This window comes from Sinohyriopsis cumingii, unplaced genomic scaffold (assembly GCF_028554795.1).
Source record: "Sinohyriopsis cumingii isolate HCF-2022 unplaced genomic scaffold, ASM2855479v2 utg000127l, whole genome shotgun sequence".
NCBI classification, from domain to species: Eukaryota; Metazoa; Mollusca; class Bivalvia; order Unionida; family Unionidae; genus Sinohyriopsis; species Sinohyriopsis cumingii.
This window is the reverse complement of record NW_028315871.1, coordinates 5,574,268-5,646,356: the sequence shown is the minus strand read 5'-3', so window position 1 is coordinate 5,646,356 and position 72,089 is coordinate 5,574,268. Positions and strand designations below refer to the sequence as shown.

The following is a 72,089-nucleotide window of genomic DNA, read 5'->3' as shown; positions in this document are numbered from 1 at the left end:
AGGGTGCTGTTGACTCGGGTGATCGATGTAGATGCAACTGTCCGTGTCAAAGTACAGGACGCGTTCCCCTAACAGTTCTAAAGCTTCGTACAATTTTAAGCGAGCATGAGCTGTCACGTAAGCCGCAATAATGACATTTCCAAAGGGGTCGTCTTGTACAAAGTCCAAATCTTCTTCGTAATTGACCAAGATCAAATTCTCGCGAACGACGTCCACGTGTTTCATGAATTTGGTTTTGTCGTGAATCATCTGAAAGTAGCGGGAAGGTTCTGTCAAATATTCCGTCTTGGGTAAACACGGGCGTTGTGCCATTTTGCCCCAAAAGCAATTTAACATCACTTTGGCAAACGATCGCCTGCCTTCGTTTTTCTCGATGTGATCTAAAGTGATGCCTTCTTGTGCCCGGTATTTCTCTTTGAATGTCTTTTGGTCTTCGGGAGTGTGACACCAGGACGGATAGTCGCTGGCTTCTTGCTTTAGTTTCAAAAAGGCATCCACGTAGTCTGCGAAAATGCCTTTCTGCGTGGGGCCACCCTTGTGGCATTGTTGTGTTTTGGGAAAGTGACAAATTTCGTACACTTCTAACAGTTGGTATCCCATGTCCAGATCTTTGAACAATTCTACGCTGACCCAGGTTCCCGTCAAGGCCTGTTCTTCCTGGGTGTGCTGACAATTCTGGTCTTGGTTGCACGTTTCGGCACAAGTACGGCACAAAGGAAACATCAGTTTGCCTTGGCAATGGTGAGGTAAGGCGGGATGGTACAAGTCCGTGGGAGGCAAAACTTTACACTTGATCAAGCCTTCGTATTGTCGAATGTTTTTCAGGTCGATGTGTTCCATCAACAATTGTGGGTGCCCTGCAGGAAAGCGACAATATTTGCACACGTAGGGATACAGCGAACACACGTCCAAGTATTTAATTTCTTCTCCTTTCTCTTCGTCGGCTTTGTACAGCAAACAGGTGGCATTGGTTCTTCCTCCGTACAAACTATCCCTCGGGTTCAGGTGGTCCATGAACTGGTAACTTTCCACGATGCGTTTAAACTCGGGATCGGTTTTCAAACGGTGATTGTACTCGTGTTCCCACAGTTCCACCACTTGGTATCCTTCCTGTTCTAACATTAGACGTCGCTGACAAGTGTCCTGGTACAAGTCTTCCATGGTTCATTGTAAAAACTGATTTTTAGTGTCACGGTCAGGGTAACAGACGGGACATCCGTGAAATAAGCAACCGTTAAACTCGTACACGATCTTGGGGTTTTCTAAGTCCCAGCCATCGACCGAATGCGTTCCGAGCATGCTGAATACATTTGTCTTTTTTGTCGCACAAGTAATGTAACCAGCGTAGGGCTTTGACCGAATATTGACGTTTGACATAGTGGGTCGTTTGAGGACTGATGACAGCCACGGTGTTTTCAGGCATGAATCGTTGCCGGTACACTAAGGAACACACTTTGGCAATAGTGCAAGCTTCTTTCAAAGGATAGACCCCTCCGTGTTCCATGAACAGTTCTCGAAATTTTCCACAGCAACGCCGTAAAATGTCCACGTCGGAACGACAATACTTTAGCATTTCTTCCTGACAGTCGGAAGAGTCTGAGGCGTGAGTTTGGTACCAACCGTAGAAAGCTTCTCGTTGTTCGGTACGCATGTTGTCGGGGTCGTAGTCTTTAGCCTCAGGCAAATGGGGTAGAACGGTATGTTGATTGGCTTCCGTATTGAAAAAGTGTGGAAAGTACCCTTTAGCCATTTCTGTCATTCCAAACGTTTTAGGCATTCGACTCAAAGGCATGGCCAAGTAACTCATCGAATCTTTAAACTGTACTTGTCCCACTTGCATGAAAATGATTTTGGCTCCGTTCAAAGTGACTTTAGGACGTTCGGTGCCATGTTCTGTATAGTATCTGAGAAGAAACTGTCCATCGTATCCGGAGAAATTGTGAGCCATCACCGTGGCATAACGATGACAATCTCCGTAACGTTCGATGTCCTCTTGGCTCCAAGTCTTGTCGATGGGGTCTAAGACCCATCGAGCGAAATCAGCTAGCGTGTTCGGTCCTCGAAAGATTTTTTCACGCCCTCCAGGAATCTTACTGCAGTGAGGGCAATGACTGAAAATAGGTTCTTAAACGCACTTCTCGCACGCTCGATGAGCCACGTAGAAATTAGGAATGTGAATGCCAGTCTCTTGCATGCATTCGAAATCGAAAAAGATGAAATTGCCTTTTTTATTCTTGTGACCGTCCTCTTTCTCTGGTGGGGGTTGGTATTTTTGCACGTAGCATTGGTGTTCCAAGTCCACGATGTGGTGACAAATGTGACATTTTTTCTTTCCTGAACATACGTGTGTCTTGGCATTATTGGTACGTATGCCTTGTCCACACGTAGGGCACAATCTCAGGAGTTGACAAGCACATTTCTTCTGTGAACCTTGCGTCTTCAGATGTTGTTGGTAACAGGCAGGGCTGACAAACGTGCGCAAACGTGCGCAGACAAGCAGGACAATGTACTCTTTCTTGTCCTTCGCTCAGACAGGGTGGAGAGGCCAAACATCCTGAGCATTTCAATCCGCAATGTTTGTGTTGCTCTCGATTATTATAACCATGGTCACATTTCTCACAGTAATAACCGTATCCCAGGAATGCAGTGATACTGGTAATGGTATCGAAATGTTCATCGTGATAATAGACATGAATGTATTTTCCTTCCTTAAAGTCTTGGCCTCGAAACAACAGAGGCCCACGCACTTCTTGAGGGTGCACTTTCAAGGTGTAGCGTGGAGCTAGGGCATCTTGCAATTTTTGCATTTCAGGAATGCCGCAGGGTGTGTCTTTGGATAGGTCAGCTTGTTGCAACAGGAGTTCTGCTTCGTTTCGTTGTTTGGCTCGGTCCGATTGTTGAATAGTTTTCCAGGCTCTTTTCCATTCTGTCGTGTCGTTCTTGTTGGCATAGGTTCGTCCCACCACGATGGCTCGGGCTAAACACATCTGGTCTTGAGAATTGTGAATTTGGACGAGACTCTTTTTGGTGCTGCGAAGGCCGTTCACCAATAACACCTTATTGCGTTGTCCGGTCCCTTGAGGAGAAGAGACGTGGGTCATGTCCAGTGTGGCTTTTCCATCGGTATGTCAAACTGGTCATTAGATTGTTGCACGTGTTGAATCTTGTCCATGACTTTGGAAGGAGTTAGTTCTGCGGGTCTGCTAAACTCGATCCAAACAGGGGATTTCAAACCGTCGTGTTGTATGGAAAGTCTCAAGCGATCGTCTTCTTTGGGTTGACATTGTCGCTTGAGTGCGGTGAGCAAAGAATCCACCACCCCAGTGATGAACCCTTCTGCTTTCTCTAACGGTACTTCAGCCTTGAAATCTTTAAACTTCACCGTGTATTTGTAAGCCGTGGTTCTAAATTTTCTAGAGGAGCGCTTTTCCGTCTCTCGAATGGAATAGTACTTTTCAGGGTTGACTAAGGGTGGTCAACTTTGTTTAGAGGGTTCGGATTCTGGTTCACTCATGTCCTCTTCAAAATCACTGGCATGAATTTGTTCCAAGACTTCAGCTCTGGTACGAGGCGATAGATCACGTTTCTGCCTCTTACTTTCTTCTTCTTTCTTCTCGAATGAATAGGATCGTTTCATCTTGAGTGAAAAACGTAAAATGACTAAAGTTTAAACACCATGGGCTAATTTATAGTCATGGCAGACCAGCGTGTATAAAAGGGTGTGTATCTTGTCCTTTCACTATTCATTTCACTCTCTAACCGAGCACAACGATGGAAGATACTAGCCAAATCGAACGTTTCATCAGATCTTTGCGAGGGGTCATTAGAAAATTCTCTTCAGACCAGCCCACGGACTACTCTCCTTCCTTTCGAGATAAAAGTCAAGATACTTGCTATATCTGTCAGAAGAAAGGACACTGGTCTTCAGAGTGTCCAGACCATCAAAAAAGAAAAACAGGGGCTAGAAAAGACAAAAGTCAAGATACCTGTTATTATTGTCAAGAAAAAGGACATTGGTCTCCAGATTGCCCAAAAAAGAAAAGAATCAGAAGAAGAGAGGGATTCTTCACAAGAAGAGAGGGATTCTTCAGAGGAAGAAAGCAGCCAGGTGAAGAAAAAGAAAAAGGAGAATAAAAGAAGAAGGGAAGAAAGTGAGGAGCAAGAAGAGGAAAAGACTGTGAAGGTGAAGAAATTGAAAAAACAGAGAGAGTAAACAATGAGATAGAAGAAGTGAATGAACATTTTAAAGTGTTCTATTGTGAATTGTGAATTGGATTGTAACTAATGAGAAAAGAATAAATTAGGTATAAAAAAGGAAGTGTCTTTGAGTTTTGATTTTAAAATAAGAAGCTACACTCACGCACTCATATACACGTACTATAAGGGGTAGAATGGGGTGTTTTTTTTTGAGTTATTGGCAATTGAAAGTGTATCTCTTTTCGAGAGACGTGGGTGGCCCTGAAAAGGGCCTTTCTTGGCGTAGGGGTGAGTTTAAGCAATCAACTTTAACTGCCTTAAGCCTTTGCCACGGCCAAGGCCTACTTCTGGACTGCGTACTGTTGATGATGATGATTTGGTTGAAATCACTAAGGGTGGTACGGTAGGTTTAGTCACCGGGTTGACGTGTTTAGCTCGGGAAGGTCGTATTCTCTTCGGTCGTAATAAAGAAGTCTGATACATTTGTTTCAGACTTCTTAACTCCGCTAAAATGTCCAACAGTACCGTGACCGTTTGATTTTCACCCTCTTGTTTCTTTGCTGCTACTTTTTCTTGTTGTTGTTTTTTTCTTACCTCTTCTTCTTGCTGCGGTTACTGTAGGAGAAAAGCTTGTTCTGCTTTCTTTTGTCGTTGTCTAAATTTCTCCAATTCTTCTTTCTGTCTCTGTCTAAAATTCTCCAATTGCGGTAATGAAGGTGACGAAGGTTCCGGAACAAATTCTTGCGAGGTAAGAAAATCCACAAAATCCCAATTTACCTCTTCTGAAAGTAAGTCCGGGTTCCCTTGGGCGGTCTCCACTGCTGGTGCACCCCAATGGATCGTTTTCTGAGTTTCCGTCATGTTGAATCACTGTCGCATAGATGGACTGCACACAGGCGCTAGCAAATCTATATAGACCACGTGACGTCACAGACTGCTGTCTTCGGTTTGGATGCGGGCTGACTGAATTTTGTAACGCGTGTTTGGATTGGTCAACAAACTCAATCCGTTTCAATCCTACCTCTACCTATAAATAAGTGCAGTTCACTGCATTGATTCACCTGTTCTCGGTGCCTCAAGATGTGGACCGATGTGCAATCTTCTACGCTTGTGTCTTCAATGATGTTCCAGACGGACATACCCATGTATGTCCGATCCAAGTGGACAGTTGTCCACAGGACAGCCACCAGTCTGTGGATACGTAGGATCTACGTAGAAAGACAAGGATGCCTCAAAAGAGTCCTGATTTACGGTCCTACAGTGAGACGCAGCCTAAGGACAAGAAGACGACCAATGCGGTGCCCTTTATGTTAATGGATACATTAACATAACCCAAAGGCCCTTTTCAGGGCCGCTCATAGGTCTCGAAAAGCGGTTGACTTTCAATTGCCTACCCTATTTTTATTTTTATTTTTAAAAAAAAAAATCCCATGTTAAATTTCGCTTGACGCTATACAGTCCCACCCTGTTTAAATTCCCTTGACGCTAAACAAGTCCCATATTCCCATGTTCAATTCCCCTTGACGCTCAACAGTCCCAAAATCTATTTCCCATGTTAATTTCCCTTGACGCTAAACAGTCCCAGGGTTTTTCGTCCATGTTAAATTTACATAGACGCTAAACAGTCCCACGGTGGTTAATGTTAAATTTCCATTGACGCTAAACAGTCCCGGGGGGGTCTGTAATGCTAATTCCCATTGACGCTGAATCGTCCCCTTTCACTACTAATGAGATAGAAGAAGTCTACGAACTTTTTTAGCGTGTTTTGTTGTGAAACCCCGTCATGAAAAAGTAAATGATGATAATCTTATTAAATATATATATCGCGTATATTACAACAAAAAACAAGCTAGAGGTCGAGAATATAAAATTATCAATGAAGAAGTAAAATGACTTTATAGAGTGAGACTGAAACAACTAGAATAAGAACAACTTTCCCAGTTTTAGCTTCCTCCACCTCTGCAACAAACAGAACAAAAACAACCTTCTTATTTGCCGCTGGTGTCGAAAATTAAAGAAATGTTTAGAGCGACACCATCCAAGAAATCAGACGAAGGAGCTACTGGCAGTGGTCTGGGAGATAATTTTATTTGTCCTGATAACATCATTAATGATGTGTCACGGTTAGAGGTTCTCATAGGAGGAAAACGTGCCGGAAATAATTCACCAGAAATAATTAATGAAGCATCTGATATTTGTCGGCGATTATTTCAAGGTGGTATCATGGATATCGGCGTTTACCGAGAACTTATCGATGAACTTGCTGATGACTAGTTGTTAGATAAATGGTAAATAAAAATAAGATGATCATACATGATAATCATCGTAAACCCATGCAGGTCAGAGCGGTAAACTCACGATTACCAATCTACAGAGCTACTTACGGAGATGGACTTGGTGATGTTATTCAGGGATTATTTACAAGGATAACCCCAAAAGTAATACCTGTTGCAAAACAATTATCGATGAAAGCTATCGATGTTGTTCGTGATAAAGCGCCTGGTGCAATTGTCAATGTTGCTGGTATGGCGTTCTCGGCGATCAAAGAAAGACTAGCACGATTATGGCGACGAAAACAACAACCACCGGTGAAACTGGCAAGTACTGAGGTGATGCCCGCAGACGTAAGTAAAATAATAAATCAGGCTGCAAATCAAAAACTAGCGGCGATATCTGAAGAAGCAGAAAAAAATATAACAGCAAATTTAATAGCAGGAAGCGGTCTTCGTCGACGATGATCATCATTTGAAAAATGGTAACTATGATAAAAATGTTCAAGCGCGAATGAGACCCAGCATTTGGTATGGAGGCACCTGTCCTTAAGTATGAATCTATACGTGATTATCAGTTTTATTCTTATGACGCAAGACAACCAAATCAGCGAGGGAGAATCGAATTACAGGTTCAGGATACAAGTAGATATTTCTTGCCCGCTGAGGCGTTTATTGAAGTAGAAGGTAGACTTGTAACGAATGTTGTAGCTAATACGCCATATGCTGCTAATTTGCGTATTGGTTTTGTCAACAATGGGATTATGGTGTTGTTTGATAGCGCCACATACATGATTGATGGAAAAAATATTGAATCAATTCAGAAGGATGTTGATGTTGCTACAACAATAATTGGTCTAGCGAGATATTCTGACGACTTTACAAGATCGGCTGGTCCAACAATGATGTTTGCTAAGGATATTACCAACAACGCTGATCATGTTCAGTATACTAAATTACTGACACAACGAGATAATGCAGTTGATCCTCAACCAGTTGATTTTGAACACGCAGACAGACCAGGTGCTGCTTTTGATATTATAAAAAATGTTAATGCGACTTACAACCTAGGATTTGCAACACGCCGAGCAGCGCTGTCGGGAAATAGTAGAAATTTTTCGTGTGCAATTCCATTATCTCACATCTTTGGATTTTGCAGAAATGTTAGAAAGGCCATCTTTGGAGCTAAACACACAATTGTGCTCGTAAGAAAAGGTGATGATAATGATGCAATCTGGCGAGGTGCTGGTGTTGCTGATGGTAAAGTGAATATATCAAAACTTTCATTGTGGATGCCAGTAATGACACCATCAATTACCGAGGGAAAAAAAATTACTCTCTTTTATGGATCAAGGCGGTAAATCATTGCTATCATGGTTAACAGTAACCACAGATGCTATTCAAAGTTCTATTGTTGGTTTATTTACATGGCATATAGCATCACAGCAAGGTGTTTCTGCACCACCACATATTTTTATTGCGCTGCAAGATAATGCTAGGATAAATAATCAAGAACGTTCACATATGATATTTGACAATCTTGACGTTAATGAAGTTTCCTTACGGATAAACGGACATCAAGAACCAGCTGAAGATATATTGTTAAATTTTGATCAAAATCATGTAGCGCGTGCATATCATCGTTTAATGTCATTCATGGGACGTGATCAAAATATAGATACTGGTTTGCAAATATCACAATTAGATTTTACGGGTTTATATCCGATTTATTATTTTTCGCTAGAACATCTTGATTTATCCAAACAATCTGTCGTTGATATACACTTTCGAGCTCGTGTTAATGCCCTGCCACAAATCGCCGCTGGTCCACCAGTTGTTCATGGCAATCGCGGTCATACTTAGCGATAAAGCCATGTTACTTGAAGGCGGTAGTGGTCGAATGAGAGTCGTTGATGCACCAGTGGAAAATCTTTAATTATTTAGAAAAATATATTTTATATAAAAATGTCGTATGGTCATGTTAATGTTACTCTGACTCCTGGTCAGGTAAAAAAACTTCAATCAAAAACCGCCAACAAAATGCGGAACTAAAATATCACTAAAACGAGATCAGATTAGTGGTGGTCCAAACAAATTATCGCTGACAAATAATCAGATTAAACATTTCAATAAAGCCCTAGAATCAAAAACCGGAGTTCAATTTCATCTTTCCCCGAGCGCTATAAAAGATATGATTAAAATAGGTGGATTTTTCCCACTATTAGCTGAAATACCAGCACTACTTGCAGCAAAAGCTGCTGCGTTACCTGCGATAGCCGCAGCTGCTGCACCGGCGTTAGCAAAAGCTGCTGCGTTAGGTGTTGCTGGAGCGGCGGGTAAAAAAGTTTTTGATAAAATTACTGGTGGACGATATAGCAAAAAAAAAAGGACGCGGCCTAAGATTACCCGGATCTCGCTGGGGGAGAGGTCTGAGGCTTCCACTTTAGATACTCCAGCATCAAATTTTGATTTACTTGATGCCGCTAAAAAATTAAAAATAAAAGCCTTTAGAGGTGTTTTTATGCGAGATCAATTACCGAAACAACCGAATAAACTCGAAACGGGTATTATTAATCTAGACTCGAATTCAGGACCCGGTACTCATTGGGTATCATACGCGGTTGATCCACGTGGAATCGTTTATTTTGATTCGTACGGGTGAGCTCCACCCGTTGAATTTATCAAGTATGTAGCACCACTTCACGCAACAACCTCTGGTTGTAAAGTTTGGTATTCAACGCTACCCACACAAACAATGACAGATCCGCCAATATGTGGCCGTGAAGTAATTAATGTACTCGACGCTATATCAAAATCATCCAAACCACCACATAAAGTTGTGCATGATTATACAAGTAACCGATTCGTTGCACGTAAAGCGTTTTAAACAACAGGTCTTATTATAATGGTTGATATTTACGGAAGAAGATTCTCACGTGTAAGAAAACATCCGGCGATGTTGATCTGTCGAAGTATGCGACTAAAGATGAACTTGCTGATATCATGAACATGGCTGGAGTTGACCCAGATGAGGTCGTTATTTTTCAAGATCGATATGGTAAACTAAAAACGAGCAATATCAGATAGAATGATATAGTTCGACGAGTACTCGGTGCAGTTACGGATAATATTCCTGTGTTTACTGACAGCGGCAGAATCAGAGATTCAAGTGTATCATTTACAACCATCAGAGATGAAATTGCAAGAAGCGTTGCTAATCGTGTGAGAAACACTGGCGACACAATGACGGGTGAACTCAGCATGAACGGAAATAAAATAGTAGTTTTAAGAGATCCAACATCCGACGAAGACGCAGCAACAAAAAAATACGTCGACACCGTAGATGGCAAATTATCCACGCTGCGGGCTGAGTATGATGTTCACGTGGGCGCTTTTGCAAGATTTCGAAGAAATTTTCAAAAAACCGACGAATCTATAGATAAATTCTTCGGCACTCCGCACGCCATTGACATGAAACTCGCTGATGTCAAGACCAACATTGACACGATCAAACAAACACAGCAAGATATCAAAACTAACCTAGACACGATTAAACCAACACAGCAAAACATCGTAGCGGGGATTCCTGAGATCGTTAACAAAACCGGTCTGATTAAAATTCCAACCGGAATAACTCCCGGACATATCACAAACATCGTGTGCACGGTATCATCGGGATTTGCAACATGGTCGCAGCAAAATAATACTATCAAATATACCGCAACAGTCACTGGCGTGTACAGGTTGTCCGTGTTCAGTGCTGCGCGATTTGAAATATTTACAACGTTTCCATGGCGTCAATCCACCGACAGGTTTACCGGGGTTGTATCTATTATATTAAATAGCGGAACCGAAGAAATATTTATCCTGGAAGCAGCTGATAAGAAATTAACCGCAACATCTTACTGGTGGTGTTTGGAATTTGTAGCTGAAACACCTCAGTTGGTTACTGCATAAAAATATATGGATGGTGCACAATACAGGTACAATCAAGCGCGTGAATGGCAGGCGGTGTTGAAAGATCAAGTCGAACAATATACCGTAAAAGTAAAGAAATATCGACGACGATTAGTTATCGTCGACGTGATTGTTTATTCCATATCCGCTGTTGTTGCTGTAACCGGTGTTATATTATCAGTGATGACAATGATGGCACCAGTAGCTGTAACTATTTGTATTTCAGCGGCAACAACGATTGCAGGTGTGCTCAATATCATCGCAAAAAAAAATATGTACTTGCACGAACGAAAAATTATCCGATTACATAATAAAATTACACACAGCGACGGTAGCATACTCGAAATTATCCTCGTTGTTATCAGCGAGTCTCGGTGATGGAATTATATCTGATTTCGAGTTTTCAATGATGACTAAAATATACGACGAAGGTATCGGTATTAAAGATACAAGTATTAATAATGACAGAATTACTCCAGCAGATCGTGACTAACACAACTCCTCCAAAGATAACGATGATCTCGGTAAGTTCATCTAATCCTGAATTTAGTATTAATTTTCCTACTGCAATTCCAGTAAAAGAAATAGCGTTAGCTCAATTACGGGTATATTACAGCTGGCCAAATATCAGATCAAAATCATTTCATGGTACACCAGCAAATAATTCGCTCGTATTTGCTAACAAGAACAAACCAGATGGTACTCCTGACTGGATAGATGTTGGAATACCCACCGGTAGTTATGAGATTGAAGATATCAATGAGGAATTTCAACGTAGAATAAAATCAATAACCGGAAAAGAAGCAAAAATATCAATTAACGTTCATGAACCGACGCTATCTTCGACGGTTGAGATACATTCTCCTGATTATGCCGTTGATATTTATCAATCCACGATAAGATCCGTACTAGGTTGGCCTGAAATATCACCACCGATAACACCGATACCACCTGAACCAACTCGGGCTGATTTTATTACAGATGAAAGGAAATTTATGACAGTTCCTGAATATAGAGGTACATATCCATGGAGCCGGAGGACCGGCGAAATTTCCTTTTTTATAAATGCTCCTGATGGTGAAAGCCATCCTAAAATAATAAGTAATCTACGTACTTTTGATGGAAATGTTAGATTATCTCAACTCGTTGATGAAGAATTTATCAAATCATATTCTGATCCTGTTAATTTTGAATTTAAACAATCAATCAACAAACTGCGAAATTTCTTTTCTGATAACTACAGCGATGACGTAAAACAGAAAATCATTGAGACGATAAAACATCTAAATCAGGTCATATCAGATATTAGATACGTTAATAAAACTATCATTGTGAATATGATTTATCACGGTGATGAAAATATTGATAATTATAAAGCTAAACCATGGTTTCTCAATCATTACAAAATAACTGAACAACAATTACCAACATTTGTAATACCGGGGATTAATGCTGGAGAACTAGTAAAATTATTAAGCGATCTTATCAACGAAAACTTCCCTAAATTACTTGATGCGTGGAAAAAACTAATAACACCTCCAGCTGTTTTAAGATATAATAATGATCCACATGGCGGCGGCAGACACGTATCTCCGGAAATCGTTAATATAACCAGCACGATCGTGGTCAATCTGGTTTGTGACGTAGTCGATGGCAGCTATCAAATAGATCTCGGAAGATCAAATCAGGCTCAACAAGGATATATTTTATATAAATTTACACCACAAGTTTCCCCTGGAAGTTTAATCGTGCAAGAACCAACTAATCCTGTTTATCTGCGGTGTCACAATAATATGTTAACACGAATAAATTTTAAGCTCACAGACCACCTCAATCGCTTAATTGACATACGTGGAGAAGAGCTTGTGATAAATCTGTATGTGAAATCGTAGATCTTTGATCTTGAATTAATCAAGTAAATATTATATAATGTACCAGCACGTGAATGTTTTTATACACGACAAAGAAGTACTTGAAAACGCCATCAGAACAGCGTTATCACAAAACATGGAGCAATTTAACGTTAATTTAGTTATTGATGAATACGGAAACGAGGATTTCTTATTAACACAAGAACATTTAGATGAGCTCCGTCGAGAACATATTATCGAGATCATTTGTAACAGAGATCAGATTCTAAATTATGCACATTCCTGTATTAAAGTCGATCAACTTAAAAAAATAATATTCCAGGATGAATAAAATAAGGAGCGGATTAAGAAATATTTTATTTTATTTTATCAGAAATATTTTATTTTATTTTATTTTATTTTATCAGAAATATTTTATTTTATTTTATTTTATTTTATCAGAAATATTTTATTTTATTTTATCAGAAATATTTTATTTTATTTTATTTTATTTTATCAGAAATATTTTTTTTCTTCTGAATTTCAGTGAAAAATCAACAAATTTCGTGTTTTTGGTGGGTATTTTACCCATTTTGGGTGATTTTGTCCATTAGATCGTCGGGGTAAGTTGCTTGATTCTCTAATTGATTTCAATTGAATAAAATACCAAAACCAGTAAAAACCAGTAAATCAGTAAAAAATTACATATTTTTTGAGATAATTTTACTGATATTTGAGCTAACTTTACTGATATTTGAGCTAATGTTACTGACTTTTTCTAATTTTTACTGGTTTTGGTATTTTATTCAATTGAAATCAATTAGAGAATCAAGCCCCCCCCCCATCTGATGGATAATTCAGAAAATAAAATAATTAATAAATCTGAGTACCAACTAACCCAAATTTGATCATTTTACATAAATCTGAGTACCAACTAACCCATCAAAATTACGAAATTGATCATTTTACATAAATCTGAGTACCAACGAACCCATCAAAATTACGAAATTGATCATTTTACATAAATCTGAGTACCAACTAACCCATCAAAATTACGAAATTGATTGGTTTGCATGATTCTGTGTACCAACTAGCCCATCAATCTCAGAATAAATAAATAATAATTCAGAATAAATAATAATAATTCAGAAGAAATATAATAAATCTGAGTATCAACTAACCCATCAAAATTACAAAATTGATTTGCATGATTCTGAGTACCAACTAACCCATCAATTTCAGAAATAAATAATAATTCAGAATAAATAATAATAATTCAGAAAAAATAAATAATAATTCAGAATGAATAATAATAATTCAGAAGAAATATAATAAATCTGAGTACCAACTAGCCCATCAAAATTACAAAATTGATCATTTCACATAATTCTGACTACCAACTAACCCATCAAAATTGCAAATTTGATCATTTCAGATAATTCTGACTACCAACTAACCCATCAAAATTGCAAATTTCATCATTTTACATAAATCTGAGTACCAACTAACCCATCAATTTCAGAAATAAATAATAGTTCAGAATAAATAATAATAATTCAGAAAAAATAAATTATAATTCAGAATAAATAATAATAATTCAGAAAAAATAAAATAAATAATAATTCTGAGTACCAACTAGCCCATCAAAATTACAAAATTGATCATTTCACATAATTCTGACTACCAACTAACCCATCAAAATTACGAAATTGATCATTTTATATAAATCTGAGTACCAACTAACCCATCAAAATTGCAAATTTGATCATTTTACATAAATCTGACTACCAACTAACCCATCAAAATTGCAAATTTGATCATTTTACGTAATTCTGACTACCAACTAACCCATCAAAATTGCAAATTTGATCATTTTACATAAATCTGGCTACCAACTAACCCATCAAAATTACGAAATTGATCATTTCACATAATTCTGACTACCAACTAACCCATCAAAATTACAAAATTGATTGGTTTCCATGATTCTGAGTACCAACCAGCCCATCAATTTCAGAATAAACATAATAATTCAGAATAAATAAAATATTTCAGAATAAATATAATCTCAGAATAAATAAAATATTTCAGAATAAATATAATCTCAGAATAAATAAAATATTTCAGAATAAATAAATAATAATTCAGAATAAATAAAATATTTCAGAATAAATAAATAATAATTCAGAATAAATAAAATATTTCAGAACAAATATATGATAATTCAGAATAAATATAATCTCAGAATATTTCACACAGGGTTGCTTTGGTCGTTACCTGCTGACATAATTTTTCTTAAGTATCTTATGCGGGTACTGATTGTTTTATTCGTTTGATACTCACTGGATAATCCCGATCTGACCTTTTCTACTGCGACAGAAAGAGGAACAAATTTATTTACTTGATCATCGCTCACCATAGCCAGTGACTGAAACATAGCTGCCTGAATCCGCTTTATGAACTTATATTGAGATGATAGAACGTACTTATTTTCATTCTTAAGCTCTTCTAACGTTTCAAGATCAGATATTATTTTTTCAGGATTTAGTTCATCAGATATATTAATTCCGTTTTCTTCTAGTTTTTTGATAGCAGAAATAATGTCTTTGATATTTTCATGGTTCATTATATAATATATAAATCTTTAAAATAAAAAAAATTATCCCCACAGAACCCCTATCTAGTCTTTAGCGAGTTCGTCGGGATGTTTCAAGGACAGTACAGCCAAGAACTCGCAGATTGCCATCGCATTCTACCAAGTTCACCAGGCACACAGAACATTTAATGAATGGAGAGCCCCTATCGAGTCTTTAGCGAGCTCAGATTATGCATGGACGGCACAAACATATGGAACCTCTATTCGAGTCTTTTAGCAGGTTTAAGTATGCAATGAATGACGACACAAACATATATTATGAAATGGAACCTCTATTCGAGTCTTTTAGCAGGTTTAAGTATGCAATGAATGAATGAATGACGACACAAACATATATTATGAATGTGAACCTCTATTCGAGTCTTTTAGCAGGTTCATTAAGTATGTAATGAGATGTAATGAATGAAATATATATAATGAGATGTAATGAGATGTAATGTAATGAGATGTAATGAATGAAATGAGGCCATTTTCTCCGCGAGAACACCCACCCACCAAATAATCAACCCGTGGTAAATACAAAAACATGTATCTACCACGTTTGACATGATAGGATGATGTTCTCGCGGAGAGGGGCTGGCGGAGCCCCAATTAATTATAAAAATCGCAATTATGTGTACACCACCGACAAGTTGTCAGCCATGGGGAATCGATCCTGGACCGCGAGCGTCACAGTCCAATACGATACTGATTAAGCCATTGAATCTTGTTAGAAACATATGTTTCGGAAGTTAATATATAACTAAGGAACTAATTTCAAATATATTTACACTGAAATAGCGGTTTCTGAATAACAATAATTTCTACATTTAAATAACTACTCCTGCATTAAAATAACGGTTTCTGAATTATAACAGCGGTTTCTGAATTATAACAACGGTTTCTGAATAAACTGTAAATATATAAACAGCGGTTCCTAAACAGACTGCAAATACCTGCGAAATCAATAACGGATTGTGAAATACACCTGTACACTAACAACGGTTTCTAAGCTGATTGTAAACAGCTACCTGCGGATCAATAACAGCGGTTGTAAAATTGCCCTGATTTCTCGTAATGTTGTATGATGGGAAATATTTAAAAACCATACATATACTTCTACGAGTAATTAATTACGACGTAATTAGTTAAACTGACTAATTACGATCATAAAAAAATCAAAAATATACGAAGAAAACTATATATTACAAAGTAATCTCCCCCTTATATAATCAAAAATTCAGTAGTGTATGGAGGACATACTGTGACATAAATTAGAAAAATTAATTCAATGTGGTGATGATAGTTAATAATGTGGTGATGATAATTATTGATACTGAAAGACGATTTTCTGCTTATATTTCTTTGAGAAAGCGGTTTTATATATTTTTTCTGCTACTTTTTGTACTGAATGTGGGTGAATATCAAAATATTTCGCAGCAACACACATCGAACGAAATATAATTACTTTGCCAGTTTCTGTGTTTGTGGAATTTACCGCCCTTCTAGAAACTGTCTTACATCTTCCAGTATTACCACGTGTATTATTCTCGCTGTGTGAGATAGCTTGTAAATTGGATAAATTATTGTTTTGAGTGTTCCCGTCAATGTGATCGATCACAAGACCGTCTTTGATCACTCCGAAGAAGCACTCGTACGTAAATCTATGACACAGATAATGTTTCTTTCCTCCATCGTATGTGAACATTAGATAACCATGATTAGTAATATAACCAACCGATCTCTTCAACAGGCAGTGTCTGATGACACCATTACGATCTGATTCGTAATTCTTGATGACGGGATGTGGGACAAATATATTTTGCTCCATTATAATAATATTATTTGTTTAAATCATTGTTTGTCTGAAATCTTGATATATAATCCTCCACGGATTTTATAGCGTTTTCACCATTATTATTTTTTTTCTCATAATATCTTTTAAGCTCTCTGAACCGTTTTCCACCGCACTTTCCACATGATGCTGTTTTTCCTCGCACTCCAATGCCACACCGCAGACACGGTATTGGTCCTAGACTTCCTCGCCGTATGCCCTGTAAGTGCATCCAACAAAATTCACCTCTACAGGATTTGTTGCATCGATTTACTGAACCGATCATCAACCATCTGCATTGAGACATTGTATATACAATATTTTTTTATTTAAATATTTGTTTTAATTATATGAACGAGTTTGAGAAATTATCCCAAGCTAGGCCTGTTAAGTATAAATTCAACCTCGACAGATTATCTTCTGACTTACCAGTACGAGATCTGGTTGATCCGAAAAATAAAAGTCTGATCTCGAAAATTCACGACGCCAAGAAAGAATTTTACACAGATGGTGCATCTCACACATGGTCAACGTTCAAGATTATTCGCAATACTGTCAAGGACGCCACAATGAATGACAAGCGAGCGGCAACTATCATTAACTACATCACTGAATACGAGGGCAATCAAAAATATTTCTTCAAAGTAAAATTTATTGTATTAACAGAAACAGGTAGTTGGATTATCCGTGACAAATATGATCCTGTCCTTGGTAATAATAAAACTGTCATATTAAGTAAAAATTCCAGACCGGGTCTATTGACGGGTATTGACAAACCGTATTATGAGCGAGCGTATCCTGTAACAGCGGTTATTTATGGAATTTATGAGATAAATAAAAAACCCAACGTTGATAAACTATCGCCGATGAAATTTTCAAGGTTAAATTGTGTAGCCGAACGAGTAATAGAACACTTTACAAACGCGATGCGTGGAAACGGATTAACTGATTTAAGACGTAAAAAAATAAACTCGTGGGCTGATTCATTTAAGGATACCGGTGCTACAATAAAAGATGTTACTGAACTAGGAAAAATATTAAAATTTCCAATAACTCTAGCGACAATAACGGGAGAGGTACTATACGAATCGAAATATAAATCGAAAGGAGCTTCAATAAATATTATTGATCATAACGCGCACGCATGGACCAGCGCAGTAACAATATTTCCACGTGATCGAACTGTTAGATTTTACCCCTCAGATATGTTTGATTTTATCAACGAAATAAGTAAAAACGATCCTGTATCGGTATGGTTACTTAAAAGTGATGAGGAAGGTGAATTTGATCAGTTTGTTAGACCAAATGGTGAAATATATCGAACAGAATTCCTCCATGACGAGATGAAAAATCTCGCGGAAAAGTTTTCCAAGTACAAACACGCGGAAAATACTGACAAATTACTAACTAATTGCTTTACCGTTCCATCTGTTGCGTCGAATACGGACACGGTGGATTATGGAATACCAAATATAATTACAATGACGTTATTTCGGTTGATATGGTTGCATGTTATCCAGGAAGTTTTCTAGGATACGGAGATTGTTCTGTGTATTTTAAAAGATTCGGTCACCCAGCAAACGAGATGACGCGAGTGGCAATTAATGGACCATTACCTGATATTGATCTGACTGGATTTGCTTGTATTGAATCATTCGAGTTTAACGAAAATCTTCACAAGATTTGTTATGTTTGGTTTGGCAGACATTTTTGTGAAAAACGTTGGGCACCTATAGTTTTGTTACGATATTTGCTAGATTGTGCGATACTGACATCGTTGGTGGTCAGTGAGGCAATTATATCATATCGCGCGCAGACCGAAGTTTGGTTGCCCATGCCAGATTATATCAGCGCCGATGAAGTTAGTAGCGAGTTTAAGGAAAAATGTCCTGATGTTTCCGAAGATGATATTATCAAAGAAGCTCCTAAAATTCTCGAGATTAAACTTAAAACCGCAAAAGATCTCGGTAGAAAAATTATAGGTAAATTTACTCAAGGTGGTGCATATGATCATAAAAGACATCACGCACGATTAATTTTAGATGATGCCGAGTACGATTTTATAATCGCTGATACAACAGCGAGAAATATATTTGTAAATCGAGAAAGTGTTTATTTATCCGACGGAACAAAATTGGGCACGATCGTTAGTTACATAAATGACGTCTCCCCACAGTATACTCATCTAAGATCTTCCATGCTGGCTTATGTTTCTATAAATTTATTATCGATGATTAATAGATTTCCCAAGACCGCAGTCAGAGTCGCAACAGATTCGTTTTATATTTCGAGTAAATATTTAGAATCTGTTATGAAATTCACAAGTAATGATGAACGATGGGGTTCGTGGAGGATAAAAAAAGAAATATTACACAATTACACAGAATCAGCAGATGTTCCAATGAGAGATTTTTTATCGTAAATGTAATAAAATATAAGAAATGTCTAAAGCGCCGCCCGTGAGTGATCCAATAACTAGATATAAGACAGTATATCTCAATGGACCTGGTGGATGCAGCAAAACGACTCGAGCGATTAATGTTTTTAGAAATTCAGATATGATCGTGCTGACACCCACACATAGACTTGCACGCGAGATGAAACAACGGCAAGTACAATCGTGCACGTATCATAGTTTCTTTCGGTGGCGCGGGGATGCATGGACTCCTGAACGAATGGGAGAAAAATATATACCTAAAATAATTATTTGGGATGAGATATGTACGGTGTCATTGGATACATTAAAAACGTTTCTTGATTGGTTGTTGACGAAAAATACCGCTATAATAATATGTGGCGATCATGGTCAACCGCCGCCTTTTGTTGGACCATCTCCACATGATTGGTTAAAAAATTTCGTTGATTATTACGAAGAAATAGATGATGATCATAGAGCTCTCGATGCAAATTTGAAGGAGTTCAAAAAATTAATCAGATTACAATCAAACAAAATTCAGTGTGAAATAATACACGGAGTAATCTCAGAGACCTCAATGAGTGATTTTTTAAATTTATGGAGACCCACCGATTTGATCGTAGCAAGCAGAAAAATAATCAGAGACGATTTACAACAGCAGTTATTTCAACTACATAAAGAAAAATATTCAGAATTACCCATACCGTTGTGTTATAGACCATCAGATACACGAAAACAGAATATTAATGTTGATATTCCAGGACCCTTGACAGAGTCAAGGAAACAGAATTTCGTATTAAATGATATTGTCGCCGTTGATATCAGTGTAGTCGAAGATGCATTACGCGCTGACAAATCTCCATGGGTGTTGGGATACGCTATGACGATCCACTCGTCTCAGGGATTAACTATTTCTGACACACGAGTCTGGATTGTAGACGATCACATCGAGTGGTCAAATTTAGTCTATTTAGCGGTATCGAGGGTCAGAAAAATATCTCAATTACGTACAATTATAATTCCTGAAATCGTTGATAAATTTAACATCATCGATGATGATATAATAAGAAAAAAATTAATCGGATACAAACAATCTGATAAAAAAAATAAAAGCGACTTTGATCTTGATGTTGAATTTATTATTGAGTTAAAACAGCAGCAGAATAATCATTGTGCAAGTTGCAATTGTATAATGTTATGGCGATATTCGAGTAACGATTCAAGACAATTTACCGTAGATAGAAAAGATAATAGTCGCGGTCATACACGAGAAAATACCATGCTGACCTGTCTCGAGTGTAATCGACGTAGGGGTGCAGGCACCCTTGGCGCTAGTGCTAGTTAAGTGATCGCGGTGGTAGTTGTGTATCCGCGGAGATTATTTGTAGTTGTTCACGTACAAATCCACGTTGAGGAGCAGCCGAATCTAATCTGTAGATTGCAATTCTACCTGGCGATCTTGTCACGGTGGATATTTTGTGTGTGGTAACACTCCAAATAGGATCAGTCGCTCTTTTTTTACCACCTTCAAGTTCACCAGGCTCGTATAAATATCTGACTGTGACATCACCCAATATTTTCTGTTTTTCAACATCTTTTCATTGTGTTGGTATATTTTTTTTGTGACTGCGCTAATGGGTTTCATGTTGGTTGTTCGTGTAATCTTGCTATTTAATGCAGCTATCACGCTTGGTAATCTTGCAACCCATTCGCGAGATCTTTTATCTTGAATAAATTCCCTCGCGTATTGATATCCAAATAACCGCTCAGCGAGTGTTCGATTAAATCGCTCAACAATTGCCTGATCACGATGAATTGCAGTATGACCTCGTCGTATTTTGGTATTATGTTGTTTCATCAACTATGATACTGGACCAAGAAATTCCTTACCAGGATCAACCTGTAATAATTGTGGCCATCGCAGACCACCTTGTGGTCCGGGTCCTCGTTGATAAATTCGTTCAAACGCATCGGCTACTTCAGATGATGTTTTCGTCGATAACGGTTCTGCTCCTTTATATCTACTTGCAACATCAACTACGGTTAACGCGTACTTGTACGTTTTTCCACGCACAGTATCATGCGGTAAAAACAGAATATCAGCTTGATGAACTTCATTAGGAACACTGACATCGAAATACGCGTACTGAATTCGTTTCGGTGGTGGTAGATAAATTTGCCATATTGCTTGTTTGGATAACCACGCGCTAGCAGTAGAATGTTTAACCGCTGCTGCATCAGCAAGTTTACCAATTGCTGCTTTGCCCCTCCAATATCCTCTTGGTGAATAATAAATTAATTCCATTCATATATTACCAGCCCCAAGCGCTAATTTACTTTTCATCGCGGATCTTACTAACCAATTAGCTAATTTTTCTTTGATATTTTTATTTTTTATAGAATCTAGCGCGTGAATTAATTTCACATCCGCAATATGTCTATCTTATAGATTTTTACTTTTATACGTAACAACATGAGCGTGACAAGCTCGATCAATAGCGTTTATTGGTTCCTCGCCTGGTTTTGGTTGATCTTGATTATCGAGCCTGATATCAAGTCTGGTACCGGGACCGCAATAATTATATCCTGGTAGATGTTTTCTTCCGCTGTATTTAGCCCATGGAGCACCTGGAAACTTTGACATCAAATTAGCAATATCACCACCGCGCCTATTAGGTAAAAACGAAAATTTCTTCCTGCCGCATACAGAACATTTTCCACCATACGCTATTTTTTTTTTTTTTTGTTGTAACCGTAGCTAAATCAACAGTTGGAGTTTTAACTCTACAGCGTAAACAATATAAATTCATGATATAATATATATGGATATAATTGATTTCTCGGCGACAAGAAAACGAGAACCTGTTAAGCATCATCCTGCGCTACCGAATTCCATCAGAATGATTATCATAGGACCATCTGGATCGGGTAAGACGCAGTTATTACTTAATTTGATAATGAGATGGTTGAAATGGGATACGTTATATTTAGTAGCACCATCCGCTGATGATCAACGATGTTATGATGTACTTAAAGATTTCAGTGAAAACGCGCGATTACTGGATGAAGGAAATGATGGTATAGAGTTTATAACCGATATTGATGAAGCACCATCCGTAGATGTTTTAGACAGATTTATCAATAATTTAGTTGTATACGACGATGTGATGCTAGATAAACAATCAAATCCAGCTAGAATATTTTCCCGAGGTAGACATAAAAATACAGATGTGATATATGTTACTCAACGATATACACAAATACCAAAAGTGATCAGGGACAACTGCAATATTTTAGTTGTGTTTAATGGCGTAGACACACACACGCTGCGAAATATTCATCAAACTTGGTGCAGCGGTGACATGGAAGTAGTGAATGGGGACACTTTACGTATAATGGGAATTAGCATTAAAAACACCCTTGGGACACTTTACGTATAATGGAAATTTAACATGGAGAAAAATCGTGGGACACTTTACGTACAAGGGGAATTAACATGGGAATAAATCGTGGGATACTATACGTACAAGGGGAATTTAACATGGGAATAAATCGTGGGATACTATACGTACAAGGGAAATTTAACATGGGATTTTTTTTTAAAAAAGTTTTTTTTAAAATTTAAATTTAAATTTAAATTTAAAAAAGGGGTAGGCAATTCAAAGACTATCTCTTTTCGAGAAATATGGCTGGCCCTGAAAAGGGCCTTTGGGTTTTCTTCTTCTTCTAATTTCTTCTTTTCCTCCACCAAGTTCTTATTTTATCTCCTACACTCTTCTTCTCTTTCTTTTTTTTCTTCTCCTCTTCTTTCTTCTTCTCTTCCTCCTCTTCTTTCTTCCTCTTTTCATTTTCTTCTTCTTTTTCAATTTTTTCATTCCATTCTCTCATCCTTATCCTTTCCTCTTCATCCTCCTTTTCCTCCTTGATTTCTTTCAACAGATCACTAATGATTACCTTCATTTTTCGTAAATTGTTTATCTCCATCTTCACTCTATGGGGACTATATGAGTAGTGATCCTCGTTTAGGTTAACCAACATTTGCTCAAACATTCCTAAATTGTCCATAACGTTTTGCAATTTTTCCATTTTGTTAAGGTGGTTTGACGCCATCTTCTTTGTATTCTTTGCAGAATGGTTTGAACAACGAATACTGTGGGTTCTTATACGAAAAGCGCGAACGTGAAGGAAAACATCCCCCTAAAACATAAAATGGATCTTACCTAGATGATGACCCAACATCGCGCGTACGTGAAGGAAAACATCCCCCTACTTTTTCATTTCATATAATATAACCCCAACTATACTCTCCACATTTGCTAAGAAACCCATAATCTACTATTCACACTAACATACCTGAGCTCTTACAAACACACAAACACACTAACACATACCCTCACAATATCTTAATTAAGAGTTAGTGTTTATTTTCACACTACTCTACCTACACACATTGGCAAATCTATCGTTATTTCTTTTCTAGAGTATTGGGTAGCCCTGAAAAGGGCTGTTTTTTTAAACTCCAGATGCACCTATTTAATGGTTGCACCTTCCTGGCCTGGCGCCGCACACGCATCTTCTTCCCCAGTCTTCTTTCACCTTTCTTCTGGGGAGCGCAGAGGGAGGATGATTCGCTTCAGCACCCCAATCCTCTGTTTCAGGAATATTAAACGACATCATCACTTCTCTTTTCTTTTCCTCCTCTTCCCTCTGTCTTCTCTCCTCTTCTTCCTTCTTTATTCTTGCTTCTTCTACTATAGCCTCCGCTGATAGTTCGTTTACTATCCGCCTGGCATATTCCAGGTGCATCTGGAGTTCTAACAGTTTCACTATTCTGCTAGTCATTCTTCTGGCTGTGTTGATCAATCAACAAGGGTAGCTGGACTGCCGAACGAGTTTCAATTTATACTGAAAGCGCGAACGTGAAGGAAAACATCCCCTAAAAAACATAAAATTCATCTTACCTAGATCATGACCAAAAAAAAAAAAACAAAAAAAACAACAACAACGCGCGGACCTAAAAGAAACACTCACTCACTTTTTTATGCTACCCATCACTTCAATAGATTATCCACATACGCAAAGCAATCCAATCTAACCCAAAATATACACCTCAAACAGCCCAAAAAACAAACATCATTTTAATCTACTATCCACACCAACCTACTTTATCACTTACAATCACACAAACACATACCCTCAAAATTTTTAAGAAAGAGTTAGTGTTTATTTTCACACTACTCTACCTTCACACATTGGCAAATCGATCGTTATTTCTTTTCTAGAGTATTGGGTAGCCCTGAAAAGGGCTGTTTTTTTGTTTTTTTTTTTGTTATGGCATTCTTTTTAGTTTCTAAGAATGCGATGTCCTCTGAGGATAGACTTTCTGGCGATAGGTCTGCTTCTTCGGAAAGAGAAGAAGAATTCTTTGGTGTCGATACGACAATCGACAAAGCCTCTGTCAGCTTCAGGTTGCTGCTGTTGCTGTTGTTGCTGCTGTTGCTGCTGTTGCTGCTGTCTCTGAAGTCTGTACTTCTCTGTCCATTCTTCTTTCTCCCTGTTCATTTCTTCTCTGAAGAGCTCTTCTATCAGGTCTTCAGTGATTTTTAACATTCTCACATTCTCTATTTCTTCTGGTTTCGGTATCAGACTGTGTCTGACCCTATGCAAATTCACGTAGGCTTCGTTGAGCTTAGCTAGTTTGGAGCACATCTTCTTAGGAGGATGAGTCGACAATGGATGGCTAGACTGGGAACAACCCGGTTCTTAAAGTGAAAGCGCGGACGTGAAGGAAAACATCCCCCACACGGTTTTCGAGCCGCAACGTTCATGAGAGGGATAGTAAGAAATGAAAGAGCATCAATCCAACATTCTTATAGCTAAACAAAAGACAAAGGCATTTTTTTCTAAACACAACATTTTTTATTCAAAAAATCACTTAACACTAAACAACAACTCTAACATTTTTTAACAATAATCCAACACTATAACATCAAACAATTTTTTCCAATCACAAACATTTTTTTCTTCAAATACAATCTACTTTAAACAAGGCTGACAACGTTGTGAATGAAATTGTGATTTCCACTGTTGAAAATCATTAGGCCATTGATGGACACTACGTTTCCTAGCTTGAGACAAAAGATAAGCATAATGGTCACAAAACCATCGATCTACTTTCACATCGTTTCTAGCAGAAGAACGAGGATCAAAATGAGTCACTAAATGTTCTAAGGAATAGCCCAGGCTGCGATGATGCAGAAAATACACACAATATTGTCCACACACCAAGGAATCTGTGCCTTGTAATTTCACGTTATTGAATCGGGTGGTCTGAGCATTTCTTCTCATAAAGTCGATGATATCGTCTTCCAAAGGGGGCAATCCGTACGAATCGAAATATTCTACACAGCCTTCTTGAGGAAAGTAAACGGCTACCCAGTGGGTTCCTGGGAGATGACTATCGTCCGTGTTGATCACGTAAGCTTGATGGTCTTTAGGTTTGCGATGAGGGAGTTCATCTTTAGCACAGACGACAGGATTCCAAGAAGACGTATACGAACTGTGGTTCAAAAGGTAATAAAGTTCCCAGGTATCCATTGTTTTTGTGTTTGTTTTCTTCTTCACAGGTAATAATACGTTGTCAATTCGATCCTGACTTTTTGCTTGAAAATGTCTGACGAATAAACGGTTATTCGTTCTGTTTCCTCACTCTGATTCAGGAGAGCTTCGATACGATGGATCTCTTGAGTGGTTAATGCTGGACAAGAATGTTCACGCAAGTCTTTATACCACTGGTGCAACACGACTTCGTCCGAGATGAGACTCCAAGCTTCGTCCAGATACTCGTCCAATTTTTCTTCTTGACTTAACATCAGGCATTTATCGTGTTGAATTTGACTGGGATGATCGTTTTGACATCCATAACAATTTTTCTTGATCAATTCCGTTATTTTGTCGACCAAGTGTTTGGCAAAACAGGAGACTAAATGGGCTTCTTGTTCTGGCCATCTCGACTTCATCAAAACTTCTTCGTCTTTGTCTTGAGATTCTTCTCCTTCCACGGTCTCCTTACATTCCATCTCCAAAGTTTCTCCACTAGGTAAAGAGGGATAACAGTCTTCCATGGCTTTCTAATAATCTAGAATGACTTCTCTCAAACTGTTGATTTCTATGGTATTATCGAATTCTGCATACAGGATGACGTTCACTGTCTGTTTCAGTTGTTCTGCAAACTGAAGTTCCACACGAATCTGGCCGGATTTTATAGGGTGGAAATGTCCCTCGTCGCTGCCTTGGTCTGGAGTGAAATCGAAAGCCCACAAAGCATAGCCTCCTGCATAATCCTCATACTCAATGCCGTGACTGGTGTTGGTTCCTAACTGGCCGGTGGCTTCGTACAGGGACAAGTACGATCTCAAGTAATTCATCTTCTTGTCACTAAAGTCAGGTTCGAAAGGTCGGGTACACAAGGTCTTGCCATCACGACTGACTTCGACTTTCTTTACGTTGAAGTGATGAAAGTTGAAAGGATTTTCTTTGAAGGCTCCGTTGAAGGCTGAATTCGTGACCATACTAAGGATCAAACGTTTGGGTAGCTGTCCTTGAAACAGATGATCTTCGGTTATGGATTGCAGTCCAGCTGAAATGGTGAACGTTTTCACTTCCACACGTCGGATGGGATACTTGGCAGTCGTTCTGCTCAACGTTTGACTGATATCGTTTGCCACTTTAGGTAACACTTCTACGCGTCGTACGTAGAGTTTGGCCTCCTGGATTATGCTTTTAGGAGCCTTAGCAGGATCAGCAGCTATCAAATGGAAAGCGGCACTGCTGCGATTCAGTCTCAAGCGGACATTGACCCCGTTCAGCAAATATTTCTCTTGCAACCACATGTCCAAATGCAAACGATCCATCAGTTCTAAACTCTTCTTCTCTAAGATTTTGCTTTCTCTTGCCTCAAAGCCGGAATTGCTTCCATCTGTTTTTTCGAACTTGCCCGCTTCGTCAGCTACCCACAGCACGCAGGCATTGAGATGACTATCCTTGGCATCTATTCCGTACGTCAAGAGATTTTCCAAGTAGGCACGGTAAGGGTATGTATCCATGCTGCTGCTGACTAGTTTGTTATTCAAGTACAAATCCACTGAGCTGAACAAGGAATGCATGAAATTGTTGACGGGAGCTATTTCGTCAGCGTCATCTACTCCACTATCATCTTTTTCTAGAACTTGGACTTTCAAGTACAAGTAACTGCTATTCAGATCGATGTAATCTTCGGGCTGCCCCTTGATTTCAAATTCGATTGGAGCGGAATCGGTCAGTGAGGAGATGGGATTAAATTCCACCCATTGGGATTCTTGCATGGTCATCATGGTGGGGGGCATGGCAAACAGATCCAGTTCCGTCTTGGAACAGGCGCAAGACTCTCGGTGCATCATTTTGTTGCTGTGTCTCAATAATCGAAAACGTCTAAGTCTCGAACGGTTCTTCTTTTCTTGGCCTTTCTCGCTTGAAGTCTGGTGAAAGGGTGTTTTCTTCTTCGTCGTCTCTTTCTGCCTTGTCCTTGCTGAATGCTTGACTCGGTAGCGTGCAGGGCATTTATAGGTGTCTCTCGTCGGCCCAAAATGTCTTTGCTCGTTTGCAGCAAGACATTTTTGCCTGCCCTCATGAAGGCTTCTTTAGGGTTTTGTTTGTCGATGATGACATTTTGGAGAAATTCTTTGCCTTGTGTCAGTGCCGCATCTTTCAAGGCGTGCAATCCGCGTGTCACCATCGGTTTCAACACTGGGGCCACCGAACGAAAGGCCGATTTTAACATGTCTCCTAAACCTTGTCCTCGCTGTCGAGCCACCCCTTGGTACACTGGATACATGACTTACTTACGAGTCGTGAGAGAACCGTTTTCGAAAATGGAGTTTCACCGTGACTTTTCCTTTGGTGAATGGAATATTTTGTCCCAAATCTCCTTTTATAGTAATGTTGACCGTGTCCAAGTACGACTTGCTGACGGGTAAATAGTGAGGATGGACAAATTCGCGGTGGACGTGGTAAGTGTTTCCACCTTCCTCGTCAGCGTTTGTGGCAGAATCCACTTTGAAAGGAATGACACGCAGTAACGGCACGGAGGTGTGTCCCACCACGTTGTACTCCACTATATCGGAATACACAAAGATCAAATTCAGTCCTTGGTTCAGTTCTACCGGGAAACGAAAATACCTGGCAAAAATATCGTTGTCGGAAATGACTGGCAATTCGTTTTTCTTTATCATGACCATTCTCATCTCCGTGTCACCGCCCAATATGTCAAACAATTCAGGACAAAATAAGAAAGACATGAATTTTTTGGACCCCTCAGAAAATTTCATCAGAAAGCGACGAGCTATTTTGTGGTATTCCAAGGTGACACTTTTTTGGACATTACTCAAAGCTTTATGGAACACGCCATTAAACCTGGAGGCTATGGCGCTGACCAAATGATGACCACTGAAATAATAGCCTGGGAGAATGGACAAGTTGTAGGTCCACGTTTTAAGTTTGTCATCATAGGTTCTATTGGTAGATGTGCCAATTTTATCCAACTCCACTTGCAATTGTTGGTCATGAACTTCCACCTTAAACCAATTTTGCTGGGCAATGACATTTTGGACTTGGGTTGGGTGAATCATTTCCACTAAAGCCACTTCCCAATGGGCTTCGTGATCTAAGGGGATGGCTTGAGGTAATTTGGCCGTGTAACAGCACAACGTGTTGTTGGGAAACACCTCCATGGAACTGTCACTGGGTAAGGTTAAGTAAAATTGGTTTTGGTGACTCATAATTCTAGAGTTCTGTGGCTGTCCGAGGGAATATTAGTGGACGTCAGAGGCGTGTCTCCGTCCAAAATGGGGTTCTGGTTGTGGTTGTTGGAGTGGTGACTGGCACTGGCACTCGACACAACGTTCCCGTTCGAGGAGAATTTCAGGGAGGGATTGGGAAGTAGGTAACCGATGCAACTGCTCAATAAAATGGTCCACAATTGTTTGTCTCCTTGTTGCAAACTCAAATTGGCGATGGCTGCCCCGATGACACATTACACCACGAAGATTTGGCAGAAAAAGACGATTTGCGTTTTAGGCACACGTTCTCCACACCACACCCACAAGGGTTGTTTTTGTAAATCTTGCACAGAAGAACTAGGGGAAGAAGGACTGGTCGACGTAGCTGCGTCTGATGTGTGAAAGGGCATGATGGTCACTTCTTCTTTTTATAGTCGATGACTTGCGAAGCGTCGATCCAAGAATCGAAACTGGGTGGATATCCTTTCCAACGTACTTTGACTTCTTTGACACGTCGTTTGCCCACTTTACGGGTTCTGCGTTCGAGAATGCTTTCAATGTCGTACACGTCGTCTTCTTTTTTGGTGACACGTTGTAACTCGGGCAAATAAAACGTTCCTTTGAGTACTTCTCCGTTCATGTCTTCCAATTTATAGACGGCAGGATGACGGCCATGCACTCGTCCAGTGACGCGAAACAATTCGGTCGTCCAGTTAGGTAAGTAACCTTTGTCGAAAGTGCGTTTGGTTTTGCCAATGCGCACCCAATCTCCTACGGTCAACTCTCCACTTTTCTTGGGGACAGCCCTCGTCGGGGACGTACCGAACAGACGCTCGAACACCAGCACTTCGTTGTCGGGAGTCACGTCTTGCGGGGCACGTCCGATGCTTCGATGGTAAGATTGGTTGTACGCTTGCACCAGGTGCGGTAAGATGTCGATGTACTTCAGAGTGTGGTGATGCGTAAAATATTTCCACATGCGTTCTTTCAAAGTGCGTTGAAAACGTTCCACGATGCTGGCTTTGGTTTCGGGATTCTCGGTGGTAAAAAAATGAATGTCACGTTTCTTTAATTCTTTTTGGAAAGCTTGGTTCAGAAATTCGGTGCCTTTGTCCGTTTGCCATCGAAGAGGGCGACGACCGCTTTGTTTCAACACCCGTTGCAGGGCTCGTACTAACTCGCTGCTCGATTTGGAAGTCAAGGGCACGACCCAGGCAAATTTGGAAAAGACGTCGATGACACAAAACAAATATTTGTAACCACGATTGTAGCTGGCCAAATGAGAGACATCGGCTAAATCGGCTTGCCATTGATGATCGATGCCTTCCACTCGGGTGCGACTTCTGGCAAACTTGCGTCGAATGGGTTTGTGCAAAGTGTAGGTAGCTTGTTCTTGTAACCATCGTTGCACTTGAGGTAAACGGAGACTTTTCAGTCGAGTTTTGGCAGCACGATACAATTTTTGAACTCCTGCGTAACCTGCAGGATGGGAGGGATCGTAGTAAATGCTGGCTAAGACTTTTTCCATTTTTTGTGTTGATTGGTGTGTTAATAAGGCACCCACTCTTGGAAGAGGCTACTCTTTTTCTCTTGGGGTATTTTCTTGGATTGCAAGGCTTTGCGTGTGCGGCCAGCAATAGGTGTCGAAGAGGAGGAGGATGTCTGAGCGGGGGATATCGGTTCTTGTTTCACTTCTGTCTTCACTTTCTTTTTCTCTTGTGAGGAAGAAGGGGTGGCCATCATCTTTTTAATCCATCCAATTCTGGAGGTAGGTGGTGTTGTTAACTTGCGTACTTTTTCTGGTGGAGTTTGAAACCCTTCTTCTTCTTCTTCTTTTCCTTTTTCTGTCTTGGTCACGGGTACTGGTGGTACTGGTACTGGTACTGGTGATGGTGCTGGACTTTTCATCAAGGTCTTAAAATCTTTCAAAGTGGGTAAAGCTGTTTCGTCTAAAGCTTTCTGGTGAAAGAGTTGCAGTCGTTGCAAGAGTTGACCGTACTTTTGCGATTTTTCTGTTTCGGACAAATCTTGGCGATCCAGCAAGGATTGCAATTCGTGTTGTAACTGGGACATCTCGCTCAAATGGGGATTGGGAGGTAAATGCGGGGTGCGTTGTTCTTGCCACCGATGGTATTCCATCCATCGTTTGTAAGGCACTAAAGCTAGTTTTCGTCCTTCCATGGGGTTGTCAGGGGTGAATTCTGAGATCTTGGGACTTCCGAAGGCCTTTTTATCTTGCTCCCATCAGTCCTCCCAACATGGTTCCCAAGACTCCTTTCAGTATGGGGCCTAACAAGAGAGGTAAAATACCTCCACGTTGGACCAACATCTTCTTTTTTTGACGAATGGGAATTTTCTTTTGAACCATTTTCCGAAGAACGTGACGATGTTTGCCTAAGCATTGTTTCTGGTGTTTGGACAAAGGGATCGTGCCTTTCAAAACGTTCAAACAACATTCGCACACGGTATCGATGACCTCTTTGGAGGCCGTTTGAATGAGTTTTTTTCGTAGGGGTGGAGAAGCTTTGGACAGGACAGATAACAGGTCCCCATGTTTGGCTAAACGTGGTGGTAGTCCTTTTCTTTTCTTTCCTTGGGGTTTTCTGGAGGGTGACATCTTTGAGTCTTTAGGAGCACCTAAAAACACTGATACCCTACTCGGTCACAGGCCTTTTTTATACTGGAACGCGTCGCCACTGATTGTCTTTACGTTTTATCAGTTTGAGGACAGGCATGACACGTCGTGCAGGGGTACGTAACGGACTAAATCGAGCCAGTTCTTGCTTGGACAAATCCAGTAAACTTTGTAACATGCCCGATCTTTCTTGAACTTTGATTTTGGGAGAAGGTACTTTGTGAGCAGCAGCCACTGCCGCTAAATGGGAAGGTCCTGCCACTGGGGAAGTTCTTTTGGGGGTCATCAACGGAGAAGTTCTTGGTGTAATCAACGTCTCCAAGTACTCTTCAGTTCCTGGTGACATCAACGGAGAAGTGGACAAACGTGAGGCTGCCGGAGACGTTGTGGCAGGTCGTGGCTTGCGAGTGTAAGGTTGCGTCCTGGCCGAAGTGCCTCTCTTGCGACTAGTTTTCTTCTGTGGACTTTTCTTTTTTTGAGGACTTTTTCTCTGTTTCTTTTTCTTGGGGCTTCTTTTCTTTTTCCGGGGTGATGGTGGTGGTGTCTGGTAAGAGAAGGGTCCCGCCACTGGAGAAGTTCTTCTTGGGGACTTGGTCTTTTTCTTTTTCTTCTTGGGGCTTCGTTGGACTTTTGTCTTAGGGATAACTTTGGGGGCATTAGGATCCCATCTTAAGAGTGAGCGAATGATGACCCCTCCTAGAGTACCGCTCCCTCCAGGTTTCAAAATGATTTGTTTTTTGGTTTGAGTGTCGATGCGGGGATCGGCCAGTTGGACCAAAGCGACTTTGTTTCGATCGAAAAAGCGTTGGGTTTGATGAGGAATCTGAATGATTCCTTGGAGTAATTGACGTGCCGTCACCGTGAACCATCGTAAGACTTCTTTGAGACTAGCTTCTAAGACACGGGCTCGTGTTTGTGGATCTTTTTCTCGACTGATGCCATACAAGGCACGAATCAATTTGACGGGAAGATGCGACTGAAGGGACGTCATGTTCACACTGTGTGAGACAGACGAAAAAGGGTCTGAGGTTTTTATAGATTTTTTTCATGGGAGGAGTGAAATGAAGTCGAGGACGGAGACGTGTACAGGACAGGCCCTCCGTCTTGGCACCAGTGGTGAAACAAGTGGGTACGAAATCGCAAATCCTCGGGGGTCGTAGGTTTCAAATCGACGAGTAAATAGGCGTGTGGCGTTTGAGTGGCATCGTCGTACGCCTGAGTCAGCCAAGGCGTTCCTAACTGTTTGGCTAAGACTTGCACTTGCGATTTATCTCGAGGGCTTTTAAACAAGACCACGTAATGCGCATTGAGACTGATGGTGCGATGGGCTTTACTTTGTTGAAACAAATTTTGGGTGATGTAAATGACACTGGCATTACGGTGATGCCCTTTGCGCGTGAACCACAATTTAATTTCTTCTTCGTCTTCTCCTAACATGTCGTCGAAAATGACCAAATGGGTTTGACGGGAGTCAGAGACGATGCCGTCGTCTTCTTTAGGAATGCCTTCCACAAACACGATGGAATCGCCTTGACTTTCTCGCAAGAGGCTGTACGCCGATTGCCACTCTTTGTAACACCACACGATCCGTTGAGGTGGCCGATCGATCAAATGATGTTTATGTTCGATCAAACGTTTGACGAATTCGGTTTTGCCCGAACCGCTAGGTCCAGCAATGAGCATGTTAAAGGGATGGCGAAGATACAAAGCCTCCCAACTGGCACGATCTAAGTGTTCGTCGATGACTTTGACAGTAGAGGAAGAGGGAGCAGAGACAGCAGAGGTAGCCATGGTGTGAGAAATGTCACTTGTGACACGAAAACAAACAAGACAAGAGTTTATATACTTTTTCAGAACACGTTTATTGAATGTTTTTTTTTCAAACATGAATACGAAAGACAAAAATAAATACAACCCAAATAGTGATGTACAGGAATATAAAACACAGCAAAGCGATCAAAGTGAAATATAAACAAGTGTCTGTACAACATGTTTTGGTTAACCAAGATGTCCTAGGGACAGTGTGTAATGTTCTTACAGTTTCTACATGAGGTATTGTCACACAAGTGTCCTCCCGGAATGACCTTTCAGGCATGTCCATGACAGTCCTGTCCTGAAGCGAGTGGTTGTTCTCGGTGACGGGTTCTTCTGGCACCGTCACTAACACGGGTTGAAAAGTAACTTTTTTCCTTGAACAACTCTTGTGCATACTGGGCCACTTCTTGGGTGCAAACCTCAAAACCCCCCTTTTTCCAATCACGAACATCTGTCCAATGAGGGTGTAAGTCACAAGCTACACACACATCGTCATACACGTCTTGGGTCGCTAAAAGTTGACGAATCTTTTTTTCCTGTTGAGGTCGAGAAGTATCCAGATGAAAACGCAAGGCTTTGAACAAAAGGAGTTTTTCGTGACCATTTAAGGCCATGGAGGTGGTAAGTACTGATCGTAAAGAGTCCACAAGGAATCGGCTGGTAAACGAAATCCCAGAAAACAAGTCACTAAGACACACACCACTTGTCGTCCAAAATTGAATGGATACAGTTCTTGTAATAATCGATGGTAATGATCCACGGTTTGAATATGGTCATTGAGTTCCTTCCACGGAATCTGTTGGATGACATGTGACATAAACCGTGGCATGGCAGCCTGTTTTTATATTCTCTTTTTTTCGGATGCAATAGACGTACTTTCTAGCCAGAGATCTTCGTTCTCCAGTAGGGAATCTAAATCTTGCATACTGTAACCGAAACGTCAGAGTTCGTTTAGGTGTTTCCTCTTCCTCTAAGTAGATTCCACGTAAAATATGTTGGTAATCCTTTAACTTGTCTTCCTCAATGCATTGCACTAGGTGAATCTCGAAGTAACCATAATCATGAACATGTCGATCATTAGCGACCTCAAAGTGTTGAACAATGTCTGACCATTGAAAGAATTTCTGACGAATCAGTTCTCTTATACCATTCAGGTACCAGTGGTTAAAGATCTGGTGACGTATCGGATGCAATTGTTCTTTACGTTTCACTTGTATTTTGACCAGCTCTCGGTAAATGCGTTCTCTCAACTCCACAGGCAAAGCACGAATGTTCTCTTGTAAAGTATCCATGAATAGGTCATACTAAATCCTCTTTGGTCTGACACAAGAAATGTACTCTTTGCACAAACATGGTTTCACTTCAGTGTCGAATTTAAATCGTTGAGTCACTAATCTACACATTACAATTCGTTCAGAAGTTTCCTCTTTCACCAAGTTGACATTGTGTTCAAGATGTTGGTAATTCGTTAACTCTTCCTCTGGAATTCGATGCAGTACGTTTACAATGTAGTAACTACAATCGTCCATACCAAACCATTCCTTTTTATAACCAGAAGGTCGTTGATCAATGTCTGTCCAATGGAACACTTTCAATTGAATCAGTCCTTGTATAGCCTTCAGGTACCAGTGGTTCAAACACCGGTGACGTATCGGATGCAATTGTTCTTTACGTTTCACTTGTATTTTGACCAGCTCTCGGTAAATGCGTTCTCTCAACTCCACAGGCAAAGCACGAATGTTCTCTTGTAAAGTATCCATGAACAGATGATTATGGTAAAAAGTTACTTCAATGTCTCGGTCCCACTAAGGGTAAGTAATGACAATTCGGTGACCATCGAGCATGTTCAACGAAGGCCGAATCTTGCGGTTCCCAGTGGTGAAGTGACACACCGCAACTGAAGCACTTGACTTTATCTCCTTCGCCCAAGTAGAAAAATCCGGCTCTGGCTAATTCTTCGGGGGTCGGTCCTCCCAGATACTTTGGCCATTTTCCTTTGAACGATTGAAGACGATTTTCAAAGTCGCAGTATTCCGACAAACGCACAGGAAACGAATATTCGTTTTTCACAGGTTCGTTTCGATGAGGGTTGAGTGACATGGGTAGGAGTTTGCTCAGGGCTGGATGACATCCGTAGGGAGGTAAACGTGAAGGTCGACATTCCCCTTTAAAACGAAACCCAGTAAAATGTCCAAGAGGACGAGCAGCATCGCTTTCGCATCCCACAGGTTTGACACGCACAGCATCACTTTCCATGACAGGGGTAGGGGTACTAAAGTTCCCATGATGCTTTACGGCATCGCTCAGGTCACAAGGTACAGCATCGGTCCCATCGCAAGGCTCACAATCGCACTCGTCTGCAAACTCCGTTACGCAATTACAATGGTAACCACATGGACAATCGCAGTTTCCTTCCGGACATTTTCCGTCACAATGCATGGGTCTTATCCATCCAGTATTAGTCACACTAGAGGAAGATACAACTTTTTTACAATCCCCAAACTGGAACGATGTCTTTTTCAAAGTATTCATCTTGTTCGCTCGGTCTTGGTAGTCACAATGAACTATCGATCTTGACCATAGCCCCCTTTTTATACTAGTCGCAATGCAGTCTCCAGCTTGTACATCTTTCCTTTTTTACGTTTTTTATGTCTTGTTCTGGAAGGTACCGTCTCTAAGGTACCGTCAACATTGTACCGTAGTGTGATGGGTGGAAAGGCCATAGAAAGGTAAGGGCAGTGCGGAGACCATCGAGTATGTTCCAGAATAGCTGAATCTTTATAGATACATAGATCCATTCGTAACTTCAGTCCGCAAGCAAAACACTGTACCTCGTATCCCAATCCTGACTCAGGTCCCAAGTAGACAAATCCTGTTCTAGCTAAAACATGCGAAGAAAGTAATCCTTCCCTATCCGTAGGCCATTTCTGAAACGTGTCCAATCGACGGGCACAATCACAATAGTCAGGTAAGAAGACTGGAAAATGGTAGGGTTTGAACTTGGAGTTCTCATCGGGTTTCTCACTCGATTCTTGCTGTGGCGAAGTCATCTTTCTGGTGGGTGGCTATCCTCTTACAACCAATGTTTTATACCGACGTGTCCATACGGTAAGGTGAAATGATTGGGAAGTCGAACTCGCTTCTGGTACACGATTTGATAAACTTTTTCCAAAGGTCGACTGACGATGTGGTGAGTGGGTAAACGTACAATCTTGTTCGGTTGGTGAGTGGTCACTTTAAAGTTTCCATCCTCTCCCGATTGCAAGGCTTCTTTCAATACCCCAAAGTTGACCACTCGACTGGTACGATAATTCAGAGTCAGTCCTTTCACTTTGCACGTCGTGTGCACTTCTCCTTGTTTGTCCCGGTATTCGTAGCCGTAATTTTTGGGACCGCCACTGACGAAACTTAGAATCTTGTCGTCGGGATGCTCGTCTGTCCAGGCTCCTAAACGGTCTCCTTCGATGTTAGGGTGATGTTGAATCGGGTGATGGATGTAAATGCAACTGTCCGTGTCAAAGTACAGGACGCGTTCTTCTAACAGTTCTAAAGCTTCGTACAATTTTAAGCGAGCATGGGCTGTCACGTAAGCCGCAATGATGACATTTCCAAAAGGGTCGTCTTGCACAAAGTCCAGATCTTCTTCGTAATTGACCAAGATCAAATTCTCTCGAACGACGTCCACGTGTTTCATGTATTTGGTTTTGTCGTGAATCATCTGGAAGTAGCGGGAAGGTTCTGTCAAATATTCCGTCTTGGGTAAACACGGGCGTTGTGCCATTTTGCCCCACAAGCAATTTAACATCACTTTGGCAAACGATCTCCTGCCTTCGTTTTTCTCGATGTGGTCTAAAGTGATGCCTTCTTGTTCGTAATATTTCTCTTTGAATTGTATTTGGTCTTCGGGAGTGTGACACCAGGAAGGATAGCCGCTGGCTTCTTGTTTCAGTTTCAAAAAGGCATCCACGTAGTCGGCGAAAATGCCTTTCTGACTGGGATCACCCTTGTGGTATTGTTGTGTCTTGGGAAAGTGGCAAATTTCGTACACTTCTAACAGTTGGTATCCCATGTCCAGAGCTTTGAACAATTCTACGCTGACCCAGGTTCCCGTCAAGGCCCGTTCTTCCTGGCTGTGCTGACAAGGTTGGTCTTGGTTGCACGTTTCGGCACAAGTACGGCACAAGGGAAACATCAGTTTGCCTTGACAATGGTGAGGTAAGACGGGATGGTAGAGGTTCGTGGGAGGCAAAACTTTGCACTTGATCAAGCCTTCGTATTGTCGAATGTTGACCAGGTCGATGTGTTCCGTCAGCAATTGCGGGTGCCCTACAGGAAAGCGACAATATTTGCACACGTAGGGATACAGCGAACACACGTCCAAGTATTTGATTTCTTCTCCTTTCTCTTCGTCGGCTTGGTACAGCAAACAGGTGGCATTGGTCCTTCCTCCGTACAAACTATCCCTCGGGTTTAGGGGGTCCATCAGCTTGTAACTTTCCACGGCACGTTTAAACTCGGGATCGGTTTTCATACGGTGATCGTATTCGTGTTCCCACATTTCCACCACTTGGTATCCTTCCTGTTCCAACTTTAGGCGCCGCTGACAAGTGTCCTGGTACAATTCTTCCATGGTTCGTTGCAAAAACTGATTTTTAGTGTCACGGTCAGGGTAACAGACGGGACATCCGTGAAATAAACAACCGTTAAACTCGTACACGATCTTGGGGTTTTCTAAGTCCCAGCCATCGACCAAATACGTTCCGATGGTCTTTTCGCCCCCTCCGTTGCGGGCATGCTGAATCCACTTGTCTTCCTTGTCGCACAAGTAATGTAACCAGCGTAGGGCTTTGACCGAGTATTGACGTTTGACATAGTTGGTCGTTTGAGGACTGATGACAGCCACGGTCTTTTCAGGCATGAATCGTTGTCGATACACTAAGGAACACGCTTTGGCAATGGTGCAAGCTTCTTTCAAAGGATCGACCCCTCCGTGTTCCATGAACAGTTCTCGAAATTTTCCACAGCAACGCCGTAAAATGTCCACGTCGGAACGACAATACTTTAGCATTTCTTCCTGAAAGTCGAAAGGGTCCGAGGCGTGAGCCTGGTACCAAGCGTAGAAAGCTTCTCGTTGTTCGGTACGCATGTTGTCGGGGTCGTAATAGTGAGCTTCAGGTAAATGGGGTAGAACGGCGTGTTGATTGGCTTCCGTATTGAAAAAGTGTGGAAAGTACCCTTTAGCCATTTCTGTCATTCCAAACGTTTTAGGCATTCGACTCAAAGGCATGGCCAAGTAACTCATCGAATCTTTAAACTGCACTTGTCCCACTTGCATGAAAATGATTTTGGCTCCGTTCAAAGTCACTTTAGGACGCTCGGTGCCTTGTTCCGTATAGTACCTCAAAAGAAACTGTCCATCGTATCCGGAGAAATTGTGAGCCATCACCGTGGCATGACGATGACAATCTCCGTAACGTTCGATGTCCTCTTGGCTCCATGTCTTGTCGACGGGGTCTAAGACCCATTGGGCAAAATCGGCTAACGTGTTTGGTCCCCGAAAGATTTTTTCACGCCCTCCGGGAATCTTGCTGCAGTGAGGGCAATGACTGAAGATAGGTTCTTGAATGCACTTCTCGCACGCTCGATGAGCCACGCAGAAATTAGGAATGTGAATGCCAGTTTCTTGCATGCATTCGAAATCGAAAAAGATGAAATTGCCTTTCTTCTTGTGACCGTCCTCTTTCTCAGGTGGGGGTTGGTATTTTTGCACGTAACATTGGTGTTCCAAGTCCACGATGTGGTGACAAATGTGACATTTTTTCTTTCCTCGACATACGTGTGCCTTGACACTATTGGTACGTATGCCTTGTCCACACGCGGGGCACAATCTTAGCAGTTGACAAGCGCATTTCTTCTGTGAACCTTGCGTTTTCAGATGTTGTTGGTAACAGGTAGGGCTGACAAACGTGCGCAGACAAGTGGAACAAGGCACTGGTTCTTCGCTCAGACAGGGTGAAGAGGCCAAACATCCTGTGCATTTCGATCCACAATGCTTGTGTTGCTCTCGATTGTTATAACCATGGTCACATTTCTCACAGTAATAACCGTATTTCAGGAATCCGGTGATACTGGTAATGGTATCGAAATGTTCATCGTGATGATAAAGATGAATGTATTTTCCGTCCTTAAAGTCTTGGCCTCGAAACAACAGAGGTCCGCGTACTTCTTGAGGGTGCACTTTCAAGGTGTGGCGTGGAGCTAGGGTATCTTGCAATTTTTGCATCTCAGGAATGCCACAGAGTGTGTCTTTGGACAGTCCGGTTTGTTGTAACAGGAGTTCTGCTTCGTTTCGTTGTTTGGCTAGATGGGAACGTTGAATAGTGTTCCAGGTTCTTTTCCATTCTACCGTGTCGTTCTTGTCGGCATAGGTTCGTCCCACCACGATGGCACGGGCTAAACACATCTGGTCATGAGAGTTGTTAATTCGGACGAGACTCTTTTTGGTGTTGCGAAGGTCGTCCACCAATAAGACCTTTTTGCGTCCTGTCCCTTGAGGAGGAGAGACGTGGGTCATGTCCAGTGTGGCTTTACCATCGGTGATGTCAAACTGATCATTAGATTGTTGTACGTGTTGAATCTTGTCCATGACTTTGGAAGCAGTCAATTCTGCAGGGGTGCTAAACTCGATCCAAACAGGGGATTTCAAACCGTCGTGTTGTATGGAAAGTCTCAAGCGATCGTCTTCTTTGGGTTGACATTGTCGCTTGAGTGCAGTGAGCAAAGAATCCCACACCTTGGTGATGAACCCTTCTGCTTTCTCTAACGGCACTTCAGCCTTGAAATCTTTAAACTTCACCGTGTATTTGTAAGCCGTGGTTCTAAATTTTCTAGAGGAGCGCTTTTCCGTCTCTCGAATGGAATAGTACTTTTCAGGGTTGACAAAGGGTGATGAACTTGGTTTAGAGGGTTCGGATTCTGGTTCACTCATGTCCTCTTCAAAATCACTGGCATGAATTTGTGCCAAGATTTCAGCCCTGGTACGAGGCGAGAGATCACGTTTCTGCCTCTTACTTTCTTCTTCTTCTTCTTTCTTCTCGAATGAATGGGATCGTTTCATCTTGAAAGCAAAAAGTCAAATGACTCAAGTTCAAACACCATAAACTACTTTATAGTCATAGCAGACCAGCGTATATAAAAGGGTGTGTGTCTTGTCCTTTCACTATTCATTTCACTCTCAAGCCGAGCACAACGATGGAAGAGACTGACCAGATGGAACGTTTCGTCAGAGCTTTGCGAGGGGTCATTAGAAAATTCTCTTCAGACCAGCCTACGGACTACTCTCCTTCCTTTAGAGATAAAAGTCAAGATACTTGCTATATCTGTCAGAAGAAAGGACATTGGTCTTCAGACTGTCCCGACCGTCAAAAAAGAAAAAAAACAGGGGATAAAAAAGACAAAAGTCAAGATACCTGTTATTATTGTAAAGAAAAAGGACATTGGTCTCCAGATTGCCCAAAAAAGAAACAAGAGGAGTCAGAAGAAAAGAGGAATTCTTCAGAAGAAGAGAGGGATTCTTCGGAGGAAGAGAGGGATTCTTCTGAGGAAGAAAGAAGACAGGTGAAGAAAAAGAAACAGGAGAAAAAAAGAAGGGAAGAAAGCGAGGAGGAAGAAGAAGAAGAGGAAAAGAGTGTGACGGTGAAGAAATTCAAAAAACAGAGAGACTAAAGAAGGAGAAAAGAAGAAATTAATGAACTTTTGATTAAAGTGTTGTGTTATAAATTGTGAATTGGATTGTAAAAAAATGGAGAAAAGAATAAATGAATGATATAAGGTAAGAGTCTTTGAGTTTTCATTTTAAAATAAGAAGCTACACTCACGCACTCATACACAGACACGTACTATAAGGGTAACATGGGTAAGTTATTTTTTGAGTTATTGGCAAATTGAAATTGTATTTCTTTTCGAGAAATGTGGGTGGCCCTGAAAAGGGCCTTTTTTCTTCATGGTGAAAGGGTGAGTTTAAGCAATCAACTTTAACTGCCTTATGCCTTTGCCACGGCCAAGGCCTACTTCTGGACTGCGTAATGTTGATGATGATGATAATGATTGGGTTGAAATCACTAAGGGTGGTAAGGTAGGCTTAGTCACAGGGTTGACGTGTTTAGCTCGGGAAGGTCGTATTCTCTTCGGTCGTGATAAAGAAGTCTGATACATTTGTTTCAGACTTCTTAACTCCGCTAAAATGTCCAACAATACCGTGACCGTTTGATTTTCACCCTCTTGTTTCTTTGCTGCTACTTCTTCTTGCTGTTGTTTTTTTCTTACCTCTTCTTCTTGTTGCTGTTGCTGTAGGAGAAAAGCCTGTTCCGCTTCCTTTTGTCGTTGTATAAATTTCTCCAATTCTTCTTTCTGTCTCTGTCTAAAATTCTCCACTTGCGGTAATGAAGAAGGTAACGAAGGTTCCGGAACAAATTCTTGCGAGGAGAGAAAATCCACAAAATCCCAATTCACCTCTTCTGAAAGTAAGTCCGGGTTCCCTTGGGCGGTCTCCCCTGCTGGTGCACCCCAATGGATCGTTTTCTGAGTTTCCGTCATGTTGAATCACTGTCGCATAGACTGAATGCACACAAGCGCTAGCGAATCTATATTGACTACGTGACGTCACAGAGTGCTCTCTTCGGATTGGATGCGGGCTGACTGAATTCTGTAACGCGTGTTTGGATTGGTGAATGAACTCAATCCGTTTCAATCCTTTCTGTCCCTATAAATAAGCGCCGTTCACTGCATTGATTCACCTATTCTCGGAGCCTCAACATGTGGACCGACGTTGAATCTTCAACCCTTGTGTCAACAATGATGTTCAGGACGGACATGCTCATGTATGTCCGATCCAAGTGGACCGTTGTCTACAGGACCAACAGCAGCCTGTGGATAAGAAGAGTCTACATAGAGAGACAAGGTTGCCTCAAGAGGACTCTGATGTATGGCCCTGCTGTAAGACGAAGTTTGAGGAAAAGAAGATGTCGCAAATGCCCTCTATGTTAAGGGCATATTAACATAAACCCAAAGGCCCTTTTCAGGGCCAGCCATATTTCTCGAAAAGAGATAGTCTTTGAATTGCCTACCCCTTTTTTAAATTTAAATTTAAATTTAAATTTTAAAAAAAACTTTTTAAAAAAAAAATCCCATGTTAAATTTCCCTTGTACGTATAGTATCCCACGATTTATTCCCATGTTAAATTCCCCTTGTACGTATAGTATCCCACGATTTATTCCCATGTTAATTCCCCTTGTACGTAAAGTGTCCCACGATTTTTCTCCATGTTAAATTTCCATTATACGTAAAGTGTCCCAAGGGTGTTTTTAATGCTAATTCCCATTATACGTAAAGTGTCCCCATTCACTACTCATGGATATAATTAAATTCAGAAATTTCTTCTCACGAGCGCAAGCTACTCCGCATGGATTTATAACAATAAATTTGCACGATCCAAGAACAAGATATCGTGTAGGTCTTGATAAAATATTTGGATAGTATGGGTGATGATAAAATTAAATTGATATCATTAATATAATGAACAACTGTGTGTGGCTGCGTCAAGGAACCACTAACAAATGTGATAAAAAATGTCGTGGAGAATATTGCAAAAAACATAATTATCTTATAAAGAAAAATCCTCATGCTGGTCCACGAAGTTGTGTTGGATGTAACAACGGCATTAGAGGATTATATCAGATTTGTGCAAACTGCGGTGGAGATCGATACAGAAGTTTGATGAACTATTACAGAGAAAGAAAAAACATAAATCCAAAAATAGAAAAACCACCATCAGAACTTGAATATTACTTGAAACATAGAACAAATTTTCAGGATTCAGATGAAGATTCCCAGGATTCAGATGAAGATTCCCAGGATTCAGATGAAGATTCCCAGGATTATTCAGAATAACATAGCAGCAGAGAGGGCTCGTCTACAATTCTGTTTGGGACAAACAATAATCGTAGACATGGTATTGACCTCTATGAAGGGTCACTATTTTTTTTTTTTGTCTAAAAACAAGGGGTGACCATTCCTTATAGTGGTCTGATCGCCCTCTCTGCTGCTAGGGGTATTTTAATGCTAATTCCCATTGAGGCTAGGGTGCCCCACTTCACTACTGTTCTCTATTGAATCGAATATATAATATCCTTTATCTTAATGAAATACTTGGTAGATAGTCTGATCATATTTATCCATGCCTCAAATTCTAAACGTTCTGATATATCATTTAAACCAGCAAGTAGTATAATCAGTATAACATCATCGATATGATCACAGAAATCACGGTAAATCACTGGAGGCATATACGAAAATAGACTTTCCATCATGTGGTTTCTGTCGTCTGAGGTTAAGGCACAATTCATCGAAATGTGCAAAATACGGTCATGACTCATTTTGCCACATAGGGGACACAGTCTAGGTCTTGCTTGCATTCCTCCAATACGAATTGATGTCCCATATTCCATTTTTCTGCTTGAGTCAGTGTAAGCTATTTTCCATAGATGATGCATTTTTAGTCCTGGATTAATTTAAAAAATCTACCAAATCCCTCTGATGGATTTCTGATACTCATTTCATGTTTTCTCTCTTCAAATATCTGTATTCTTGTCCCAATTAAGTTTTTCCATGTTATTTTGTCTGGAAATTTTCCAGTGAGATAGTCTTCTAAATCATACTTTTTTAGTACAGTATTTACATCATATATAAAAGAGTTGTAGCTATGTTGGGGGTCAAAAATCAAATTTCCAACAGCCCAGAGGAAAACCTTTTTAGCAGTTAAGTTTGCTGATGTTCTACACATGCGACCAAGGAATACGAGTTTTTGCTTATCTATGCGAGCTTCCATTGACATCATACCCAAGCATGATGTCGTAGATCCAACAGGCGATCTTTGAGGGAAACCTTGTACTCTCCGGGCGAAATATCGTTGTATTTTCTCCATTGATTCAATGCCCTGATATGATATATTAAACCAGAGTTCTGAGCCATGCAAAGCAGATGGCAATATAACTCTTCCCAGACTTTCACAGAAACTATAGGATTCATTCCATTTGCATTTAGTCCAATTGAGTATAGTGAGTTTGTTACACATTTAGCTTTATCGTAGGAATAGACTATACGATCATTAGTTTTCATTGATTGCGAAAAGGTAACTCCTGAATATTTCACTTTTTTTGCTCTAGGTATATTATGTGATCCCAGAGTAATTCCATTTGATGAGTACACTTCCGTTTTTTTTACTAAATATCATCCAATTACTTTTGTTAGAGTTATATTTCAATTTCCACTTCTGTGCATACTGATGAGCTGTATTTTTTGTTGTTAAATTTTTAAAGCTACGTTAAAAATCCTAATTACAGATACACTCACACATAATCTTTTTTATTATAGTTCTTCTTCGTAAAATTGTTAATAAAGGGAAACTACTCTTGAATTGGTTCTCAGCGTGTATGTTTGGCAGTGGTACTAGCTGTGGACTTCCGGTTCTTCTCACGGCTGTGCATTGCAAGACACTGTCGAAGTTAAACGTAGGCCAACGAAACTTGAAAACAAGTCCATTTCTTTTGTGAGAATTTGAATTTATTAGAGAAAAGACATCAGGGTAGGTAAAGTCTGACAAAACGTAACATTACTTTGTAGAAAAGCATCGTTACTTTAGTTCTCACTTGTTTGAAATGTTCCTGAAAATGTGACTTCCGTTACACTGTTAGTCGACATCAAAATACATTACACAGCGCCGTTAGTTGGGCGGTAAGACCCCTACCCCCTCCCAACTAAAAATATCGGGTGATGTGTGTTACGTTGTAGGAACAGTAGCCTGGAACGCTGTATTCTTGCAGTCGGACATCCGGGGAATTGTCACGTGACATTCATCACAACGCGGCCGCCATATTTGTTTGGGGGAAAACAAATAATCACAATCCATTGTAAAATTCCTAAGAGCTGTTGTGCACCAGGTTGTCATTCCAACAAGAGGAAAAGTCAGGCTCAAAAGTTTTATATCATACCCAATCAATCCTCACGAAGAGAAAGATGGTTACATGCAATCAGCAGAGCAAAGCTAAATCCTGACGGCAGTATTAATAAAAATAAACGCTGGTTTCCAAGATGCGGACACTGTTACGTTTGTTCAGCACATTTCATTCCTGGTAAGTATTATGCTAATTTATATCCCTTCATTTAAACCGTTATATGATTTACTGTAAATGATGAGAAATGGAATTAAATTTTTTATAATATAACGTGTTCTACCGCACCCTGAAGTCAATTTCGTTTCACTAAGTACCCGTTCACAACGAGAGAGAGAGAGAGATTTGTATAAAATGTGCACACAAATTTACAAAACATTGGTACAAGTTTGTATATTGTATAACTTTAAATTAATCAAGATGAACAATTTGGTCAATAAATATTGAGATTTGTGAAAGTTCATAACGTTCCCATAAGTAATATATATATGCTTCTTTTAACAGTGAAATTGGCTGAACCATGTCAGGCAACGAAGTTGAAGTTAATGGATGACAACAAACAAATGGATATACCATCTTGTTACTTCAGATGACAATGACACAGGAATCACAACACCTGGAAACAAAGTCACCTGAAGTTGAGTCAATTTCAACTGCACCACATTTTATGCCAATGAAACAACCATTGGAAAAATCTGAGAGAGAAATGCTATATATGGAAATTGACAATCTCAGAAAAGAAAGAAATGATGCCTTACAGAAAACATCAAGTCTGGAACATATAATTAGTGCTACCTCTCTTTCATCAGTTTCTGTAGAGGGAAACAATGATTCCTGCCAGATGATGACTGGCATTAGCTGGGATATAATTTTACAGCTGTTTACTTTTTTAAGTACATGTATTACCAGTAAATGGTCAAATAAAGCCAGCCTGCCACTAAAGGAACAACTGTTTTTAACACTTGTGAAACTACATCATAATGTGTCTCAAATCAACAACAATTGACTGCTTCTGGAAATGGATTGATCTCATGCATGCAAAAATTGGATTCATGATCAAGGGGACTGATAGAGAGACAATATTCAGCACAATACCACCAGTGTTCAAATCCAAATTTCCTCGTGTGACTTCAATAATAGATTGTTTTGAAATATTCACTGAAGCACCCAAAAATTTATTGGCAAGGGCACAATGTTATAGTTCATACAAGAAACACTGCACAGTTAAAGTTTTTATTTATTGTACACCTCTTGGGTCAATCAGTTACATATCTAATGCATGGGGAGGTAGAGAACGTGTGATCGGATTGATGAAAAATAGATTTACTGTATTGAAAGGGACTTTACCAATCAGATGTGTCAAAAGCATTAAAGATGAAAGCGTTGAATCGGTGTTATAGAGTTGTGACAAAATAATAAAGGTGTGTGCTGCCCTAACTAATTTGTGGACTGGGATTGTGTTTAAAGAGTAAACCGGATCACAGAATATATGTTTGAGATTTTTATTTCAATTGTTGCATTTCATGATGACATGTCAAATACATTATAAAAGAAATTTAAACATAATCCATGACAATAATTATTTACATGTACATGTATACTGTGACACAAATATTACAGAAATGTATTTTAATGCAATATTTTTATCATTAAACACACTCATATATGTAAATTACTACATTAAGTTGTTTTATTATGTCAATACAGTAATCACATTGAATACATTGAAATTCATTGACAAAATGAAAAGAAATGCCTCATGAGTTGTTATTTTTGTACACAGCTGACCGTATTTACATGCATCATAGTTTTGTTCATTGTTATTAAACAAACTTAATAGTAAATTGTTGTCTGTTTCATTTTTTTTGCCAATTTCCATAAATTGAATCACACATCTTGTTTAAATCGATGCCTTCAATTTTCTCATTTTTTGCCGAATAAAAGCTTCGGAAGGATGGTGACAACTTACTAGATGTTGGCTCAGGTCCAAGAGAAACAAACCGACCACTGTACTCTTTAAAGGCACTCAAACCAACACAAGGTTCATCCAAACTAGCCAGTGCTTTGAGAAATCGATTCTGCTCTTCAGCGGTTGCTGGTTCTGGCATCTTTCTCATCTTTTTCTTAAATCTTTTTAGGGCCTCTTTGGCAGCAGTCTTATAAAATTGTATCTCAGCTATGTTTTTTGGGTTCTACTTTCTTCACATAACATGCATTCCATTCACATGGGCGGTCTGTGCAGGTGCTCGATGTATATCCCAGTCGCACTGCAGTTTCTATTTTAAACAGTAATGCAACAATGTGGGAACAAGTCTCTCCTAACCTATAATAAAGCAATAAAATGTTTTGTTAACATTATGATATAATATACTTAATTTGGTGCAACTATAGTCTTAAAATATGCATATGTATAACTATAAGGTTACAGATTTAGATTCTTTCTTTAAATTTATTGGGCTGTTTACAGAGTTCAGCATTTATCCCAGATTTTCCGGTATGCAATGAAAAGAAATTGTTTGAGTAGGTGACAGTGTCCTTATTGTCTAAATTTATGTCATAGTAACTAAGTTACATGTACTTACCCAGCCATACAGTTACAATGTGCTGCAATAACAGGTCCTGATTTTTTTAATGCAACCCATGGGTGGTGGGGTTCTTCAGTCACTCTCCAAGAAGGCTTCACATCAGCTTTCGAAACATAATGTCCACTGTCAGTCTTCATGTGGAAAACAGTCTGAACCCACCCTGACACAAAAAAATGTGTGCCTCTAGAGACCTATAGTTCTCCATTGCCTCAGCAGAATAAATACCTGTAAATGAAAATGATAAGTTGTTTTAAATTTGAATAATTATGTAAAAACAATTAGTTGAATCTATTAAATGATAATGTAAAAGATACATAGGCAATACCTTCTTTCTATTCTACAAATTCTTACACTACTAGCTTTGTCAACATGGTATTTACAAGTACCACTATTCACTATTTACAAGCATCAATTTATTGTAGTTTACCGTTATTTGCAACATTTAATAATATTATTATTTACATTCAAAGAAATACGTTAATTCACCCGTCAAATAAAATAAATACTTACGTGGATGTTTAATCAGGTAGTTATAAACATCGTGGTATTCAGTAGCTGGCCATTGTTTCGGGTCATTGATCCAGGTATCAGCGGGCACCTTATAAGGACAAATATCCATTGCAATCAACTTCAGTTTTACCAAGTACCTCTGTTGTGCGTCCAAAGCCAAATTGTCTTGATATTGGTAAGACATTTCAATTAAATTTAACAATTAATCTAATATAATAACTGAATTCTTCGAATTTCGATCTTTCACAAACGTGTCCCCCAAACAAATATGGCGGACGAGTTGCTATGTTGAGCACGTGACTCGATGACGTCAGTCCGACTGCGAGAATTATCGCGGTGCTTAATGTTCTTATCGGTACATATTAAAACTGTTTTGCTATTGCTGCTTACTTATTATTTATAAAGTTTCAATGACTTTCCCTCTTTCTATTCCTATAAGAATGCTTTGTCAATCGAATCTCGTAAATGTAAATATAACAACATATGATGACTGACGCAGATTAACGTACCATGGGGGAACAACTCTATTTTTATCGCGGTATTTTGCCTAACTTACGTATGGTAGCATGCAGGTATTATAATAAATATAAAATACCACTTACCTATGAAAAGAAATGTCCACGCTTGTACTGGCATAATATTTCCAAAATAAATGAAAGGATCCAAAAATAAAATCAACACACATATGTAATTCAACTGTAATTCCATAAATAAAAAAAAATTACAAATTAAAAGCAATTATTATTTAACTTTATATGAATTTTAAATGCAACGTGGGCAATGAAATATGAATGTATAACAGCTATTATTAATATTATTATTGAAATATTACTGATTTCAAGAACGTTTAACTGTTATTATATTCTTATATATTTATGAGAAGTATGATCATAAGTAACATTTTGTAAATTTTGGTCCATATTGGCTGCCATGAAATGAAATTGTAACCTTAACTTTCTAAGGATATGTATGACACAAGCAGTATATGACCTGTACTCATTAAACATCAGACAATACACTGAATATAATTCATAATCAAAACCAATGCTGGTATAGCAAGTTCGACTGAAGTTTTCTGTATGATGATAAATGTAAATGAGTGCACTTTACATAAAAGTGATGTTCATTCTTTTTCATTGTAAACTTATAAAAAATGTTGACATTTTAGAGGATATTGTGCTGTACGATATTTGCGCCCTTACATTACATATGTAAACAACTGCTAGATGGCACGTGTCCAAAATTAATCGGGGAAATCCTGTTTGCTGCGATAATACAGCATTGGAGTATATAGTAGCATTCGATGATATTGCCGATTCTATGGTTTCATGGTATTCAAAATTTCCGGTACTTTTTGATTTTCTGCTTAGCACCAAGTATGGTGTACTGGTTCTGTATCACCAGTTAATTTCGGGAAAATTTCTGGATTGCTGAAGACAAAACTGGGGTGGTACGATTTACCCAGATTCACCCCACTACTACCCAAATATGGTCCAGAAGCAAGCACATGATACATTTACTACTAAAGAAATTTGTAAATTCATTGTAAAGTTAAGTTCTGGGTTAAAATGAAATATGTTAAATTACTAAATCAGCAACAGCGGAGTAGGGAGGCATCATACCTCTTTATAGGAATCGTTATTTCGGAAAATGGAACGTAATAAAAATACTGTAAAAAGAAATTGATTTCTAAGTGTCTGTTTAACTAATTGATGTCTGTAGCCCCCTATTTAGGCTTGATAAGGTGAGAGGGTTTTTCAATCTCTTTTGTTTTCTTTTTTTGAACACTTATTTGAGGTATGGCCCCACCCCCGCTGCTGCTGTTCTTTTTATTTTTTATTTATCCAAAGATTTTATCAAGGCCTATATGATATCTTGACCAAGGATCATGTAAATTTATCATGATAAATCCTTATGGAGTTGACTGCAGTTTTGAAAAGAAATTTTTAAACTGAATTATGTCAATATCTCCTGAACACCAAGTTTGATGAATATTTCACAGAGTATGTGTATCAACTCCGGCGTGGTTTTATATCTAAATTTGGATCAATTTATTCAGAAAATATATTATATTGGCTTTTACAAAAATAATCTGAATAAATATGCCAAGGAGACAGATTATAAAATTCAGATCCAGGAAAGATATGTTGAAGAACTAAATTTATCATATGGTATCTTTCGTCGTGATTATTTTTATATGTTGAATGGTTCATAAAAATGATCAAAGATTTGATGTCTGACCCTTCTGTTGATATATTTGATCATGTGGCGAAAAATCTTAAGATATCATTGTAATGATAGAACGGTTAATCCATCATAATCCATTATTCTAATTCTCCTATTGTTGATGGCATTTTGAGGGGATATATATATATATATATATATATATATATATATATATATATATATATAATCTCCTGAATTGCCAAATCAAGATAGAGTGGTTATTTCATCATTCTGCGGTCTCTATCGTTGGTGGGGAAATTAGCGTTTTCATATCTAATATATATAATTCCCCCTGTTTCTCCAGTCGCAAGATAATCAAGATAGAACATTTATTTCCTCATTCCAAGGTTTCTATTGTCAGTGGAGAAAGTGGACAATTACCTATAATAATATTAATTTTGTCCACTTTCTACAGTCATGGATGTATGTGAGGTATTCTTTTTTTCCGGTGCTTTTTTCTTATTTTGATAAAAATTCTTCAGCTGTCAGAGGTTTTTCTTTTGATTTAAAATGTTTTGGATTTCTTTTTTCATCATAAATCAACAGCACCCTGTATTTGTTGCTGCCACATTTCCTACAGATTTCTATATCACCTCATAAATTCCCTTACAGCCCAAACACGGTTTTGGTCCAACAGAATCTTTCTTGATATATTCAATTTGATTGTTTAAACAGCAGTATTCACCATGACATCTACAATTGCAAAGATCAGTTGATCCTTGTGGAAGCCAATTTCAATTGTTCATACTGATCTGAAAAGGCATAATTATATTTCATAAACAAAATAATTGTTTTCAATTAGATAAATAATATGACTTTATATTTAGCGAATAATCACATTTGTGACGTGTAAAATCATTCCATCGAATTGTCCTTTTCACACAAAGTTTTTGATAATGATGACAAAAGTTATCAATGCCAATAATAAAAATAATGCCAATAAAATTAGAGAATTTTATATTTGTTTGGAAAATGATTCTGATTTTATTAATCCAACTATTTTGTTTGAGGAATAGACTGAGGAAGAATTAATGGATATTGCTAAAAACAATTATCCTCAGAGATTATTACTCATTGATGAATGGATTTGTTAGAAAAATCTGTTTATGTCAAGAGTAAAAACGAATCAATAAAAGCTTTAAGAAATGTCAGAGTATGTACCTCAAGGAATAATAATTCAGCATTTTATGTTTTTTCATCAGTTAATGATTTTGAACAAGTTGCTTATAAATTTAACAGTGAGTATTTGGTCACTGAGATTATACCAGAGTTTAGATTAAGATATCTGATTTTCGATATTGATTCGTTTTTCAGGTGAAGAATTATTCATGTAAATTACAAGGATAAATTAGGTACATTTATATGTACTGATGAAAAGACAGACACAGCAGAAGATATTACTAATTATTTTATGAGACTATGTAATTGTTGATGGTGACAGATCTATCTTTTCGAAACAAATAGTGGATATCCTATTATGTGTAAATCTACACCTGTATCATTAGAACAACAGAAAGAACTCCCTAAAAAAGCTAAATATGATAATCTAGAATGGCATGTAGATTTACAGGCTGGACTACATAGTATAAAACTAACAAACAGAAGACTATTAAACCGGGTAAAATAACAAAATGTACAAGATGTATTTCACATGAAAATGTTTCTAAATCTGAATTACTTGCATGTCCAACTCGCATTCAGCACAAAGAAGTAAAATATACTGAAAAAGAAAATATATCTTATAATCATTATTCATATGATATATTGGATGAAGATCTGCAAATAATTTCTAAAGAATTAACGGGAAACCCCAATCAATTATTGGGTATAATTTCCTGTAGTATTTATGAGTATAATGTGTGTCGAAAACCCGTTCATTATTGTAATATTTGCTAATGGAATCATGGAGTTGCTATTAATGGCTCCTTCGAAAGTAAGTACAATAATTGTATCGTGATTGTAAATTTATACCATTACAGTGTTTCCCTTTACACACATTTGTGCATCAGGGATGCACGCTGGAGAAAATTGACGCATACATTTTGTTTCCGTGCGTTGTTTTTGACACAAAGGATTTTCATAATGTGATAAGGATTTATTTAATACCCAATGCATTGGACGAGGGATGGCATCGTTTATACTTCGAGCATAGGCATTGACTGGTTCCCCGCTTTGTTTGTTCCTTGCCGTGCACTCCTCTTTTTGTATAGCAGAGTGCAACGCAGGGAACATTCGAAACAATGAACCAGACTAGCATAGGCAATATTATGATGGAGTAGCTTCCCCTAATCTCGCGAGCTCTCATGTTATTTCCATCGAGCTCAGCAAGCTGTCATCTAGATGTTTAATCTCAATACTTGTTGCACTAGAAAGTGATATCCAGATTAAAATGACGTACACTAAAAATCATTAGTGAAGAAAGTGAAAGAAGCAGAACATAAAAGAGTAACTGTGGATCTAACTTTAATGATAAATGGAGAAAATAATACCCTTGACTGGAATACGGTATTCTTACATTAGGATTACCGGTGTGACTTATGATCATGTGATTGTGAAGGCTGCAAAAGTGAATAATCCTTTCGTGACAGGGTTTTAGAATGTTAAAAATTCTGCCCTCATTCACCACAAGATATCTGGAGAACACATTATAACCCAAGACATTCTTTCACAACAAAGAAATCAGTAAACTTGCATAGACAAATGAGTTATTTGGATTACAAAGTCAGCGGGTCATTGCAGATTTTGTTGGTTTTTAACTTTGCTGCAATAAAAGATAGATCTTGAAGTTAAAGTGTAACTTATTAGAAAGAAGATGAATCATTATCCTCCTTGATATTTGGATAAATATGTTCTAGGACAAAGTACAATGAAACCGATGATAGTACACACTTTATGAAAGGCAGTAATTTGACTGCCATTTTGTTTAAAAGATTTATTTGGTTTTTTGTATTGGCTTGTATGTACTGTGTTGGGCTAGAATATTGCTTCATAATGATTATAAGGAGACTGGTAAAAGTACGACTTTAAAACAAAAATGAACTAATAAAATTATTCTTTGAATGGACAATGCATTTGTTTGCTAATTGTGCATGTTGGTTTATTTGTATGTTTAGAGAGAGAGAGAGTATGTTGTGCAAGTTGCAATATGCTATTTCAAGCTGAAAAAGTACGTCATATAAAAATTTGTCAGTACATTTTTGACCCCCACATTTTTTATTTGACCCCCAGTTCTGACACCAAGTTTTTTTTTACCCTCAATTTTACACCCCGGGGGGATACACTGCATTATGTTGTAATTTGTCAGAGTTCTATGAACGGTAGACGTATAATAATTAATTGTGGTGAAGAATCATACGATGAAGAAATAAAGAAAATAATTTCAGTAGAAATTAATAATAATCCAGAGGTATCAGAAATTGTTGAGAAATTACCCGATCATCCAGATTTATTAATAGTTGATGAGTGGCATACGATGACAGATATTTAAGAGTGTTCAATCGTACAAAGTGCACTGGAGTAAATTTTCAACATTAGCTAGTGCATTTGGGCATAATGTTGTTCTTGATGCTGATGTAATCAAAATGACTTAGATCTGTTTAGGATGTACAAAACAAATATGAAAATTATCGTTAACTGTTATAAACCTGATCATGATAAATTATTATTGAAAACTCTCAGAAGGATAATTTATCGTCTTTTTTATATGAAATGAAACAAACATGAGCATGTGGTGAGAAAATAGCAGTATTCACTCATTACAAGGCCCGTACAGATTATTCCATAGAGGGTTTAGCGAAAGTATTACAGCATCGAGGATTTTGTGCGAGATATTATCACGCTGATACAAACCTTGAACAAAAGAACCTAGATTTCGAAGATGTTAATAATGCGTATAATGATGTAGATTTTGTTACATATAATCATACACTTGAGGCTGGAGTTGCGATAACAGATCCGAGATTTGCTAGCATGTTTGTATTTTCTTAATTAGGATCTGTTGAGGCAACGAAACAAGCATTACATAGATTCAGATGTGTTAATGAGATTCTTTATTCAGCTGTAACAAAATCACATTATGGTAAAATTCTACTGAATTGTGCAGACATTAAAAAATTAATAATTGATCGGGAAAGATTAATTACTGTTGAAGTAAGGTTACGCAGAGCACCAAATTCTGATGAACTATCAACACCATGTGGACTTTCGTTCATGATGGATATTGTTGAAGAAAATAATTCAAAGAAAGTCCTTCCCCCGAGATTAATTAAAATGATAAAAGAAATGGTATATGAGATAATACAAACACCACCAGATGATTATGATACTTCGTTGTCGAAAAAAACATGAAGATTAATCATGATAATTCTGCCCCGATATTTGAGGTCGATGTGTTTTTGAAGACCAGCATTGGCAATCAAATAAGACATGAACAACTCAATATTGATAAAGTTGAAGAAATTCACAATGTAAAAATTAGGACAAAATATTATAAATACAATCCCGATGAGAAATTGGAAACATATGCATCAAAGAAATCGTATCTGAACAATTTATTTCAATGTAACATTGGAAATTTGTCGGCAGATGAAATTGAAACATTGTACAAGAAATCCAATCAACCAAAACAGGCTCAGCAAGTGATTGTTGACAAGTTAAATAATGGCCATGTGATAGACAATAAAATGTTTCGAACATAAAATAAATCCTAGTTAAAAGCTTAATATGATAAGAGATTTCCTGGCTCTGTTGAATCTGCCCAATATAGTTCTAGATAAAGATCTTAGTGAAAATTCAGTTACAATATCTATAGCCATGTTCAGTTAAATCTGCTGCTGATGGTATTATAAATGCAACATTTTCAAGAAAATATAACAAGTGGATATCATTCTGTTATGTTTAATCTCATTTTGTCATTATTTATTATTGCTTTATTTTACAGAACCTATTAAGTTGTCTATCTTAGCTATTGCTTTTTCAGTGTTTCTAAACAATTTGTCATCAGCCCGATCTTGCATTCTTTTGTCTTTTTCCTCGTATCTATTTACTTCATGCTCAAGATCTTTATATTCTTTTTGTTCTTCTATCTTTTCTTCCATCTTTAAGATGTTTTTCCTCAATGAGTTTAATATCTGCATGCTCTGAAAGTCTTTCTGATTTTATCAACAACAAATACTTATTGTTTTCAGATTTTAGCTTTTTATTTTCTGAAACGACTCGGGTCTTAAATTTTTTATTTTGTCATGATTATTATTAATATTAGACTTCAATGTTAATATTTCATCATGATTTTTATTAATTTCGGATGTCAACGATAATGTTTCATCATGTTTTCTTTTATAGCCAATGATAAATATTTTGGTTCTTTTGATTCAGGTTGAGTTAATAAATATTTCTTTATCTTTTTTATTTCATCATACAACTTTTCTGTTTTATCGGAATGATATATCATTGATCTGACATTATTATATCCACTAATTATCTCTGCATTATCATCAAAGTTTGGTAGAATATATTCATTTTTTTTATCAACAACGTTATTGCAATACTTATTAGTGATAACTTCATTAGTTCTCCAAATTTCATATAATCGTGCTAAACTGATACGATACTGCTTTGCGATTTCAGCCGCAGATTTATAATTACGTAGACTGATTATTGTTTTCTCATCTTGTGGAGTTAAATTTGTAACCCATGGCATCTCAATATAAAGATGACAATATTGTTATATCAATGATAGAAGCCTCAGAATAATGAAATAATTGTCCTATCATGATTATTTTGCGACTGGTACAATGGGACAATGTTATAATGTTTATAGATAATTGTCCCAAAATACCATCAACAATAGAAGTCTCAGATTGAATAAATATTGTATCAACAAAATGTGAAAAGCTTGATAATTACATATATAGAATTATCAAAGATTTCGCAAAAATGATAGAAGTCTCAGACATGATGATTAGAAATATTACGAATAACTGTGTAATGTCAAAAATGTTATTCAGTTCAACTTGATGTAGAAAAACAACAAAAAATAAATATCATGATGAAATTCTGCAATTAATTTTTTTGGTAATTATTTTTTCACCACATAAAATATAACCTGCCTTTTTTATTGTTATTCCCTTGAAATTTCACATGAAATGCATATGTAATTCCGTCACACTTAATTGCTAAATGCGGGAATAATATATATATATATATATATATATATATATATATATATATATATATATATATATAAGGAGCCCCGAGTGGCCAAGTGATCTAAAGTGCTTTCCATTACGGATCATTGCCATCTCACCTCTGTCTGCATGGGTTTGAGTCTCAGATTCAGCCATTGTAGGTATGTGAGAAAGCTTGCAAGTAGCTTCTCGTGGGTCGGTGGTTGTTTCCGGGTTCTTCCTCCACCATTAATACTGGCCGCCATGTATAGCCTAGTGTGTGCTCAAAAATGGCATTAAACCCTACAACAACAACAATATATATATATATACAGTGGAGCCTCGTTAATCTGGACTCCGTTTATCCGGAAACCTCGCTATCCGGACATAATCCAATGGGAATGGAATTCCTAAACGTTAATTTGCTCTGTTAATCAAGAAATCTGCGTTCCAGATCCGGAAATCAAAATCGGGGACCAAAGTGTAAAATTATATTAAAACTTGTCTCGATAATCCGGAAATAATCTGTCCAAAAATAAGAAAATTCGAAAAATCATATGTGAAAACACAATCAGGAGAATAATACATAAAACACAGTAGTGAAGCCCTTGAGAATCTATGGCCACTATCAATAACTAAGTAGCGTGACCATATTGTAACCACCGATTGTATAAACAGTGTCTGTTTTAGCTAGTCGCCGATGGGGGTGTTAATAATTAAATAGCGAAGCCCTTGACAATCTATGGCCAATATCAGTAATCATTGCAGATAGATCCGCCAAAGAATCCAGGCAAACAAAGGTCACAGACTTCTTCAGGAAATTGACATAATAAATGTATGTACAGTACATACATGTATATGAACATAGTGTGATGTGTTCGATGTGTTAATTGTCTAAACTATTTACTGTATATGTACGTACAAGCACGTGTTATAATAATGTGAAATAAACACAACTTAATAGATGTATTCATTAATTTATTTCAGCCATTATTGAATATACAGTACATTACATTTAAAGCTATCATGTACATGTACATATATATGGTGTGATGATATCGTAAAATAAAAAATGTGCATTATTCAATTATCCGGAAAACTCGTTAATCCGGACATATTCGCTGGGAATGAATGTGTCCGGATTAACGAGGCTCCACTGTGTGTGTATATATATATATATATATATATATATATATATATATATATATATATATATATAGATGATACATATACATAAATCATTACCTTTGGCTTTAATCCTTGGATGCATGCACATAAGAAATGCATTCATTTGAATATAGAATAATGCTATGAGAAATCCAGTTCTAACACATCTATTTACATTGAATAGTGTCCTCTTGCTGCGAATTGAAAAGCAGAAAGATAACTCGGCCCTTGGGCAGTTGAGGCCAGGAGTTAATTATAAATATTTGAAAATGTGAACAATAACAGGTAAATTGTTGGCAATCACATAAAATGAAATGAAAGGAATTGCCGAACAGAATCAGCAAATTCAAGTGCTTCTGGTCGAACCTTACAAAAATAAACCAAAGAAGGAAAATGCTGAAAAAGGTGATCAAGCAGCAAGCTCTCTTTTATTCAATTAATATTAGCAACCTGCTAAAATCAGCTGTAAATTGTTTTTGAGTACTGACTATTGCCAGCATGTTTTCTTTGCAAACAGGGCAAGTTTTGTATTATTTATCATTAATAAAATGAATGACAGTCTGAACAAAAGATAACTGTTAATTACAAGCAATTAAATTCAAGGTATATAATCTTAATGTTTCATCACATCGTCCCTCATTTTGAAACAGAGCTTAAATACTGCACATTTCTTGTTTTCTTTATTCAGTATTGGTGGTTTTTAAGTGAATCATGGCTAATGTCAATAAAAAAATGCGGAGCCAGGTTTCCATGTGGTGGATGCAGATCAAACTGTTCTATTGACTATGTTAAATGTTCATTGTGTAAGAACTGGTATCATAACAAATGTCAAGAAATTTCAGACGATGATTTGAAAATGTGGGGAAATATTGTTCTGGAATATATGTGAATTTCGTGTCATACATTGGATGGTAATGAGTTAGACTACTGGATGGCCACGCATCATCTGCAGAACGTAAGTATCAGCATTTACTTTAAAATTTGTAAATAATTAAATTACTTACCATATATACTAACGTATAAGCTGAATAATTTAGGTAACAACAAAAGGCCTGGAAGAATGGGGGGGGGGGTCAGCTTATCCTTGGGTCAGTGTCTAAACTTAACAGTTTTTAGGTCTTTTTGTTCAATATTGTAATGGCTGTACTTCTTGGGACACGAAACAATAATTATTTCTGTGTCCTAAGACATAGGCGTGTAAACAAAAAAGAGTAACTTTCTGCGAACCAACACTTATTAAACTGTTACACAGTACTGTGATTCATTTTGTTATTATTTTGCATGTGCATATTTTCTGATTTCTCCAACTCAAAGTTAATTAAAGGTAAAAAGAGACTTCATAATTTGCAGGCCGGTAGAGTTTACCAGCGAGACCATGCTGAACTATGATGTACAGTACTTACACAGTGCAAAGCATCACTCAAATCCTTACTTATTCCCAACATAGATTAGATGCAGATTTTGCTTTATTCATTGTTTCGACCAGATTGCATTCTTCCAGATAACATGTCAGCTAGTCCTTAAAAGCTGTTTTATTTATGTTGAATCACACGCTCACGAGTTACTCATTTTCAATGATATAAGCGATCCTGAAATTGAGGTAATACTTTTATAAAGGCATGCACATTTAATTGTACAAGGTGCATAACCGTCATATTTTACATGTTCACGAAGAGTGGTAATAATAAAGGCTAAAATTCTCATATAGTTCAACTAAGATCATCATCTATTAGTTTTAGTTTTGTGTTTTATCTAAACAAACATCATAACCTTCTACACAATGGAAAGCTTGATGTCTCGGCATCTCCTATGTTGATAGTCTGCTAATTTCTTTCATTTAGCGACAGAAGTACAAGCCAGTTAATCATTAAAACCCTGAAACTAGCTTGTGATAAGAGGGAATTTTAATCGGTAACTATACAAGTACATTGATATGTAATTGCCTTTTATTCCTCAATATTAGCACAATTACTGTAGTTTTGTAAAACGGGGGCAAATGCATACCCATGTACTTTTCAAAAAGGCAAATAGGGAGACAAAAATAAAAGAAGAGATTGGGACCTAAAATCGTGAGGTTTCTCATGGCATTTTTAAAGCCTTGTTTTCACTAAATATTGACTGATCTTCCTGGAACAATATGTGTGAAATTTGCAAAAAGACTTGCCGTTTCTTCCTGTGACATGCCCTATTTTCCCCTAGGATGTGCCCTATTTTGATATTCTGGTCAGCTGTGGTCAAACTGCACAATAGCTAAAGATTAGTCTTAACCCTTTACCTCATGCAAGTGCCTTTGGATGTTTCTACTCCATTCGCATGGAAGCGCCTTTGACACCTCTACTCCATTCGCATGGAAACGCCTTTTGACCCTGCTGTAAACATCAGCCATTTTATGCCGGTTTTCGTTGCGCCACCTTCTGGGAAAACCCCTATAGACGTGGTCACTGTTTATGCTCTGGTCGATATCTGCTATTTAAAGTAACTGGGTCATAATCTCCACTCTCCAAAATGGAGGTCGCAGATTTCATTCAGTACTTACGAAGTTTTCATGATTAGAATCACAATTATGAAAGATTCAATAACTTAGGTAATGGCTCTGATATTGATGTAGGCAGCAATTAGTTTTTATAAATTATCAAATTCAGATGACTTAGTGATGTAGACGCAGACAAAAAACTTGTAAATTTTGAGTATGAGAAATGGCTGCTGTGGTTGGTCATGCAGCCTCACTGACATGACGGTGAACGGGTTCTGTCAAAATTTAAGGCAGATAAAAAATTATTCCTTGAAAAATAATTACATTGCTATAACAACCGGACTTCTTCAAGTTTTCGACACATAATAGATGTGTACCAAAAATGTAAAATGGTTAAAATTGCTGTTAAACGTAACATACACTATATTGCTTAACAGTTAACAGGTAGACCTATGCTTATGGAGTCGAATAGGTAACAGGTGTTTATAGCACGCTGCACTGGTTAACTCTGCTCTATGAGGTAAAGGGTTAAATAAACAAGCAAGAAAGCCAGCACAACTAATTAAAATTTAATCCTTATCAATGCAACTATTTTGTGAAAACTAATAGCCCTCCACCGTAATTCAAGAAAACCACGTTCTACACTATTGTCTGTTATGCAAGTACCAGCAATTGATTGGCAAATAAAGGATTCCCAATTTTGTTGAAATAAAGGTACCAAAATAGCCAGTCTCATGGTACTGTACATGTGGCAGCTATTTTCCCCTCTTTCTATATCCAACCTTATTCCCTTATTGTCAACTCGTAAAGCATTTAGTAATATTTATTATAAAACATGTATTCTGAATTAGTTTTTTGAGGACACATTTGCTGCATGGTATTTATTTTCATTCCTTGTTTTAATTTAACTATGGTAATTATCATCAGTATATATGGTATAAAAATGCCAAGTGTTCTGTAAGGTTTTTCCATGGGAATGGCGCTACAGCAGATGGAGTTACAGCATTCGTAGTGATCATTCTTGGGATTGAAATTAACTGTGGATGGTTTTATTGTTATGGTTTACTTTTTTGTTCTGGTTTATTTTTGTATTATTGTAGAGGTAAAAAAAATCATTAATTTACGTAAATAATGGATAAACTTAATATTCTTTTTAGTGAAGAAACAAATTCTTTATAGTCCAGTAATTTTTTCAATACAACAATAATTCATAGGTGATAAAACAGAACATGTAGGACTTTTCTTGTTTAGAAGAAATGAAAATCGAAGACATAATGTAATAATCAGGAGTTCTCTGCAAAAATTGGAAATATTATGAAATTAGGAGGTAGACGTGGAACGACCCCAATAATGGTGATTTTGTTCCCCTCCTGACGTGAATGTTGACAGGTATGGTGTAAGGTCGCTTATATCAGAGCAAACTGCAACTTGGCTTTTATGGTATTAGCATTGAATAGTATTGTTTTTGTTCATTGTGTTGTCATACTGGAATTACATTTTAATGAGTTAGGTATTTACAATTTCAAAGCAAAGTAAAAACGTAATTACCAGTGCACTGATATAAAATGTCCAATGCAGTAATGAATAAACAAACAATAATCGAGTCAAAAGGGAGCGATAGTGTTACAGCAACTCATGAATGCTAAATTCTTGTCATCGTTCGATCAAATTATACATAAATTTAAATTGGGCAGAAACAATAAGAAAACAGAAAATTAAATTACTTTTCAAACAAGATTATACCATTTCTTTTTAATAATCATGCATGCCAATCTCGCGATAAGCACAGATGTAATTTTTAAAAAATATAAGTTTTGTGTAAATAATGTATTTAGAACTTACCTTGTGCATCTTGAAATGTCTCGGAGTTGTAGGTGACTTATACGTGGGTCATACACTTTTTTTTGTTATACCTGTTAATTTTTGGGGTCGGCTTATACGCGAATGGGCTTGTATGGTAGGTTAGCACACGCAGAGACTATTTTCTTTTCTCAAAGCATTTCTGTTATAGACCCCTAGTTATGTGTGTAATCATCATGTAGTATCATGGATTTTTAACCGATTCAATAACTATTTTATCTAACAAAAAAATGCAGCCTATGCACAAATTTAAATAATTTATTTGTAATATTGCAAAGATGTCAGCAGTGCAGTATAAGACAATTTTGCCAACCAAACAGCATGTGATAACCTAAATTTTACATATTAGTTGTTGAAAATCATTGGAAGTGTCTTTGTAGCACCACAGTGCTAACTGAGGTAGTACATTTATACTTGGCTACTTGTGATTGTAACATGAGATAACACTTTTATGTTTTACCAACAGTAAACAGTTTTTATTGATATAAATTCGATATCTTTGTGTCCTATCCATTCTCTCAACATTTAACTAGATATGTTTAGAATGTTACACGAGGACATTTCATGGTCAATATGAAAAGAAGGAGAGAAAAGTAATTTCACCATTTGAAAATATTTAAATAAGAAAAGAACCACAACGATCAACATATAGACAAATCAAATATTTCTATGTCATAATTTTGTGCCAACTGTAAATATTTTCCAGTATTGTAAGACATTAAGTATATAATGTCTCTGTGCCGCCTTTGCACATTTAGTTTTTCTAGTACTTACCATATTTACATCTAAGATATATACTCACAAGGAACTTTGTGCAGATGTTTTAAACGACATAAAAGACTTTACAAATAATGATGAAATTCCATTGTTTAACCTAATTAAATAAAAACTTTGGGTGCATACAGGTATTTTAAGAAAACAACCAATACATTATTGTTTAAATTGTCTGTGCTGGGTTTACCTGTCTTCACGCGTTATTCATGACCTAATTTGCATATTACCAATGCCTCAATAAACTCAAAATCTGCATTAATTCCATTATTTATCGACTATATTAATGTGGTATTCTTTCCTCTCTAGGCGGCTGCATTAAAAAACATAGAGAAACTAAAGGAGGCTGTTCACCGAGACCAAATGTTCAAAGTGAAATTACAAATTCCAGAAGAGCCGATGTCTTATTTGCCAGACGTTGAACCAGTGGTGATGGACAATTGCTTCGACAACATGACTGGAAACCCCCTGACTACAAGTGGTGATGGAGACTGCCTCTTCAATGCCATATCTGTCTTGCTTTGTAGTAATGAAACCATGTCATTGAAACTAAGGTATTACATGTGTATGAAACTTGTTTCCAACTGGGAACAATACATCTTGCATCCACAAAGACCTAAAATACAATTGCTTTGTATCAGTTAAGCACAGTCTTGTCTGGTCACCGCCGTCATTGGAAAATTCCCGAATGTGTGGACAATTATAACTTTGACAGATGTTGTTATCAGGAAAAAAAGAGTGATATAACCATACGTAAATGGGAAAAACGATATTACCTACAAAACTTTGAATACCGAATTCAAACAATCTGGAGATTTTGAAAACAGACTGCAGCTAGCAATTCTTTTTTACAAGAATGGAGACGTGTCAACACTAGGACCGGGAAAGTCAACCACGTCACAACCGTTATTCATGTGGTTCATATGTTAACGTCTCCATTAATGGATGGCAATACTGTTGAATATGGTGTTAGCCACAAACTCAGATTTTCATCTTCCACTTTGGTAGCATCTACCAGGGAGTTTACCCCCCACCCCCACCCCCCATAGGTGCTGCTCTAATGTATCATTAATATCACTGAAAAGTGAATTGTTGTCATTGAACTACTTCGATAATTTTCCAGATTGAACTGATGCGGACTGTGATAATGAAGCAGATAACTCTTACCAAAGAAAAAGACCAGTCCCTTGCCATTGTACCCCAGAGTATCATGTGCCAACAAGTTAAGGAAAATCCAGGAAACAGGTTCATGAATAATGTCGAACTGTTTAAAACGCTTTTAAGTGAAGATGTGACAGCAGAAAGAGTACCTTTGGTACAGGTTCACGTTGTAGTGAGGCATCAATAGAGTGAAGGGGGAAAACGCAACAACTTCCTCAACGACTGTTGAGCCATGGGACTCAAACTCAGGCACCACTGTAAACCAGGTATTCGTCATAACTAAGGACAAGTTAAAGATCATTTTCAAAAAAATTGTCACTTTTGCCTGAAAAAGATCATGGAAAAAAGGTAACATATGTTTCAGTTGATCCTCAACCCAGATACATTAACTCTCCATCGCTACTGCACTAAGCTAAAAGTCGACAAGAGTTTAAGGAAGAAAGTTACTACTATAACTAAAGCACCCGAATGGTTAATAACCATTTTCTAACGTGCATGTACCTAATTTATAGTGAAATAAATTATATAAGGTTGTAACTGCTTTTATTGCTAATTGTATGGAAGATACATCTGTATTTTTAGCAATGTACAGTCTGCATATCGCCCTTGCCACAGTACTGAAACTACTCTTCTAAAAGTAGTTAATGACATTCTGTCTGCGTTGGATAGCAGAAAGATTACAGTCCTCACTCTCCTTGACATGTCTGCAGTATTTGACACAATAGACCATGATATATTACTTCACCGTCTCCAGCATGTATTTGACATTCATTGATACAGCTTTACTGTGGTTCAAGTCCTACTTGGTCAACAGGACACAAATTGTATCTGCAAATGGAATACACTCCAACCCAGTTGATCAATGTTGTGGTGTTCCACAGGGGTCTGTTCTTGGACCTCTTCTCTTCATTCTGTACAGTCACTCACTCTCAAGTGTCATAGATCATCATCCAGTGTCTCGCCAATTGTACGCTGACACCCAAATATACAAATCTAGCCACTCAACTGAAGTTGATGCTACCATCCAAGGTGTAGAGAGGTGCTTTTCTGATGTGAACTCATGGATGACATGTAACAAGCTGCAGATGAATGATTATAAAACTGAGGCCATTCTGATTACAACACAAAGACTTTCTCATTCACATCCTTTACCTCAAACAATAAATATCAGCAACGCCAACATTAAATTCACACAATCAGTACGAAACCTAGGTGTTACTCTGGACAGTACTCTAACATTGCACTCACGTCATGAATATATGCAAGGCTGCATATCTTGAGCTGAGACGCATCAGCTCAGTTTGTAAATATCTTTCAGATGATGCCACTAAAACACTTGTGTGTTCATTAGTACTTTTAAGACTGGACTATTGTAACTCAGTTCTGTCTGGTTCATCTCATTATCTACTCCAGAAACTTCAAAAAGTTCAAAACACAGCTGCTTGGATCATACTTGGAGTACCACGATCAGAGCACACCTCCCCGCTGCTCTGTACCCAACACTGGCTATCCATTCGATCCAGTATCAAACACAAAATTTGTTCTCTGTGCTACGTTTCACTGTCATACCTATCCGACTTCACCCATGTGTACACACCAGCAAGATACTTACGCTCCTCTTCTGACAATCGTATGCTTATTATTCCCACTATGAAAACAAAGTCATGTGGACAGCGTTCTTTTGCATACCAGGGCCTAGCAACATGGAAAGAATTGCCCACTGAACTAAGACACAAAGACACAGTGATCACATTCAAGAGGGCTCTCAAAACTCACTTATTTTGACTGCAGGAACAAAGTTAAAGACCTAATAATGTGTCCTACCTGAAATATTCTCAGCATGTTTTTATTTTTTAATGTTTTTCTAATTTCATTTTATTTTTGTAATACTATTATTATGTTTTTTATGTTATAGGTGTTGTCTAATATTGTAAAGCGCTTAGAGCTTCACAAGATTAGGCGCTATACAAAGTCCTCATTATTATTATTATTATTTGGGAAATAATTGCTATTCTCCAATTCTCAATTATTTTAAATCTTTAATAACTGATTTCCCTGTTAAGCACTAATCATGATATTGGCAGTTGCTGAAACGTTCCGGTACTGCTGGTAGCGATATTAGTAGAACTACAGCCATTAGTACATTTGGCCTGGTAGCAAGCATTTTAGCCCATTTTAATCTATAAGTATAAGAGTAGTTTTACAAATGCTTTTGAGAGAAACTGGGGCTTAACTGGAATTTTGCTCAGCGCATGCGTCACCAACACTGATTTGAGTTACCATTCAGCACTGCATGTAAGATCTTGAAAATGTCTTCACCAAGGATAAAGAAATGTGTTGCTCAAAAAGTTTGGAATATATCAAAAATTGGCAGTGCATTATGCCATTAAACATTAATATACATCATGCTTTTTGCACACAGTGTATCACAAATTGTAGTATTGGGCTTGGTGCTAGAGACAATGGGAGGAAGCACATCGGTTGCAAAAAACTCTTAGAAGTTGGGAAAATTAAGAATTCACAGATTTCAGCTCTGGAATATTTTAAGCCATCGGCGAAAGACCTCCAAGCTACCAGCACTATTTGTGAGTTTTCTTGTTGAACACAATCTACCTTTATCAGCTGGACTTTAGGGCCTCCATAGCTGCAGAAAATTTGTCAGCAATTTTAGTTACCAAGATCAATCAGCAGGCACGAAGTCTGAACTGTTTAGAAAAGAAATTTACGATCAAGCAGTTGAGGAAGTTCAAGTCTGCCACAGTATAATGTCTTGATAAATAACTACAGGAACAAGTGAAGTTTATGAATACCATAATAAATAGAAATGCAGATATATTTCTGAATATATGCAGTGTTTTAGTTGCGGTCTTGATATAGTGTAGCATTGATTGTCAGAGTGGATGGAGTTATTGTCATCGTATTTTTCACTAATTCATGTCCAAATTCACTACTTTTTATCCCTATTGTCACTAATTGCAAGCCTGGAAGGTTGGCAGCTATGAATATCTAAATATGGTCTGGCAAGCTTTATTGTAGAAAAAGGTCACGGCGACAGTCGCATTTTCTGTCATGGTAGACACGGTGAGGTTAGTGTAACCATGCCAATTTATTTCATCATGTTAAGGCTTAATGTTGTTGTTGTTGTAGGGTTTAATGCCATTTTTCAGCACGTGATAGGCTATACATGGCGGCCAGTATTAATGGTGGAGGAAGAACCCGGGAAAACCCTGGAAAGAATCACCGACCCACGAGAAACTACTGGCAAGCTTTCTCACATACCCACATTAGCTGAATCCGAGACTTGATCCCATGCAGACAGAGGTGAGATGGCAGTGATCCGTAACGGGAGCGCTTTAGACCACTCGGGGCCCCTGTTAGGGCTTAATAAATTCAAAATAAGCCAAACATCTTTCATAACATGATTATGGTGGCGCTCTACAGTTTCATATTTTGCATAGGGTTCGGATTTTAAAGAAAAAGAATTTCTCCGGCTTTTCTCACTGGTTATACTGGCTATTTAAAAAAGACCTTGTAGATCTTAGGTATAATGCAAAGAACCTTAATTCCCTTTATTTTGGTGTATGATTGATGGGTGTACTATGGGTTATAGAGCATACAGCTTGGTCTGACTTCAGATGTGCACCTTTCAAAAAAGTGCTAGCTCTACTTGGTCATTTTCACTTCCTGAACTTCAGAGGTAAATTGTATAAAAAAGAGCCGATAAGTTTTTTTACATTTTATATATTTGGTAATTCATTCATTGCACTTTCAGAAGCTGGTATTGTCTAGTCTGGCAAAATTCATTTTCCCTATTTTAATAGCTGCTATGTATAGTGTACTTTAGACTAATTCAGACTGATTGTTTAACACAAGGGAGCAGTCATTGTAGTTAGCAGTGTGCTTAAATCATGTAAAATTTCCAAAAGTACAATATCCAAAAGAAATATCATCCTAATTACATTAACGTATCATAGAGGTATGCAAACATTCTCTCCACTGTGCATGTTTTAAATGCGAACTACTTCACCTTACATACGTCACTCTCTCAAAAGTACATATTATCTGGTGAGCGCCACCATAAAGAAGATATAGGTATTATTTTTGTATGATTTAATTATGTTTATATGGCTGAAACATTTAAGTTGCAAGCATCAAAACAATCCTTTTGAATAATTCTCCTGCCTTTCCCCCCACAGAACAGTATTTATGAGTGTCAGAGTCTCTAACAAGTCCAGCCTCCCCCCCCCCATGATAAAAAGTGAGCTATTTTAAGAATGCACATTACATTTTGTAAACATAGCAACCAATGTTATGCTGAATAACAGGAACATGAAACTAGCCAGAATTGTTTCTGAGATATCAACAATGAATTTTACAATTAGAAAAGGGAGGTAACTCATCAGGTTCATAAAGGTCAAAGGTCAAAGTGTAAAATATTTGCCTATTTAATATGGAAGAAGCGAATTCACTTTCTGTTTGTTTATTTTTTTATTTCATTGCAAATAAATGAAAAGAAACATTTTCACCATATATTTCTGTCACTTATTGCAACAGTTTTATATTTAAGTTGACTCTATTCCTATATTCTAAGACTTCTAATTTCCCCATAATTAAGGTCACTACTCACACAAACATACCTCATGGCAAATAATGTAAGCAAGAGCAAAATGATGATAATTAGCTCATTTTCATGCTTGACATCAATATGAATGTACCATTTTATTCAGAACATCATACATAATTATATGAAAATAAATAAAAAAATTGAAAACATTTTTATATTTGTTTTAAGGTGGTGCTCTACAGTTTCGTATTTTGCATAGGGTTAGGATTTTAAAGAAAAAGAATTTCCCTGGCTTTCCTCACTGGTTATACTGGCTATTTAAAAAAGACCTTGTAGATCTTAGGTATCATGCAAAGAACCTTTAATTCCCTTTATTTTGGTGTATGATTGATGGGTATACTATGGGTTATAGAGTATACAGCTTGGCCTTGCTTCAAATGTGCACCTTTCAGAAAAGTGCTAGCTCTACTTGATCATTTTCACTTCCTGAACTTCAGAGGTAAATTGTATAAAAAAGAGCCGATAAGTTTTTTTTACATTTTATATATTTGGTAATTCATTCATTGCACTTTCAGAAGCTGGTATTGTCTAGTCTGGCAAAATTCATTTTCCCTATTTTAATAGCTGCTATGTATAGTGTACTTTAGACTAATTCAGACTGACTTTTTAACACAAGGGAGCAGTCATTTTAGTTAGCAGTGTGCTTAAATCATGTAAAATTTCCAAAAGTACAATATCCAAAAGAAATATCATCCACATTACATTAATGTATCATAGAGGTATGTAAACATTCTCTCCACTGTGCATGTTTTAAATGCGAACTACTTCACCTTACATATGTCACACTCTCAAAAGTACATATTATCTGGTGAGCGCCACCTATACTTATGTAGTAGATTTCTACACTATTTGTTTTTCTGACTTTAGTGATGATTTTTTGTACTCCATTACATGATATGGGATCAGTTTGTAGCCTCAACCACAACAAATCAAGTTGAGGCTACGACATCGTAGCTACTAACCCCCATGTTCTCACATGTTTTCAGTCTCAGTTTTGGAGCCCTTAAGAAAAAATCGCTAAATAATACATGAACAATGTAAGTTTTATTAAAAATTCATTTACACTTTGAATCATTATGCCTGTACTGAAAGTTGAAACTATTCATGGTTGCAGACGTTTATTATGTGACAGTTTATAGGTTTTGCTTACCTTGTTTATAACATAGGTTTTGAAGGGCCAATCGATTCACACAAAACCTTCCCCAAACCACCCTAAACCTGCCCAGATACACCACAAACGTGATGTAAATCAAATGAAACATACCCAAAACCACAAGAAAACATTGGAAACAGTACTGTTTTGTAGAAACAGATGATAAATTATGCCGCATTTAGCATTTACATGTTAAAATGATCATCACTGGCAGCTCACATGAGACTGAGATGGTAAAACGTATACTTTATCTGCCATTGTGATTATTATGAGCCACACTAAGACAATTTAACGAAGTTCACTGCCAAGAATATAAAAAAATAAAACCTCACAAGCATGTTTAGTGTTATTTACCAGATCAATGAAGCTTGACCTCTCATGGCATTAATTATGATTATGAAGTTTCACACTTAACAGGGCCTCAGTGGCTTTCTGGTCCAGATTTCATGTTGAATACAGGTAAAACCCATTATAATGCGATTTATTATAAAATGATTCTGTTTATAACGCATTTTCTGCATGGCTTCCATTTTTTAATTTAAGGTGACCTCTCTTTTTAACATCTTAAATACATGCTCTTGGAAAAGCCAATTATTCATATCCCTAGCCGATTTTTAATCTCAGCACTGCGATTAATGTTGCCTTAACTTCACCGTGCACTGTTTCCATCATATTGGCATGTATACAATTCAGAACTGAAGTATATTTGATATCTGATGAAACCCGACAAACAAAACATGATATGTGATCAAGAGGTTTGTTAAAACTGATGACATTGAAATTTCAATGCACATTTTCTGTGGTGGAAGTTTTTTGAAAAATTTGACGCGATCCCACTTATATTGCAGTGTTATTCTTTGGACCCTGAGCATTGTGTTATAACGGGTTTTACCTTTGCTTTTATTTTTGTGAAAAGGAGAATGTCTTCTCTCTCTCAAAATTGGAATGTGGGAATGACACAACAATCGTGTTCAACCTGCAAGAAAAATCATACTTCATTTTTTCTTTGGCTTGGGTTTTAAGTTGATGACTGCTCTCCATTGGTCCTCCAAGCCAAGATCAAGCGCACAGTATAAATAAAATATTGTAACAGTAGTATCTTTGAAAGATAATTATTGCTCAAAATGAATATATTTTGTTGCACTAAAGTTCTAGGCACAAAGTATGTCAGACATGCAAAAATGGAATAAATTTGGTATAACAAAAAAGTTAATTTGCCTTATACAGTACATGTTCATGGGTATCTACTTACTCTGCTATTCATTTGCTTTTAGGTATCATCTTGATTGGAGTTACCGAAGACAACTTGGATTTGTTCGTGACCAAAATGCATGTTGGTTTCCTCATTATGGGAACAACTTTTGTCATTGTTTGGACAAAAATATGTTCTGGTAGGATTTTATTGATAAGGAAAAGCTTTTTTACTGTTTTGATATGTTACAACCTGCTTTTGTTAATATCCATAACAATGGGATATGACTAGCATCTTAATTATAACACTTTCTGAAATCATGCGATAGTGGTGAAGTGGGCCACTATAGCATAAAGGGGAATTAGCATTACAATACCCCCCTGGGCCACTATAGCGTCAAAATTTATAGCATCAGTGGGAATTAGCATTACAAGACCCCCTGGGCCATTATAGTGTTAACACTTTTTCAGATCACACTGGCCCACTATGGCGTTAATGGGAATTTAACATGGGACTATTCGGGTTTGTATAGCGACATGGGAAAGTGGGGTCTGTATAGCGTCTGATGTCAGGGTATGGGAGGGTATGGAATCAGGTCTAACCCCAGCCAAACCCATCTGGACATTTTCGACGACATGTTAGGAGAAGACGAAGAAGAAATTAAACTGGTTTTTGCGCAGAGGGCATCATCGTAATGCCAGTGTAATTTACATTAATCGAAATTTGTTTTAACAAAGTAAAGCCCATTGCACCATCAGTCTCAGTGCTCA

The 72,089-nt window shown here is 38.0% G+C and overlaps 1 long non-coding RNA gene and 1 pseudogene across 1 annotated transcript; one reads left to right on the top strand and one right to left on the bottom strand.

The window, feature by feature from the left end:
* The first annotated feature begins 45,974 nt into the window (after positions 1 to 45,974).
* On the top strand, positions 45,975 to 47,277 carry LOC149774863 (uncharacterized; annotated as a pseudogene).
* On the bottom strand, positions 47,103 to 48,853 carry LOC149774862 (uncharacterized). The gene is made up of 3 exons (XR_016416705.1): positions 48,529 to 48,853; positions 48,016 to 48,243; positions 47,103 to 47,756 (listed from the first exon to the last, which is right to left on the bottom strand). It is a non-coding gene; the product is annotated as an uncharacterized LOC149774862 (long non-coding RNA).
* Between the last annotated feature and the right edge of the window lie 23,236 nt (positions 48,854 to 72,089).